General features: G+C 35.5%; 1 protein-coding gene and 1 long non-coding RNA gene across 4 annotated transcripts; one reads left to right on the forward strand and one right to left on the reverse strand.

Moving 5' to 3' along the window:
* Nucleotides 1-30,501: 30,501 nt before the first annotated feature.
* Nucleotides 30,502-36,524, reverse strand: LOC150038170 (uncharacterized). Its single transcript, XR_016526026.1, has 3 exons — nucleotides 36,336-36,524; nucleotides 30,712-31,005; nucleotides 30,502-30,607 (listed from the first exon to the last, which is right to left on the reverse strand). It is a non-coding gene; the product is annotated as an uncharacterized LOC150038170 (long non-coding RNA).
* Nucleotides 36,525-40,887: 4,363 nt separating this feature from the next.
* EMB2411 (DNA replication helicase) lies at nucleotides 40,888-55,999 on the forward strand. Of its 3 annotated transcripts, XM_039022403.2 has the most exons (35): nucleotides 40,894-41,439; nucleotides 41,553-41,726; nucleotides 41,790-42,011; nucleotides 42,160-42,225; nucleotides 42,426-42,623; nucleotides 42,725-42,778; nucleotides 42,860-42,921; nucleotides 43,575-43,707; nucleotides 43,850-43,960; nucleotides 44,151-44,247; nucleotides 44,733-44,815; nucleotides 45,363-45,428; nucleotides 45,556-45,711; nucleotides 45,844-45,899; nucleotides 46,072-46,129; nucleotides 46,206-46,316; nucleotides 46,388-46,444; nucleotides 47,165-47,299; nucleotides 47,401-47,646; nucleotides 48,052-48,126; nucleotides 49,457-49,578; nucleotides 49,660-49,732; nucleotides 49,831-49,935; nucleotides 50,066-50,233; nucleotides 51,139-51,208; nucleotides 51,292-51,443; nucleotides 52,789-52,866; nucleotides 52,959-53,051; nucleotides 53,145-53,282; nucleotides 53,794-53,833; nucleotides 53,933-54,006; nucleotides 54,166-54,303; nucleotides 55,055-55,174; nucleotides 55,503-55,669; nucleotides 55,807-55,999. In XM_039022403.2, the coding sequence occupies exons 1-34, from the start codon at nucleotides 40,975-40,977 to the stop codon at nucleotides 55,650-55,652; spliced, it is 4,146 nt and encodes a 1,381-aa protein (XP_038878331.1). In that variant the 5' UTR covers nucleotides 40,894-40,974; the 3' UTR covers nucleotides 55,653-55,669; nucleotides 55,807-55,999. The 3 variants fall into 3 exon arrangements, 2 of the variants coding, with proteins under 2 accessions (XP_038878331.1, XP_038878324.1); XM_039022396.2 differs by having other exon boundaries at nucleotides 55,503-55,999; XR_005479994.2 differs by lacking the exons at nucleotides 53,794-53,833; nucleotides 53,933-54,006; nucleotides 54,166-54,303; ... (1 more) ...; nucleotides 55,503-55,669; nucleotides 55,807-55,999 and having other exon boundaries at nucleotides 40,888-41,439; nucleotides 52,966-53,051.
* Nucleotides 56,000-72,089: the final 16,090 nt, after the last annotated feature.

The raw sequence follows: 72,089 nt of genomic DNA on the forward strand, positions 1-72,089 counted from the left end.
TAGGTTAATAATCCCTAGGTAGAACATTCAGTGGGAGGTACTTAGGGCATAAGATGCTTCACTTAAACTTTTCACGTTTCTCTTAAATACTCCACACCGTGAGATCTACCCTCAACCTCGCACCACCTTTGGCGTGTCCCCCTAACGGATGGTGTTTCGGTAGGTTAATATCAAGGTGGATGGAGAGAGTGTCCATAGTAAGTGGGAGCGGGAAGTGCGATAGCATATCCCTCGGTCTCCCTCGTTAGGTTGAATAAAGTTACTGCGCATCGCCTCGAGGCACCCTGGGAATGTCCCCCTAAAGGATGGCATTTTTGCACGTTTCTTTATTTGATCTCCTGTAAGAAGATAAGGTAACTTAGTTTCTTGTCCTAATTTGCTTCTTCCCTACGGTGGGCTCATTAGGGCGGGACTTTAGCACCGAAAGCGAGGGGTTACACTTACGCGGAATAATTAAAGGTTAACGATTCTGGACCTAAAAATAGTGGTTGTTAGGTTCAATTCCAATAGTTGGTTATGCTTAATGGTTGGGAATGTCTCATCCTAACGAAGGGGCAACTATCACCCCATCGGTCACGTTTGTCCTGCCTCACTGGGCATCATTGCAAAAAGAAGTCTATGACTTAGGGTACTTGAAACTGTTTTGCAAAAATGATTGGTTTAAAAGTGGTTTAGCAAATTTTAATAAAGTTTTGTTTGTATTTTCAGCAACATTTTCAAAATGGCAACAGCCACGTTCGCATTGTTAAGCACCGAAAAACTTACTGGCGATAATTTTGCAACATGGAAACACATGATCACGACGGTTCTGATCATCGAGAATCTCATGTTCGCTCTCACATAGGCTTGTCCTCCTATTCTAGTTCCTAATGTCGCTCGAAATGTTCGGAAGGCATACGAGGGATGGACAAGGGCGAATGAAAAAACCCGAGCCTATATCTTGGCAAGTCTTTCTGAAGTCTTGGCCAAGAAACACGAGCCTATGGTCTCAGCACATGAGATCATGGAGTCCCTGCAGGGATTTTTGGACAACCATCTGAACAGCTTATGCATGAGGCTCTTAAATACATATTCAACTCAAAAATGGAAGAAGGCACCTCTGTTCGTGAACATGTGCTAAACATGATGGTCCACTTTAATGTGGCGGAGTTGAATGGGTCTACCATCGATGAGGGTAGCCAGGTTAGCATAATCCTACATTCTTTGCCGAAGAGCTTCTTGCACTTTGTTAGTAATGTGATTATTAAGAAAGTGAAATATAACCTTACAACTCTACTCAACGAGTTGCAGACATACCAATCTTTACTGAAAAGTAAGGAGAGGCAGAAGGGTGAGGCAAATGTTGCTTCATCCTCTAGGACGTTCCATAGAGGTTCAATCTTAGGAACGAAGTCTGCACCTTATAATTCTAACTCTGCAAAGAGGAAGAAGAAGAATGGTGGTAAGGGTAAAGGGAAGGCACCCGTTAACCCACCGCCTGTCGCCCTAAGGAGGCGTCCACAGGTTGCTTAGGGAAAAGGCTTTAACTGCAACCAAGATGGACACTAGAAGAGGAACTGTCCTCAGTATCTGAAAGAGAAGAAAACAGCCAAGGCTAAGGCCAAGGTGGATAAAGGTAAATGTGATTTACTTGTTCTTGAAACTTGTTTAGTGGAGAATGATGATTCTACCTGGATAATTGATTCAGGCGCCACTAACCATGTTTATTCTTCTTTTCAGGGGATTAGATCTTGGCGAAAGTTGGAGGATGGTGAGATGATGATGCGAGTAGGCACCGGGCACGTCGTCTCAGTTGTGGCAGTGGGAGGACTCCAGTTAGCTTTACATAATAAGTTTCTTGTTTTACATGATGTATATATTGTTCCTGAACTAAAGAGGAACCTTATTTGTGTAAAGTGTTTGTTGCAATGTAAATATACTATCTCATTTAATGTAGATAAAGCATTTATTCATAAAGATGGTATTTTTATTTGCACAACAAATCTGGAATCGAATTTATATGTGTTAAGGCTGTTAGCCATTAATTCCCTTCATAATACTGAATTGTTCAGAACTGTCGTAACTCAATCAAAACGCGAATTTCTCCAAAATAAAATGCCCAACTTTGGCATCTTCGTTTAAGGCACATCAATCTCAATAGGATTGAGAGATTGATGAAGAATGGACTTCTAAATGAGTTAGAAGAAAATTCTTTACCAGTGTGCGAATCTTGTCTTGAGGGTAAGATGACTAAACAACCTTTTACTGAAAAAATTTATAGAGCCAAGGAGCCTCTTTAGTTAGTACATTCTGACCTTTGTGGTCCTATGAATGTACGAGCCCGAGGTGGCTATGAGTATTTTATCAGTTTTACTGATGATTACTCAAGGTACAGGTATGTTTATCTTATGCAACGGAAGTTTGAATCCTTTGAAAAGTTCAAAGAGTTCAAGGCTGAAGTTGAAAACGCATTAGATAGACAAATTAAAACACTTCGATCGGAACGAGGTGGAGAGTTTTTAGACTTAGCATTCCAGGACTATTTGATAGAACATGGAATTGTTTCCCAACTCTCAGCGTCGGGTACACTTCAGCAGAATGGTGTAGCGGAGAGGAGAAATAGAACCTTGTTGGACATGGTTCGCTCGATGATGAGTTACGCTTCCTTATCGGACTCGTTTTGGGGTTTCACAGTGGAGACTGCGGTATACATACATCGTGTTCCCTCTAAGAGTGTTTCAAGAACACCTCTGGAGTTGTGGAACAAGTGTAAAGCTAGTCTACGTCACTTCTGCATTTGGGGTTTTCCTGCATATGTGCTTGAGGCTAATCCCAAGAAGTTGGAACCACGGTCGAGGTTATGCCTCTTTGTAGGCTACCCCAAAGGTACATGAGGGGGTTATTTTTATGATCCGATGGAAAATAGGGTGTTTGTTTCAAAAAATGCTACGTTCCTAGAGGAGGATCAAACATAGTTGGACTATGTTGTATTGTTCATTAGAGGAATCAGTGGTACTTAAGGAGTGAGATGTAATTATAGGGGCAAAACGGTAATTTGGCCTAGTTGTACTTACGAGCATCTATGAAGGGTCATCGTACTCATGATTGGTTATATCCGATGGACACAGAAATATATCTGTGGTAAAAAGAGTTCAGTTGTTGGTCTTTAGTGGAATGCCTAACAGTTAACGGATGGTGGATTTCGTGGCTAAAGAGTTTAGTTGGCTATTCATGGACTGTTGGAGCTTCGAGCCACAGGTCCATTAGGTTCCCTAGGTAGCTTGGATAAAGTCGAGAACTAGTGTTTGGGTTAATTTGAAATGTTCAAATTTACAAGAGGAAGTTTGATTATATATGATACAATTGAACGAGTTAATTATATATGATATAACTGGCTAAATGTATGAGATACATTATTTTGAAGGAAATTAGATATAAATATGATTTATATCAAGTAAAGGAGAAAATACTATAGTAGATATGTGATATCAAACTATAGAATAAAAATATAATATGATTATATTTTTTTAATTAATTAGTTGGTTAATTATATGATAATTAATCCAAAATTCACGTTTGGGCGTGGGTTAGTGGGGCAGCATCGGTTATTGTAACCGATGAATTAAAATGAAAATAGTTTTAATTTTGATAGAACGCCCGAAGAGAAAAAGAGAGCGCGCACTGGTAAAAACACGATCGCTTAAGAGAATCGAGAGCCTATACGATAGCTCTTCTTCGCCTAAATAATCGCCTACCTCACCCTAAACGATCGCACACTATTTCCTACACGATCGCATAGCTTCTCTAAACGATCGTGTACTGTGCCGATTTTGTTAAAAGATCATATACCATTTCCTAAATGATCATTTAGTAAAACCTACACGATCGTGTAGCTTCTCCTAAACGATAAGCATTCTGCTATGCGATAACAGCTTTTTCCTTCCCACTTGCTTATCGCCTACACGATCTTATATTCCTCTTTCTTCTACTAAATTCACCAAAGACCATGCTTTGAGTTCTCACTGTGAGAATACCCAGGGCTCTTTTCTGGTGGTGTCGTCCCCACGATGTTCGTGTTTGCGGTTGTTCGTGCTGCTATAGTCGACGCTTCCGTTGGGCATTGGTAGATCGCGTGGACGTTTTCTGTTGCTGTGAATGCTCAAGTTTGAAGAACGTCTTCAACTGGTATGACACTCTTTCCCTTGTTATTTTGTTGTTCATAGCATGCCGATAATTAGTGTTTGTTTGCATAACTGTATGTTTTGAATGTACAATATGTATTTCGGTCACTATAAGATCGGAGTGATCCGAACGTGCTCATGGAACTCTTCGGTAAGAGATCCTTCACACCCTCTCTTTGGAAGAGAGGATTCAGCCATAGTAGGACTAGGACTTATTATTCATTAGAGGAATCAAAGGTACTTAAGGAGTTAGATGTAACTAAAGGGCAAAATGGTAAATTGGCCCAGCTATACTTACGAGCGATTTATGAAGGGTCATCGCACTGTTGATTGGTTATATGGACACAGAAATATATCTGTAGTGCAAAGAGTGCAGCTGTCGGTCTTTAGTGGAGTGACCAACAGTTAACAGATGGTGAATCTCGTGACTAAAGAGTTTAAGTCAGTTATTCACGTATCGTTGGAGTTTTACATTACAGGTCCATGAGGTCCCCTTGGTAGCTCAATGGGTTCTAGTTGAGAATCAAATTTTGGGTTAGTTTGAAGTGTTCAAATTAACAAGGGGAAATTCAATTATATGTGATATAATTGATATGATGTATTAGATACATTAATTGGAGGAATTAATATAAATAATATTTATATTAAATACCATAAAATAGAAAAAGAACTATGGTATATATGTTTCATATGATGCAATATTAAAACTATAGGTTATAAATATAATATGATGAGTTGGTTATCATATTTATTAATAATATATTAATTATATAATAATTAATTCTTTTTCTCTAATAACCGAATTGAGTGTAAGGTTATTGGAAGTTTTGTGATAACCGTGAGATAAAAGGAAAATTGTTTTCCATATTTAGTAGTTGATTCATTTGGGAAAATCTCACGAAAAGGCTATCAAGTAAAAAGTGTTTTTACTAAGTGATAGCGTTAAGAGCGTACACTATCAAGCTACGAGTTGACTATACAATAGTTATCATTGATCGTTGCTACACGATCGAGTAGCAAAGTCTATACGATAGGCTTCATCTTCTAAACGATCGAGTACATCGTCTATACGATAGACAGTTTTCATCTCCCACTTACTCGATCGTCTACTCAATCGTCTACCTCCTGTCTTCCTCAATCCAAGATCATACAGAGCCCACAACTCTTGGATTCTCACATCGAGAATTCCAAGATAGCACTTGTGGTGGTGTTCTAAATACGTTGGTGGATTGAGCTGGGCTCGATTGGGTTTGAGGTATATCCAAAAGTTCGTGGAGGTCGTGTTCTATTCATGCATTCGAGTACTGCTTTGGACGCATTGGACATTGATCGAGGGATACTCGAAGAAGAGTTCTTCAAAGGTACGCATACTCTATCTCTTGTATCTTCTTATAGCATGCTGTAATTTTGGTTTATGCATAATCTGTTTGTTTCTGTTTAAGACTATAAATGTTGTGTTCATTCTGAATGGAATTTGGAACGATCCACTTCCGTTGTTTATGGATATCTCTGTTTAGATTTCCTTCATTTACATTATGTGAAAAACTAAAATTGGGACCAATCCCACTTTCGCATCGGAGCACAGTATTTCAATTGGTATCAGAGCGGGGTTCTTATCCCCAATTTTATTAGTTTCCGGAATTAATTTACAGTTTTTATGGTCGGATTCATTTACTGTTCTGTAATTCATGTTGATAAATGAGGTTTTACATTTTTGGATGTTTTTGGAGTTGGACTGTATAGATTTATTGGTTTTTTTTTTTTTTTTTTTTAGAAATTGGTTTGTAAGGGCCCATTGTTTTGGGCATAAATTTGCAATAGAGTTTGTATTTGATTAAGTACGTGTCATTCGTGATTTTTCTGGTGAAATTCTGGAGAAAACGAGGCCAAAAAAAATGAAAGAAAACGGATGCTTCGAGATTGAAAAGGGGTGTGTGTTGCATCTGGTTTACGTTTGGTTCGTGGGGTTCGAGTGGTTCGCGCGGTTCGCAGGTCCGATTTAGCTGCAGTTTGTGGGACTAGGCTGGTTCAACCTGTTTTGAAGTTTTTTTTTGTAATAAATAGTTATTTAATTAATTAAATTAATATATAAGTTATATTAATTTAATTAGTTGTTTAGGAGTCTAATCTCGGTCTAATTAATTATTTTTTATGTTCTGCATTGAATGTATGATTTATTTATTTTATATGTGTCATAATGTATGTCATATAGTAAAATCTCATCATAGGTTATGCATTATTTATCATGCATCATGAATATCATAATTGTTAGAATATAGTTGCATGATTTAATATTATAGCATGCTCATACATCATATAATATAGATGTTGTAGTATATGTTTGCATTAGTATATAATGTTAACCTTTTATTTTCATTACTTTAGTATATAATGGTTATGTATGTTTAAGTAATGAAAACTAAAAGTGTAATTACATGTAGCATGTCATTACTTTAGGTAATTTCATAATTGTTATAGTTTTCCTAAGTATAATTTCACTTGTAATGTTTGGTTTGAGTTTATTTCATTTTTTTTTATGTAATTGTTATAATTAAATAAAATTAGAAATTAAAATCAATCATAAAGATTTGCATGCTAACTTGGGTTAGAATCATTTTTTAAAAATAGTTTAAAATATGATTTAGATAGACTTAAGTTCACAATGTTTCTAATAAGATTAGGAATAAGTTTAATCTTTTTAATCAGTTTAATAGGATTAAATTAGTTTTAATAAAAGATTAAAGTTGTAGCAAATGTATCTATGAAGGACCTTTGTCTACGGCCAGTTTTGTCTAGGTTGGGGTATTTAAGCTCACGGAAATGGAACACCCCCTACCTAGGAACTTACCTGAATATCTTGCTAAAAAGAAGGCTGAAAAGATAAACCAAGGTAAATCTGATTTACTTGTAATTGAAACATGTTTAGTGGAAAGTTCTCATTTAACCTGGATATTGGATTCGAGCACCGCTAATTATATTTGCACTTTTATTCATGAAACTAGTTCGCGGAGACAGCCGACGGAGAACGAGATGACTTTTGAAGTGGGAACAAGTGAAGTCATTTTAGCTGAAGTAGTAGGAGATCTTAAGTTATTTTTTGGAGAAGCTTTAATTTTTCTAGAAAATGTATACTTTGTACCTAATATGAAAAAGAACTTAATCTTTGTATCTTGTTTACTATAGCATATGTACAAAGTTATTTTTGATGTAAATGAAGTGTTCATTAGTTCAAGAGGTGATCAAATATGTTCTGCTAAACTTGAAAATAACTTGTATGTTATAAAACCAATTCGGGAAAAAGCTATTTTAAGTATAGATATTTTTAAAACAATCGATACTCAAAATAAGAAACGAAAGATTTCTTCCAATGCCTATCTTTGTAATTTAAGACTCAGACACTAAATCAGTTGGAAGACAATTCTTTACCTTCAAGTGAGTCATGTCTTAGGGGGAAAATGACCAAAAGATCGTTTTCAGGAAAAGGTCTTAGAGCCAAATAACCTTTAGAGTTAGTACATTCAGACCTTTATGGTCCGATGAATATTAAAACTTGAGGAGGATTTCATCAGTTTTATTGATGACTATTCAAGATATGGCTGCGTCTACTTGATGCATCGTAAATCCGACATTCTTGAAAATTTCAAAAGGTATAAGTCATAAGTTGAGCACTTATTAGGTAAAAAGATTACAACTCTTCGATGAGATCGAGGTGGTGGGTATATGGATTTGTAATTTCATAACTATTTAGTAGAACGTGGAATTCAATCCCAACTTACTACACCTGGTACACCACAATAAAATGGTGTAGTAGAAAGGAGAAATAGACATAGTTCGTTCAATGATGAGTTATCCCAGTTACCTCAGTCTTTTTGGGGGTATGCAGTGTAGACTGCAGTATATATTTTGAACATGGTTCCCTCAAAAGGTGTTTCAAAAACACCATATATGAGCTATGGAGAGGACATAAAGGTAGTTTACGTCACTTTAGAATCTAGGGATGCATAGCATGTGTGTTAGTACAAAACTCTAAGAAATTGGAACTACGTTCAAAAGTATGCCTATTTATAGGATACTCCAAAGAAACAAAAGGTGGTCTATTTTATGATCCTCAAGATGAAAAAGTACATGTATCGAAAAATGCTACATTCTTAGGGGATGACCATATAAGAAATCATCAACCTCGTAGTATACTAGTATTAAATGAAATGTTCAAAGAATCTACAGATAAATCAACAAAAGTTGTTGATCAAGTTGATCCTTTGACAAAAGTTGTAGAATGAAATTGGTTCATCACATCCTTCTCATGAATTAAGAATACCTCGACGTAATGGGAGGGGTATTCAACAGTTTGGAAGATACATGGATTTAACAGAAACTTAAGTTGTTATACCTGCTTAAAGAATCCATTGACCTTTAAACAAGCAATGGAAGATGTAGATAGAGACCAATGGATAAAAACCATGGACCTTGAAATGGAGTCAATGTACTTCAATTATGTCTGAGAACTTATATATCAACTAGATGGGGTAAAACATATTGGTTGTAAATGGATCTGTAAGAGAAAACGAGACCAAGCTGGTGAGGTACAAACCTATAAAATTAGACCAGTGGCAAAAGGTTTTACCCAAAAAGAGGGGATAAACTATGAAGAAACCTTCTCTTTTGTTGCCATGAATAAGTCTATTAGAATACTTTTATCCATTGCTGCCTTTTACGATGATGAAATATGGCAAATGGATGTCAAGACAACCTTTTCAAATGGTCATCTTAAAGAAAGTATTTATATGTCTCAACCAGAAAGGTTCATTGAATAGGGTCAAGAGCAAAAAGTTTGCATGCTTAAAAGATCCATTTATGGGTTAAAACAAGCATTTCCATCCTGGAATATAAGATTTGACACTGCGATCAAATCTTACGACTTTGAACAGAATGTTGACAAACCTTGTTTTTACAAGAAAATAGTCAACACAAATGTAGCTTTTCTAGTACTTTATGTTGATGATATCCTGCTCATGGTTTGTAGGTCCATTAGGTCTCACTACCAGCTCGTAAAAGGACTAAAACCTTAGAATAGCGTGTTGAGAGAATTTGAGATGTTCAAACTTGGTTTAGGGTTTGAAATATTATATTTGATATAATTGATGTCTAATTAATGAATTAATGTGAACCCTGAGCACTGATTTCTCTACTTATGTATGTTCCCTACTGAGACCAGTGTGGTGAGTAGGTTGATGTGAGAATTAATGTGTAATTATAGAGAAAAGAGTGAAAAGTTAGAAGAAAAGTTTGAGTTTGAAAGCTTGACTCTTGGGTAAAGCTTGAGAAAATTGGCTAAGTGTTGTGCCATGCGTTGGCCTTGCTCATTTGAGAGGTTATTTGGGCATAGGAGGAAGTTAAGGTGTGGCCAAGATAAAGGCAATGCGGCAGCCAAAGTCTTGAGAGGTTAGCAAAGCATGAGGTAGCCTCAAGTGTGCGCGAGCAGTAGACGTTGGGCGTTGGAGTTATACGCTGGACGATCGTGTAGCAATGAGCGGGTGTTGGACGATCGTGTAACAATGAGTAGGTGTAGGACGATCGTGTAGCAAATGCGCGGAGCTAGCGATGAGGTAGGCGATCGTGCAACAAGGGGCGATGTTGAGCGATGCAGTAGGCGATCGTGCAGCAAGATGCGACATTAGACGATGCGAAGGGTCGCGCTAAACGATAGCGCTATGCGATGGACGATAGTGTTGAGCGATGGGGCGTTGGCACTGCACAATCGGTATCGGCGCTAGACGATGATGCTGGTCAATGACGCTATGCGATGGGTATGGGCGCTAGATGATAGCCGTGCTGCGCTAGACAATGCGCGTCAGTGCTACACGATGGACATTAGCAAGATCTACACGATGGGCAAGAGTTGTGCGGCCGGCTGTATGCTATGTGTCACAATCGCTCTTTCAGAAGCTTCTCTTAGCGATTGTGCGGCACTTGTTCCCGCTCACGAACAAGTCAGCCAACTCGATTACGGACTGCCGATGGCACACCGAGTGCCTCTTGCAACCTCCACCCCCGTTTTAGGGAAAACGGTTTTAGAAAACGGGTTTAGAGAAAAGGTTTTCGTAAGAAGATTTGTGAGTGTGAATAAAGAAAGAAAGATTGTAGTAGACTAGAAAGCAATAAGCAACAACAACGGCTTTATAGAGTACTACTCCGGGTATGAGGAAATGATGGTTAGTCTTATCCCCATATAGTGCATTCTGAACAAAAAGCCAACTGGCGCCCTTGCATATGCAAAAGGGCGAGTGGTCACTTACAATGAAAATGTAAAGAAAGCAAGCTAACTAAACTAATACAATACAGGATATGAAAGTAAGCTAGAAGGGGGTTGGATTGGGCATGCGGCCATGGGCAACAGGCCCTGGACAAGCATGACCGTTACATTCTCCCCCACTTAATTGGTTGACATCCCCGTCAACCGACCTTGTTCAAAATCTGCGATGGCTGGAGCTGCACTCTTCAAGTCTTCGGCCCACTCCCAACTGATCTCTTCGTCGGGGAGATCCTTCCATTTCACTAAGAACTCTGTCAGTTCTCGTCTGGGTCTTCCAATACGGCGCGTACGTTTATCTAGGATTTGTGCAACTTCTTTCTCAGCAGAACTCTTCATCGTGACCGGTGGGCGCCTTAGCATGTTTCGCTGTTCATCCTCGGGATCGGGATGATAGGGCTTCAGGATACTCACATGGATGACAGGATGAATCTTCATCCATGAGGGTAACTGAACCCTATATGAGGTTCTCCCGACCTTCTCAATTACCTCCACTGGACCTTCATATTTCCTTACTAGCCGTTGGTCTCTCTGGCCTCGAAAACGAAACTGTTCCGGTCGTAGCTTGATCAGGACCTTGTCCCCAGCTTGAAACTCAAGGGCCCTCCGCTTCTTATCAGCCCACTTCTTCATCCTCTTCGATGCTCTTTCTAGGTAGGCGCGAGTGATCTCAGAGGTTTTGCTCCACACTTTAGTGAAGTTATGTGCCTGAGGACTTTTGCCTGCATAAGGGTTGTCCACCAAGTGTGGCAAGAGTGGCTGTTTGCCGCACACCACTTCGAAGGGCGTTTTTCCGGTCGCGGAACTCTGTTGGCTATTGAAGCTGAACTGAGCCACATCTAACAATTGGACCCAATTCTTCTGTCTAGCGTCGATAAAGTGACGTAGATATTCCTCGAGCATACTGTTGAAGCATTCCGTCTGACCGTCAGTTTGGGGATGATAGCTAGAGGAGATATTCAGTGATGATCCCAATATTCTGAACAATTCTGTTCAGAATGTCCCAGTGAATCTTTCGTCCCGATCGCTAACAATGCTCATGGAGACACCCCATAATTTCACAATGTGTTTGAAGAACAGCTGAGCAATCATCACGGCTGTGCACATTTTCGGCGTTGGGACGAACGTGGCATATTTCGAGAACCGGTCGATGATAACAAGGATCGATTCAAACTCTCCCACCTTGGGCAAATGGGTGATGAAGTCGAGAGACACACTCTCCCACGGTCTAAAGGGCACAGGTAGGGGTTCCAGCAGACCCGCTAATTTCGCCCTTTCAACCTTATCTTGTTGGCAGACAAGGCAAGTCTTGGTAAATTGCATGACATCGTCTCGAAGACTTGGCCAATAGTAGCCTTGCTTCAAAAGGGCATAAGTCCTCTGCCAACCATTATGTCCTGCCCACGGTGTGTCGTGACACTCCTTCATCAGCGACCTTCGTAACTCCCCGGATCTGGGGATGTAGAGGCGATTGCCTTTGGTGTATAGTAGATCATCTTCCACCCAGAACTGGCGTGTCTTCCCCTCTCTGGCCAACTGTAAGATGGCCTGCGCCGCTGCGTCATTTGTCAAGTGAGCTTTGACAGTTTCTCGTACTGTTGCACTCAACGTACTTGCTTATAGGCGGGCGAACATGCACAGGGCCGCATGTTCGCTCTTTCGGCTAAGAGCATCAGCCGCTTGGTTGCTTTTCCCCGATCTATGTTCGAACTGGAAGTCGAACTCCGCTAGACATTCCTGCCACCGTGCTTGTTTCGACGACAACTTCGGTTGGTTGAAGAAGTGACAAATGGAGTTGTTGTCGGTCTTGACCACGAACTTGGCCCCCAAGAGATACTGTCTCCAGGCCCTCAAGCAGTGAACTACTGCTAACATCTCTTTCTCGGAGGCGGCATACCTCCGTTCGGCATCATTTAGTTTTCTACTCTCATACGCGATGGGGTGTCCGTCTTGGAGGAGAACACCGCCCAACGCGAAGTCAGAAGCATCAGTCTCTACTTCAAATGGCTTGGTCACGTCGGCAATTCCGAGGACCGGCCCCTCAATCATCACTTTCTTTAGGCCCTCAAAGGCGGCCTGACATTCGGGAGTCCAGCTCCATTGGCTATCCTTCTTCAACAGTTCGGTTAATGGCCCTGTTCTTCTCGAGAATCCTTCTACGAACCGCCTATAGTAGTTGGTTAGTCCGAGGAAGGATCGTAGTTCGGTCACGGATGATGGTACCCTCCAGTCTCTAATTGCAGCCACCTTGCTCTCTTCCATACCAATCCGACCACACTCAATCACGTGGCCGAGGAAATTTATGCGCTCTTGGGCAAAGGAGCACTTCTCTCTCTTTACATACAACTGATTTCTCCTCAGCTTTTCAAAGACTAGTTGGAGGTGATGTCGATGGTCCTCCAGCGAGGAACTATAGACCACAATGTCATCAAGATACACTACGACGAATTTGTCGAGGTATTCGTGAAACACTTGGTTCATTAGGGTACAGAACGTTGCTGGAGCATTAGTGAGGCCAAAGGGCATCACGAGGAATTCGAAGGCTCCGTATCTCGTGACACAGGTCGTCTTAGGTTCGTCTCCTTCAGCAATTCGAACCTGATAATATCAAGACCGTAGGTCCAGCTTCGAGAAATACTTAGCACCGTGAAGCTGATCAAATAAGTCAGTGATGATAGGAAGGGGATATTTGTTGCGGACTGTGAGCTTATTCAAGGCCCGATAGCCGATGCACAACCGGAGGCTCCCATCCTTCTTCTTCTGGAACAGTACTAGGGCTCCAAAAGGAGCCTTCGCCGGTCTAATAAATCCTGCCTCTAACAACTCGTCTAACTGTTTCCGAAGCTCAGTCAATTCTGGCGGGGCCATCCGATATGCATTCTTGGCAGGCTGCTTTGCCCCTGGCAACAACTCAATCTCATGGTCAATCCCCCTTCGTGGGGGTAAGGACTTGGGCAAGCTTTTCGGCATGACGTCCCGATACTCTTCCAAGACAAATAGAACGTCTTGGGGGATCTCCTCTTCAGTGGACTCAACTGACTCTATCGGGATGGCCATGAACGTGGGTTCGTCGTGGGCCAGGCCCCTCTTCAATTGGAGGGCTGAGATCATTCTCACCCCATTTGGCTGCTTGATACTGGCTTGGACTACGGTCGGTGAAGATCCGGTAATGACCAAGCATTTGGCAAGGGGCATTGGTATGACTTTATGTTCAAGCAGAAATTCCATCCCCAGTACCACGTCGAAATCATCCATCTTGACAATTACGAAGTCAACGAAGCCCTTCCAGTCTCCTAACTTCACCGGAGTTCTCTTCGCTATCCCCGTAATTGGTAGGGCTGCGGAATTCAAAGCTTTCATCTTCCCTGCATATCTTTCTCAATTCAAATTCAGGCGGCGAGCTTCCGTTTCAGCCATGAAGTTATGGGTAGCCCCAGAGTCAACCATAGAGGTTTTGGTCGATCTTTGGTTGACCCAAGCGTCTACATACATGAGACCTTTCTCTAGTGGCTCCGTCGCCTTTCCCATATTCTTCTGAAGTGCAGATAGGAATTTCAATGCCCCCATCCTGAGATTCTCAATCAGCCGCTGGCTCGGTTACCGTCTCCTCCAGTTCAGCCTTGTCTTCGGAGGTAGAGGCTAATGTGGCTTGAAAAGCATTGAACGCAGTTCGATTAGGACATTCGCCCGCCCTGTGTGGCCCTCTACATATGAAACAAGACAGGGGCCGATTGTAATTGTTATGCTGTTGTGGCGGCCCCCGCCAGTTGTTTCCTGATCTCGATTGGGACGATTTACGGTCCCCCTCTGTGTTCTTGTCTCCTCCCCCAGGTCTGGGAGGACTGGAACGGCTATTTCTGTTTCCCCCATTGGAGGAAGTTGATTGCTTCCTCACATCTTGTGAGTCAGTGCTAAGGTCATATAGCCGTTCAGCTGCCGCGTAGGCAGAGGGGAGATCCTATACTCTCTGTTCGTATAGTTTTGATTTCGCCCACGGTTTCAGCCCTTCCACAAAGCAAAAGACCTTGTCCTTTTCAGACATATCTCGTATGTCCAACATGAGTCCTGCAAATTGTTTTACATAGTCCCTGATGTTACCTGTTTGCTTTAGCTCTCGGAGTTTTCGTCGAGCCAAGATCTCGACATTTTCAGGGAAGAACTGCGAACGAAGTTCTTGTTTCAATCTATCCCAAGTATCAATAGTGCAGCGTCCTTCCTATATGTCTGTAAACCGTGATCTCCACCACAGTTTCGCATCTTCAACTAGATGCATCGTTGCTATTGTGACTTTCGACTCTTCAGTCACTGTGTTCGTCGCTTTGAAGTATTGCTCAAGGTCAAAGATAAAATTTTCCAGGGCTTTCGCTTCTCGCACCCCACAGAAAGGTTTCGGTTCTGGGATTTTTATTCGGCTCACTGCCATTGCTCCCCCAGGTGGGGCTTGGTTCCCTACCGCTCGGATGGTGAGATTCACCCTAGCACTCACATCCGCTATCTCGGCTCTGACGACATCCAGGGCCGATCGAAAGTCTTCAGATAAATCGGTTACCATCTGAAGTATTACTTTTTGGGAGCTGTCCAGCTCTTCGACACGCTCCTCTATGTGGGCAACAGAGCCCAAGCAGCTATCGCCTCGTTCAAAGCTGCCGGACCGTACTGTTTTGGTCTCGAGGGTCTCTACCCTCATCATCAATTCTCTGACGGGTAATCCGTCTAGGCGGCCTACCACCGCATCAATTCCATCGGCTTTCTCGGCAACTTCTTGTAGCCGAGTCTCAAGGAAACGAACATTATCTGGGACCTCTCTCAAGTAGAGCATTTGTTCTTCCATCTCTACCAATCTGTCCACATGGGACTTGTTCAGGTTCTTCGTCGCCGACATGATCACTGATCTTCCCTCTATAAGCCAACCTGGCTCTGATACCAACTGTCACAATCGCTCTTTTGGAAGCTTCTCTTAGCGATTGTGTGGCACTTGTTCCCGCTCACGAACAAGTCAGCCAACTCGATTACGGACTGCCGATGGCACACCGAGTGCCTCTTGCAACCTCCACCCCCGTTTTAGGGAAAACGGTTTTAGAAAACAGGTTTAGAGAAAAGGTTTTCGTAAGAAGATTTGTGAGTGTGAATAAAGAAAGAAAGATTGTAGTAGACTAGAAAGCAATAAGCAACAACAACGGCTTTATAGAGTACTACTCCGGGTATGAGGAAATGATGGTTAGTCTTATCCCCATATAGTGCATTCTGAACAAAAAGCCAACTGGCGCCCTTGCATATGCAAAAGGGCGAGTGGTCACTTACAATGAAAATGTAAAGAAAGCAAGCTAACTAAACTAATACAATACATGATATGAAAGTAAGCTAGAAGGGGGTTGGATTGGGCATGTGGCCATGGGCAACAGGCCCTGGACAAGCATGACCGTTACACTATGCATTGGGCGAGGGCGAGATCGTCGGTTGACAAGCATCATCGTGAGATCACTAAATGATGAAGCGATAAGCTAAATGATTGGACTTATATTGATCGGCATTAATCACCGATTAAAAGCACCATATGTCCTTAGCACCGGATTTAACTCCATGAAAAATGAAGTGTCATGCTATGCTTTAATGAGAAGCGGTGGAAAGCAATATAAAAAAGGGAGGCCAAACTTCAAACGATCAGTTTGATCATTCCTCCGTGTAAATTTAGAGTTCTTGGTGTTGTTGGAAAGCTCTGAGTGTCTACTTTAAGAGGTGACACTGCCAGAAGAAGTCCTCAACGGATTCAGGCTGGAGAAGGAGAGAAAGGACCAGAGATTATGTTCTCGGATGAATCTGATCCATCGTTAAACAATTGAGTCTCTAGGACAGACCGCAAGGATTATGAAGCTGAAATTTTGAGGTAAGATTCCTAAGATAATTATTAACAAGTTTTTAGAAGGAAATTTCTTGAGACGAGCTTTGAAATTTGAGTTATTAATTTCGTAAGTTGAATCTGGAATTTCATGAACAAGCAGGCAGCTGCTTGAGTTGAGTAAGCTGACAACTCGAAGGAAATGCTTGAACAGACCAAGGGCTAAGTTTTTCCGTGTGTTGGACCTGCTGTGTAGGCCAAGGAGAGCTTGCAGTGGAGTCTTGGATGCATAAGCAGCCTTGAAGACAACCATATGCAGCTGTAAGCACACTTAGAGAGAAAAGTGTTGGTTGCATAAGTGGTGTTGCGTTTGTGAAGAGCGGTTGGAAGCTTTACATGAGCCAAATCTCAAAGAAATTCCTAATTATTAAGGTATAGAGCAAGGTGCATTGACTGAAAGTCTTCAAAAGGGAAGGCTAAACGCAAAGCTTAATTAAGGGTTAATCTCAAAAGGGAGGCTTATGTTAGTAGCTAATATATGCTTTTGTATCCACAGGATTGACACCAGGGATAAAAGCATATCGACCTTTGAGAAATAGTTCTAAAAGTTGTGAGTGACTAAATATTTACAATGTTTTAAAGAAATCATGTTTTAAAGAAAGATTATTATCATGCCAGCTAGTTTTGCAAAGTAAATTCCAAGCAAACCATGAGTTATGTTTTATACGCATGCTATGTATGAAAGTTTATTGAAAAATTGTTTATGTGTGTTAATTACACCAAGCATACATTAGTATCTTTAAAGACATGTTTTCTATGCATTATTCTTTACGTGCTTTAAAGAGAAATCATTGTATGACTAGTTTTACTTGAAACTTGGTATCGAGGGACATTTGAGAAGGTATCCGAGCAACTCAATACTGAGGGACGTTTGAGAAGGTATCTCAGCAAAAGTACCTAAGGTACGATGGTACTTAGTTATGGCCACGTGCACGTAGGTAGTTAAAGTCAGAGATTGAGCAAAAGGGTTCTCTCTTGAAGAGCAGTTGATGTTGGGATTTACCTACAGCAGGGTTATTCTCAATTAAGTAACAATTTAATGTTTTACGATGAAAATAGCTTTATATGATTTATTCTTAGAAAATGTTTATATTACAGTACAAGGTTACTGCAGAAATTTATATTTCAATTTAATCTCTTTATTGAGATTTTTGCATGAGAATCAATGTTCTTTCTTAAGTCACTCACTGGGCTAGCAAGCTCACCCCGTTTTCAAATGTTTTTCTTCTCTCAGGTAGTGGTCAAATCCTCATGAGGTAGCTCTGCATCTACTCTGCCACTCAAGGACAAAGTTATTATAACCCATCTGTTAGGTGGTTACTGTAAATATTGTGCACATGTTACAGTTGTTCATATAGAGACTATGTTTTGGGTATCGGAACTTGTGAAACTAGTGATGTAATCTCTGTAATTTTTTTTTTTTGTTTAACACTTAATGTTTTCTTTAGCCATAGAGGCATCCGTTGTGTATGAGATTGCATGTTGGTATCATAGTTATTTTCGCTAGAGTTACTAGGCAGTAAGTGTCAGCAAAAGGGTTGATAACTGCTATAGTCATGTCCTTCCCTAGGCTCAGAGAGTAGTCTGGGAGGGGGTATGACAGTTTGGTATCAGAGCATAAGTTCTGGGAAGGTTAAAGAGTTAGTTGATACCATTTGGTATCAAAGCATGAAATTTTAAGTGAACGAGAGAGTTCAGGCATTAGATTAAGTCTCATAACTAAGTCCCTAACATGTGTACTTGCTAATTAGGCAAGGATGCCAAGGAAAAGTGGCAGGCTGAGCAGGCAGGCGGAGGAGAGGAATGTTGACCCTACAAGCAGAGGCCCTGAAGTTAGACAGGACCCAAATTCGAAGGGGAAGAGAGTTAGAGACCTAGTAGGGCAAGAGACGACTTTTGTAAATGAGCCAAGTACCCCACGGGTAGATGCAGATCCCAGATGGAGGATCGAGTATTTGATAGAATCGCCCAGAGATTGGCCACGAGTGTAAGATCAATTCAAACCGATCCAGACAAGAAATTCGATGTCGAGAGACTGAAAGCTTTAAGTGCCACGATGCTCGATGGAGCCATAGATCCAGTAGATGCTAAGGTCTGGTTGGACTTGATTGAGAAATGTTTTAATGTTATAAGATGCCCTAAAGACCATAAGGTCAGGTTATCGACATTCTTGCTGCAGAAAGGGGCTGAAAAATGGTGGAAAGTGATATTGGCCAAGAGAAGCAGTTCTGAAGCTATGACTTGGCCTGAGTTTAGACAAGTATTTGCGGATAAATACTACCCTAGTGCTTTTAAAAAAGCAAAAAGGGAGGAGTTTCTTAGGCTGACTCAGGGATCGATGACGGTTGTTGAGTACGAGCAAAGATTTACAGAGTTATCTCAGTATGCCCTTCCGATCATCGCGGAAGAGAATGAGAGATTAAGGAAATTTGAAAATGGCCTAAGAAGAAAGATACGTACACTCGTTACCTCTACAGCTAATTGGGTGAATTTCACTCAGTTAGTTGAGACCACTATCAGAGTTTAGCAGAGTGTAGCAATGGTAGATATACTCCAGCTAGGTGCGGAGCAGTTCAGGACTCCAGGGGAAACGAGAGGTAAGAGTTTTAGACCCCTGTTCTCTGGACAGTCAGGTATGAAGAGTTATGAAGGCGCGAGCCAACAGGGTTTGGGTCGAAAAAGGTAAAGACCTGCAGCTAGACCGAGTGGTAGATCGATAATAGGTTGTGCTAGCAAGTCAGTAGCTAGTACAGGAAGGAAACCACTATGTACAAACAGTGGTAAGCGCCATACAGAAGTATGTTATGGCGACAGGAATGTTTGTTTCCAGTGTGGACAAGTGGGGCACTTCAAGAAAGATTATCCCTAGCTAATTCATGAAGCACAGGGTGAACAAAGAGGTGTTACCTAGGTTGTAGACCAAACTAGAGCGACCGGAGCCAGAGGTGAGGGATCCGGCACAACTAAGTAGAAAGGGGTAGCTGGACGACCCTAACAGCAATAACAACAGCAGCAACAACAGGGTAGAGTGTACATTGTGACACACCAGGAAGCAAAAGAGGTCCCAAATGTCGTAACTGATACGATAACTTTATGTAATCAGTCCTCTTATGTGTTATTTAATCCTGGTGCTACGCACTCATTTGTATCTAGCATGTTTGCATTGCATATAGATAGAGTGCTTAAGCGTATAAATGAGGATTTGTTTATCTCTACGCATATAGGAGATACTCTAGTTGTACATGAGTACTACAGGAATTGTGAAGTACTTCTTGGGAATCAGAGTTCATGGGTTGACTTGATTCAACTAGAGTTACTAGTGTTTGATGTTATCTTAGGCATGTTACTATGCTATTATGGATTGTTTTAAGAAAGAGATAGTGTTTAGAAAACTAAGTGAATAAGAAATAATCCTGGTAGGATGTAAAAGAATACTTCCAAGAAGTCTAATATCAGCAGTGAAGGTTGGAAAGCTGCTGAGTAAGGGATGTGAAGCTTATTTAGTCTATGCAGCGGTTTCACAAAATAGAAAGCTAAGACCTGAGGATGAACGTGGTACAAGAATTCTTAGATGTGTTCCCTGAAGAGCTACCAGGCTTACCACCTGACAGGGAAGTTGAGTTTACTATTGAGTTAGTCCCAGGTATAGCACCTATATCCCAGGCACTATATAAGATGGCACCAGTCGAACTGAAGGAGTTGAAAGTTCAGTTACAGGAACTTGTGGATAAGGGGTACGTTAGACCCAGTGTGTCGCCTTAGGGAGCGTCAGTCTTATTTGTCAAAAAGAAATATAGTACTCTCAAATTATGTATGGATTATAGACAGTTGAATAAGGTGACCATTAAGAATAAGTACCCATTGCCTCGTATAGATGATCTTTTCGATCAGTTAAAGGGAGCCACGGTGTTCTCTAAGATAGATTTGAGATCAAGTTACCACCAGTTGAAGGTGAAGAAAACAGATGTTCCCAAGATTGCTTTCAAGACCAGGTATGGACATTATGAGTTCCTAGTAATGCGTTTGGTTTTATGAAAGCTCCTGCAGTATTTATGGATTTGATGAGTAAGATATTTCATCCTTACCTAGATCAGTTTGTGATAGTTTTCATAGACGATATACTAGTATATTCCAGTAGTGTAGAGAAACACAAGGAACATCTGAGGTTAGTATTGCAAATGCTAAGAGAAAAGAAACTATATGCCAAGTTTAGTAAGTGTGATTTTTGGTTAAATCAAGTTGTATTTCTTGGGCATATAGTTTTAGCTGACGGAGTCAATGTATATTTCCAAAAGACAGAAGCGATAGTTAACTGGGAACGACCCATGATTATAACAGAAGTATGCAGTTTTCTGGGTTTAGTAGGATATTACAGGAGATTCGTGGAGGGCTTTTCTAAGATAGCTCTACCATTGACAAACCTGACCAGAAAAGATGTGAAGTTTGAGTGGTCGCCAGAATGCGAGCATAGTTTTAAAGAGTTGAAACAGAGGTTAGTGTCAGCACCAATGTTAACTCTACCTACACCAGGTAAAAAGTTTGAGATTTATTGTGATGCATTCCGATGAGGATTAGGATATGTGCTGATGTAGGAAGGAAAGGTAGTGGCCTATGCTTCTTGTCAGTTAAAGAAGCATGAATGTAACTACCCTACGCACAATTTAGAGTTAGCAGCAGTTGTGTTGGCTCTAAAGTTGTGGAGACATTACCTGTTTGGTGAACGTTGTCATATATTCACTGATCATAAGAGTCTAAAGTATATCTTTCATCAGAAAGAGCTAAACTTGAGACAGAGAAGATGGATCAAGTTGATCAAATATTATAACTGTACAATTGATTACCACCCAGGTAAAACAAATGTGGTGGCTGATGCTCTTAGTAGAAAGACCAGATCAGCCAGAGCTATTATCTTTACAGTAAGAGGTGTACTGATAGTTAGCTAAAGCAGCATTATCAATTGGTCAGACATGAGGTTTGATAGCTTCATTTCAAGTACATCCTACTCTCGTAGATGATATTCTACGTGAACAGCTAGGAGATTCTGATCTTCAGAAGTTAGCTGAAGAAGTAAGTAAATGTCTAAGAACGGACTACTAGTTAAGAGCAGACACAGTGTTATCAAAAGAAGGTATGGTATGTGCACCTAATACCTTAGCACTTAAACAAGCTATTTTGGAATAGGCACATAGTTTGGCTAATGTTATGCATCCAGGCAGTACGAAGGTGTACAAAACATTAAAGAAGTCGTACTTGTGGCCTGGTATGAAAAGAGAAATAGCAGAGTATGTTGACAGATGTTTAGTATGTCAACAAGTTAAGCCTGAACGACAGAGGCCAACAGGATTGCTTAATCCACTCCTAGTACCAGAGTGAAAGTGGGAGCATGTTACGATGGATTTCCTATTTGGTTTACCTAGGACATCAGCGAGCTATGATGGTATATGGGTAATTGTGGAAAAATTGACAAAGACAGCTAAGTTTTTACCTATTAAAGTTACTTCTACCCTAGACCAGTTAGCTAAGTTGTATAATGACAGAATTGTGAGTCAGTTTGGGGCTCTAGTTTCGATTGTATCAGACCGAGATTCCAGGTTTACATCGAAGTTTTGGCCTAGCTTGCAGAAAGTTATGGGTACCAAGCTATATTTCAGTACAGCTTTTCATCCACAAACGGATGGTTAGTCTTAGCGGAAAATTCAGACACTAGAGGACATGCTGAGGGCATGTGTATTGCAGTTTAAGGGCAGTTGGGATACGCATCTATCATTGATCGAATTTGCGTATAACAACAGTTACCATTCAAGTATTGGAATGGCACCGTATGAGGCTTTATATGGAAGACCATGTAGAACTTCGGTATGTTGGAATGAAGTCGATGAAAGGAAATTATTAGGCCCATGACTTGTTCAACAGACGTTAAACAGTGTTAAGAATATAAAAGAAAATCTTAAAACAGCTGGAGACAGACAAAAGAGTTATGCTGATAAGCGGAGAAGGGAATTGGAATTTGAAGTTGGCGATAAAGTATTTCTTAAGTTGTCTCCGTGGAAAGGAATACTCAGGTTTCGTAGGAAAGGGAAGTTGAGCCCGAGATACATTCGACCTTACGAGATAATAGAGAGGGTTGACCCAATGGCTTATAGGTTGGAATTACCTCTAGAATTATCTCGTATCCATGATGTGTTTCATGTGTCAATGCTAAGAAAGTATGTGCTAGATCCTACCCATGTGTTACCTGAGCAACCAGTGCAGTTGAAAGAGAATTTGTCCTACGAAGAGGAACCAGTGAAGATTCTTGACAGAAAAGAGCAAGTCTTAAGGAATAAGACAATATCATTGGTAAAGGTACTATGGCAAAACCATAGCACTGAAGAAGTTACATGGGAAGCTGAAGAGCAAATGAAAAACAAGTATTTGCAGTTGTTTAATTGATGAACTTGTAGCGAAATTTCGAGGACAAAATTTTCTTAAGGGGGAGGTAAATGTGAATCCTGAGCCTTGATTTCTCTATTTGTGTATGTTCCCTACTGAGACCAGTGTGGTAAGTAGGTTGATGCGATAATTAATGTGTAATCATAGAGAAAAGGGTGAAAAGTTAAAAGAAAAGTTTGAAAGCTTGACTCTTGGGTAAAGCTGGAGAAAATTGGCTAAGTGTCATGCGTTGGAGGCTAGAAAATTGGCTAAGTGTTGTGCCATGTGTTGACCTTGCTCATTTGAGAGGTTATTTGGGTATAGGAGGAAGTTAAGGTGTGGCCAAAAGAAAGGCTATGCGTGGACAAGCATGCGGCAACCAAAGTCTTGAGGGGTTAGCAAAACATGCGACAGCCTCAAGTGTACGCGAGCAGTGGGCCTGGGCGTTGGAGTTGTGCACTGGACAATCGTGTAGCAATGAGTGGGCACTGGACGATCATGTAGCAAATACGCGGAGCTACACGATGAGGTAGGCGATCGTGTAGCAAGGGACGACACTGAGCGATGCGGTAGGTGATCATGCGGCAAGGTGTGGCGCTAGACGATGCGAAGGATCGCGCTAGCGCTATGCGATGGACGATAGCATTAAGCGATGGGGCGTTGGCACTGCACGATTGGCATCAGCGCTAAATGATGACGTTGGGTGATGGTGCTATGTGATGGACGTGGGCGCTAGACAATAGTCATGCTGCGCTACACGATGGGCATCAGTGAGATCAGCACGATGGGTAAGAGTTGTGCAGCAGGCTATGTGCTATGCGTTTGGCGAGAGCGAGATCGTCAAGTGACAAGCATCGGCGTGAGGTCACTAAACAATGAGCTACATGATGGGGCGGTGAGCTAAACAATTGGATTTGTATTGATCGGCATTAATCATCGATTAAAAGCATCAGATGTCTTTAGCACCAGATTTAACTCCATGAAAAATGAAGTGTCGTGCTATGCTCTAATGAGAAACGGTGTACAGCAGTATAAAAAGGGGAAGCCAAACTTTAAACGATCAGTTTGATCATTTCTGTAATGACCCAACCCCCTAGGACTCAAGTTGGACCGTTACTAAACACATGCATGCATGGAACTTAAAACGACACTCTTTTATAGTGAAATAAATAAGGTAAATTCAAAAGATCTTCATTAAATTCAAATATTAAAAACAGACGATAGGGTACCCTTAAATCATAAATGATAATAAATAGGCTTGAAAACAAATCTTAATAGTAAGTTTCAAACATCAAAACTGAAAGTTGAAAAACATAAAAAGAAATCTAAATATCATAAGCGAAAGCATAGAACTGGTCCCGGTGGCTCAATCACAGATTCCAGTTGTCAATTGTTGGTGCATCTCGACCCTTATCTGAAACAACGACATGAGAAAGGAAGAGTATAATATACTCAATAAGTAACCCCACTACTGGGGTCAGGCTAGGAATCTATGTCCTCTAGACGCCTATCTCTGGTGGTACATATAAACTTCTCTAGTCCTCATGGGACACATACATACATGAAAAACTGATCTTTATCCTACTGTAGTTAAGTATGACCATTACCACTAGTAAGCCCCATAGAACTCACAACCTCTGGTGAATCTCGAAAGAAAGCACCACCTCTAATGAATCCCAAAGGAAATACAACCTCTGGTGGATCCCGAAGGAAACACAACCTCTAATGAATCCCAAAGAAAACATAACATCTGGTGAATCCCGAAGGAAACACAACCTTTGGTGAATCCCGAAGGATAACACCACCTCTAGTGAATCCCGAAGGAAACACAACATCTAGTGGGCATTTAACTAACTAGTGAGGACACTATCACAATCTCAACATCACAAGTATCACAACATGGTTCTATAACATACATATACACCTCAACATCATGGTTCTACAACATACATATACGCCTCAATATCCTCAGATCAAATACAACCTCATGGAATCGAATATCATCTCATGCTAGCTGTAATAAAAATTTATGATCATTGATTGTGTAGTTAAAAACTTGTTACGTCTTTGACGTATGCGCTTTGCGACAATGATAATATGCAATTCTACGTTCTAAATGATGTATGCGGTGATGTTTAGATGCTTCTGTAGTATGCGTTCGTGTAGTGTATGCGTGTCACAAGTTTTCTTACACTAGAATCAAGTATAATTCCAACGCAAGTTTCTCAGAGTGATCTGAGGTCGAACATGGGCATTGTGAGAATTAATGCGATACTTATGTGGTATATGCGACCAGTAAACATAAAGAATAATGTATTGATTTGAGAAAAGTAAAATTGCAATAAAGAATAGAATGCGATGATAAAAAAAAAAGTGCGGTAAAATAAAATGCACTGATAAATAAATTGCGGTGATAAGTAAAGTTGCGGTAATAAAATAAGTTGCAATAATAAAGTAGAATGTGGTGATAAATAAATGAATAAACAAATAATATACAAGTTGAGGATTGGCTGTGAAGATGTGCAAAAGTATCTGATGAATGCGGTGGCAAGTCTTGTGAAATGAGTCAGAAAGAAAATGGGTTGAGGGAAAGGACATCGCAAGTTCGTCAATCTTGTTGAGGACGCAACTAAGGTTCCGCTTTCCCTTGGCTTACACCTTTCAGTGATCGGTCGTGTTCCCATATGTCTATGGTGAAACAGGGATGAACGTGATGAATACAAGGTTGTTTCCATCTCTGGAAGTACTTCTCACTTTAGTTACCGCATTCTTCCAACCTTCTTTCGAGAGGCGGAATAACATCTTCACTTTTGCTCTCACAGGTGAAGATGCCGTTGAGCATGCATTAGCTAAACTCAGCCGATTTCTTCAACAAGGATTAACTTACTCGCATAATCCTTCCCCTTTACCCTGAAGGGTTGATTACACATAGTAAAAGAAATGGATGATGAATGTATGGTGAAGAACAGAGAGATGATAATGAATACGGTAATGACATTGAAATCTAAACATAAGCGTTTGTTACAGATAGTGAATGAAAGTTTAAAGATGAACACAGTAGATGAATGGAAAATAAGAACAAATACGGAAAAAGTGTCAATGTCTTGATATGGATCCTGATCGGAGACGATTTTCATGCCGGCGTGTGGTAGAAATGGAGTGGAAAGTTCCCTCTCAGGCTTGTAGAAATGGAGTGGAAAGTTCCCTCTCAGGCTTGTTTTCCAGGTAGAAATGATCCTTTGCACAGAGCTTCTTCTTCGAGAATGGAAATAATTGCTTGCTTCAGAGACTTACCTCTCGGTCTTGTCTCGTCTTTCTCCCCGAAATTCTATGAATTGTCTCTTCATACCAGCCTCCTTTCTTTGAATTTGATGAAACTATTTATAGACCTTGGCTCTTTCTACATTATTGATCCCGCTCAAAAAAGCTGATAATTCCTGCCATGGCATAGTGGAAACATCCGCTCTGCTCCACGTTCAATTTGTCATAATTGTACAACAGAAAAGCTATACAATGTAAAAAGTCCTTGCGAATGCGTTGCTCTTTACATCTTCGATTGATCGTTGCATGCGGTGTAATTGCTTTGATCTTTTATCGATTGCCGCATGCGGTGGAAATGCGTTGATCGTTTGAGTCTATGATTGATTGTCGCACGCACTGCAATTGCGTTGTTCTTTTTCGTTCTTGATCGATTGCTGCATGTAATGTGGATGCGTTGTTCATTTTTGTTCTTGAGCAGTTGTCACATGTGGTGACCTGTTTCCTGCAAAACAAAGACTTGGACATTCCATTTTGTCATCGCAATAGTGTTAGCGGGTGTGCTTACGACACTTTACAATTTTTGCGATTCTAAGCCAATTTCTATAAGGTCGACGCAACTTTTCCTTCTTTTTGCCGCATAATCTAAATAAAACGGTATAAATAACTTGTATTTCTACAAGTTATCACTAGCATTCAGGTATCTATGTGCACAATTAATCTTTCAAATCCTCATACAAGAACATACATCGGTTATACTATACTATCAGTCTATCATGTTATCGTTCTGTCATAATATCAATCTGTCATGCTAGCATACATCTAGTGTCTGGCTCGTGGGAAATTTTCAGTAGTAAGATTACTTACCTCGATACTAGATTCAGATATCGATCCAAGCGGCAACCTTCAATAATCAATCTTTGAATTCAATTCCCCAACGAAGCCTAAGCAACAACCACCCTCAAAATTCCAATCTCCAAAATCTTCATTCAATCAGACCCTACTTCCAACTTTTAATCCCTTTCTTTCTTAAAATTTTCAATTCACAAAGAATTTAACTAACTCCCTTCCACAATGAAATTAATTCTTGACATTAATTTCAAATTAAATTTGTGTGACATAACCTTCTTCCAAAATGAAATTAATTCTTGATATTAATTTCAAATTAAACTTGTGTGACATAACCCCCTTCCAAAATGAAATTAATTATTGACATTAATTTCAATTAGATTCGTGTGACATAACCCCCTTCCAAAATGAAATTAATTCTTGACATTAATTTTCAATTAAATTTGTGTGACATAACTCAAAACGAGTTATTGACATTAATTTCAAATTAAATTTATGCGACATAAAGTCCAATTACCATAATTTTCCTCTGATTAAACAATTAAATTGAAACACTCCTTTCTTAACAATTAAATCACAATAATTACATTTTGAACTTCCAAATTTCAAAAAATACCCTCTAATACTAGAAAATATTGAAATTACATTAAGAACAACGGGTGTTACAATTTCCTTCGTTCAAATTTAAAGTTCTTGGTGTCATTGGAAAGCTACGAGGGTCTACTTTCAGAGGTGACACTGCCAGAAGAAGTCCTCATCAGATTAAGGCCGAAGAAGGAGAAAAAGGACCAGAGGTTATGTTCTCGGGTGCATTCGGGCCATCGTTAAAGAATTGAGTCTCTAGGACAGATCACGAGGATTTTGAAGCTAAAATTTTGAGGAAGATTTCTGAGACAATTCTTAACAAGTTTGTAGAAGAAAATTTCTTGAGATGAGCTATGGAATTCGAGTTATTGATTTCATAAGTTTAATATGGAATTTCATGAACAAGCAGGCAGCTGCTTGAGTTGAGTAAGTTGACAGCTCAAAGGAAACGCTTGGACAGACCAAAGGCTGAGTTTTTCCGTGTGTTGGACCTGCTGTGTAGACCGAGGAGAGCTTGCAGTGGAGTCTTGGATGCATAAGCAGCCTTGAGGACAACCATATGCAGTTGTAAGAACATTTAGAGAGAAAAGTGTTGGTTGCATAAGTGGTGTTGCGTTTGTGAAGGGCGGTTGGAAGCTTTGCATGAGCCAAATCTCAAAGAAATTCCTAAGTATTAAGGTATAGAGCAAGGTGCGTTGAGTGAAAGTCTTCAAAAGGGAAGGCTAAACGCAAAGCTTACTTAAAGGTTAGTCTCAAAAGGGAGACTTATGCTAGTAGCTAATATATGCTTTTGTGTCCATAGGATTGACACCAATGATAAAAGCATATCGACCCTTGAGAAATAGTTCTAAAAGTTGTGAGTGACTAAATATTTACAATGTTTTAAAGAAACCATGTTTTAAAGAAAGATTATTCTCATGCCAGTTAGTTTTGCAAAGTAAATTCCAAGCAAACCATGAGTTATGTTTTATACGCATGCTATGTATGAAAGTTTATTGAAAAACTGTTTATGAGTGTTAATTACACCAAGCATGCGTTAGTATCTTTAAAGACATGTTTTCTATGTGTTATACTTTACATGCTTTAAAGAAAAATCATTGTATGACTAGTTTTACTTGAAACTCAATACCGAGGGACATTTGAGAAGGTATCTGAGCAGCTCGATACTGATAGATGTTTGAGAAGGTATCTGAGCAAAAGTACCCAAGGTATGACGGTACTTAGTTATGGCCACGTGCACGTAGGTAGTTAAAGTCATAGATGGAGAAAAAGGGTTCTCTCTTGACTAGCAGTTAACGTTGGGATTTAACCACAGCAGGGTTATTCTCAATTAAGGAACAGTTTAATGTTTTACGATGAAAACAGCTTTATATGATTTATTCTTGGAAAATGTTTATATTACAGTACAAGGTTACTGTAGAAATTTATATTTCAATTTAATCTTTTCATTGATATTTTTGCATGAGAATCAGTTTTCTTTCTTAAGTCACTCACTGGGCTAGTAAGATCATCCCGTTTTCAAATATTTTTCTTCCCTCATGTAGCGGTCAAATCCTCAGAAGGTAGATTTGCATCTACTCTGCCACTCAAGGACAAAGTTATTGTAACCCTGTTAGGTGGTTACTGTAAATATTGTGCACATGTTACAGTTGTTCATATAAGGACTAAGTTTTGGGTATCGGGACTTGTGAAACTAGTAATGTAATCTCTGGAAATGTTTTTTGTTTAACACTTAATGTTTTGTTTAGACATAGAGGCATCCACTGTGTATGAGATTGCATGTTGGTATCAAAGTTATTTCCGCTAGAGTTACTAGGTAGTAAGTGTCAGCAAAAGGGTTGATAACTGCTGCAGACATGTCCTTTCCTAGGCTCAAAGAGTAGTCTGTGAGGGGGTGTGACAGTTAGACATTATGGTTTTGGAGAGTTTGATAATATTTAAATATGATTTAAATAATTGATGAGGTATTATATTAATTTGATATTTGATTACCACAAAATCCATTTGATTACCACCCCATGCCACTTAATCCTTAATGGAAGATTGAGTGGTTGATCTTCCTTCAATCCTATCTACATGATAATTCACCATATATTGAGATTTTGTCTTCGATTAAGGGTTAATGCAAAACTGATTTTCTGAAGAAAAAATAGCACAGTTTTTCCCTTCTATAAAACTCCTAAAACCACCTCAAATTCATCTCAATTTGAATTCCACCACTCAATCTAAGGCCTGAGGATAGTAGAGAAGACTTTGGTGGTGGTCTATTATAGAGGTAGAAGAAGATTTACGTGGAAATTTCAAGCAATTCGGTGGTTTTATCAAAGGTATAATTCTAAAACCCTAATAGTTAGAAAACTATGAACATGCATACTAATTATCCAAAATCGATGTAGTTAGAGTGCTTAGATCCTTAATTGCTTCCGTATGTTGAATGTCAACTCTATCACTTCAGACTTATGTTGCTTTAAATAAACATACACATATCTGAAATAATCATCAGTAGAAGTGATGAAATATTCAAACCCTTCTCTTGCTTTAACATTCATCGGACCACAAAAGTCTGGATGTACAAGTTCTAAGGGTTATTTGGTCCTATGACCTTTTCTAGTAAAATATCTATTAGTCATTTTGCTTTCAAGGCATGACTCACACAAAGGTAAATAATTTTCTTCTAACTCACTTAGAAGTCCATTCTTAACTAGTCTCTCGATCCTATTGAGATTTATGTGTCTTAATCTTAGGTACCAAAAATGGGCATTTTCTTTAAGAGAAGTTTTTTGTCTTTTATTTTGAGTTACTACAGTTTTAAACAGTTTAGTATTAAGGAAAGCTTTAGTTGCTAACGGTCTTAGCATATAAAAATGATCTTCGAGATTTGCAAAACAAATATATACTCAATTTTTGTAAACAAACACTTTATTTATATTAAAAGATAAAGAGTGATTATGTTCAAGCAAACATTTTACATAAATAGGGTTCCTTTCCAAGCCTTCAACCACATATACATTATCTAATAAAATATAATTTATGTAAACAAAGTCGAAGTCCTCCCACTACCGTAGCTGAGATGACGTGCCCAGTTTCTATACGCATCATCATCTCCCCAACCTCCAATTGCTGCTAGGAAGTAATTTCCTGAAATGAAGAACAAATGTGGTTAGTGGCGCATGAATCTATTATCTAGATCAAATCATTATTCTCCACTAAATAAGTCTCCAAAACAAGTAAATGACATTTACCTTAATTAGCCTTCTTCTTCTCTGCCAAGTACTTGGGACAATTCCTCTTCCAATGTCCTTCCTGGTTGGAATGGAAACAGATTCCCTTTGCAGCCTTGGCCTTTTTGCCTTTTGGGCATCAGTTGGTGGGTTAGCTTTCTCCTTTCCACCTTTCTTCTTCTTCCACTTTTTGGTGTCAGAAGAGGAAGGCACAGACTTAGTTCTAGAGGTCGAATCTCTGAAGAACTTTTTAGAGGACGAGGCAACATTTGCTTCACCTTTTTATTCCTTGACTTTCATCAAGGATTGGAAAGTCTGCAGCTCGTTGAGCAAAGTGGTCAGGTTGTAGTCAATCATGTTCATAACAACATTACTGCGGAATTATAGGAAGTTTTCAAGTAAAGTTTCCAAGATGAAGCTAACCTAACTAGCCTCATCAATGACAGACTCATTCATCTTAGCCACATTAAAGTGGACCATCATGTTGAGAACATGTTCTCGAACAGATGCCCTTCTTGCATACGGGCATTGAAGATGAATTTAAGAGTGTCATGCCTAAGCTGAGCAGACGGCTATTCGAACATTTCCCGTAAGGACTTCATGATCTCACGGGCAGTGAGCATGGGCTTATGCTTCTTGCCCAAGACTTCAGAAAGACTTGCCCAGATATATGCTCGGGCCTTTTCATTTGCCCGTACCCAACGTTCATATGCCTCCCAAACGTTTCGAGCAGCATTTTGACCTGGGACTAGAGGACATTCCTCCACAAGGACAAATCTTAGATCATCGATGATCAAAACTATATTAATAGTGGTTTTTCAAGTGATGTAATTATCGCCTGTTAATTTATCGGTGGTGAGCATATTTAACGTTGCGGAAGTCATTTTGAAAAAATTGTTGAAACATACAATTTATTTATATTAGTATTCAAGCATTACCCAATTGGAAAAAACCAATCAAATTTAGGAAAATAATTTCATGCACTCTATGTAACATCTATTTTGCAATGATGTTTCAAATGAGGATGGGTAAAAGTCACCAGATGGTGATTAGGTACCCCTTCACTGAAATGAGACCATCTCAACCAATATACAGAATAACTCCTTGTTCCTGTAAATATTAGTCATCATTAGAAATTTTTAACGAGCTCAACATTTTCTTGTAAGTGTAACCCTTTGTTTTAGATTCTAGAGTTTCGCCCCAATGAGTCATCCATAGGAAAAAAATCAATTTGGTCAAAAACTAAAGCAACCTTATCCATTTATGGAGTTTGAGTGAAGAGTCATGCAGATGTCATTCGTAGGGGGACACAAGCAAATGTGTCTCGAGGCCGAGCATGAAAATTTACTACAAATTAATGAAAGAGATCGTGAGATGTGTTGACACACGTCCCGCTCCCACTTACTATGAACACTCTCTTCATTCACCTTGGTATTGACATATACAAACACCACCCATAGGGGGACATAAGCAAAGGTGCCTCAAGGCCGAGTATAGGTCTCACGTTGTGAACTATGAGGAAGAAATGTGAAAAGGAAAAATGAAATTGCATGCTCGCAGTTTGGATAAAACAATTTTGATTAATGTTCATTAAACACTTTAAAAAACTTTAATCAACAATTGCATGCTTGCAACAACTCTATCTAATTTACCTTTTAGGTCAGTTCCCAAGTAAGGGTGTTCCATTTCCGCTACCTAAAATACCTCAACCTAGACATAACTAGCCTTAGACAAAGGTCCCTTATAGACACATTTGCTTCAATTTTAATCTTTTGTTAAAATCAATTTAATCCTATTAAAATTATTAAAAAGATTAAAAAGATTAAACTAATTTCTAATCTCATTAGAAATATTTTGAGCTTAGATCTATGCGAATCATATTTGAAACTATTTTAAAAATAATTTCAACCTAAGTCTGCATGCAATTCTGAATTATTGAATTTAATTTCTAATTTCATTTAATGATCAGGATCAGATCATTTGTAGCACTTTACAACACTTGTAACATCTACAAAGTGGATTGTATTCACAGTGTCACAAGGATAAGGTACCCAACCTTATCCATCTACTACAGACCATTTAAGTTATCACTTAAGCATGATCCACCTGTATGTCTCTACATACATGTTTAAGCTACAAAAGATCATCTTGGATGTTAGTTTATTGATTTTGTGGGTTAATGCTATTAAAAATCGAATAAAATGTCTCATATTTTATTAAATAAATAAATCGTTTGTACATTACAATTACAAACTACAAGACCCACGAGATTTAGGGCATCAACCCCAATAATCTCTCCCCACTATTAGTTGTCTCCAGGAACTAATTTCTTGCAAAGAAGTATAAACGTAGTTAGTGTCTTCTGAATCAAGTATCCAAGCATTATTATCATTTTCCACTAAACACGTTTCTAGAACCAGTAAATCATATTTACCTTCTTTTGCCTTTTTGTTTTTTGCCAAATATTTTAGGCAATTCCTTTTTCAATGCCCAACTTGGTTGTGGTGAAAGCAGGTTCATTTTGCAATATTAAACTTCCTCCCTTTTGGACAGCAGCAACAATGATGCTTTTATTTCCTTTTCCACCATTCTTCTTTTTTTGTTTCTTCACACCATATGAAGATGGAGGCACATATTTAGATCCAGAGGTCGAACCTCTGTTGAACTTTTTATTTTTGGAGAAAGCAACATTTGTCTCTCTATTATTTCTATTGGCTTTCATCAAAGACTCAAAAGTCTGTAGCTTGTTAAGGAGGATCGTGAGGTTGTGGTCAATTTTGTTCATAACACAATTGCTACGGAATTGCAGAAAGCTGTCTGGCAGTGATTGCATGATAAATCTCACCTGACTAGACTCATTTATAAGACTTCCATTCATCCCAGCGATGTTGAAATGGTTCATCATGTTAAGGACGTGTTCCCTAATAGATGATTCTTTAGTCATCCGTGTGGTGAAGATGAATATAAGAGCATCATACATTGCTTGTGAGGAAGGTTTTCCAAACATGTCACACAATGAGTTCATGATTTGGCATGGAGTGATCATGGTTTTTTGGCCAGGACTTCAGATAAGTCTGCCAAAATATAGACCTTTGCCTTGTCATTCGCCTTAGTCCATCTCTCATAAGCATCACGAACACTTCGTGATGCATTGGGCCCAGGGGTTGGAAGACATTCCTCCATGAGAACGAATTTGAGGTCATCCACTACCAAAACCGTATTCATCGTATTTTTTCATATTGTATAATTTTCTCTAGTTAATTTTTCGGCACTAAGCAAAGTAGCGATTGAGCTAGACATGTTGATACAACACGAATTACATATATTAGACACTTGTGTAAAAAAATTATTTTTCATTTTAATCTAATCGGTTTAGCAAAAACAACTAATAATGAACCCAACATTATTTATTTTGCAATGATACATTCAATGATTTGGAATAAATGCCACCTCAGGGTGTACAATTATTTCTACACTAAAGTGAGACACTCTCAATCAAATATTATCCCAAATAACTCCTTATTCACATAATATTTAATTGTCATCCATTTGGTCGATAAAACGTTAACTACCTCGATGATTCATCGTAGTGTAACCCTTCATTTTCAACCCTATAACCCCACCCTAATTAGTCTGCCTCAAGGAAGAATATGATCGAAACAATTGATTGTAGCAATCTTATCTATTTCTAGAGTTTGTAATGCCTTTCCTCTAGGCAAATACCTTCCTAAGGGAGGGTGCGCCCACAACACCATGAGATCAAGCATGAAAGAAATCTTACGAACTAACAAAGGAGACCGTAGGATATGTTATCACACGTCCTTCTCCTACTTACTATAAACATTTTTTCCATTCACCTTGATATTGACCCATGCAAATACCTTCCTAAGGGAGGGTGCGTCCAGGGCGCTACGAGGCCGAGCATGAATCTCACCCTGTGAACTTTTAGGGAGAGCGTGGGTGGAAAATGACATATTATATACATATCTTTCCTCCCACCAAGTGTTCTACCTTTTGGGTTTACTAACTTAGTAAAATCCGACTAATCAATTTTTAGCTAAGTTCTTTGTTATTTGCTCAATATAACGCTTATATTGAATATTTAACAATATGTGATCTCATTCATTAAACTCTTTAACAAAACTGATCACTCATTGCATGCTTATAAAATATTTGCCCAATTCACCTTCCAGGTTCGTTCTCAGGTAGAGGTGTGCCCGTTTCCGTCAACTTAAAAACCTCAGCCTAGACAAAACGTTCCTTAGACAAAAGTCTCTTATGGGAAATTATTTTATAAATTTAATCTTTTAACCAAGTTCATTTTAATCCTATTAAAACTAATTAAAAGATTAACCTATTTCTAATCTCATTAGAAACGTATTTAACATAAGTCTAGGTTAATTAATTTTAAGCCATTTAAAATCAATTTGGACCTATGTTTGCATGCAACTCTTGTAAATTTTAATTCTAATTTCATTGTCCTTATAACCGTTATATAAAAAAATTAAATATAAAATCTATAAATTTGCACTTGGTGACATCGATCAAATATAACGTTAATATTAATCTAAGTAATGTCATGCTCAATGCAAATTCATTTTTCATTGTAAAATGTCTCTTATATTAAACAATCATTAAGCATCGTCAACCATCATGCCATCATACATTATAACAATTATAACATTGTATGATGCATGAACATGCTTAATGTACCATACATCTAAATAATATAACATTTATATTAAGACGCATGAGCATGCTAATTCAATCATGCATAAAAAAAAATATAACATTTATATTTAAACATGATCCATGAACATGTTTATCCTATGGTGGGATTTTAAATTTATTTATGGCATACAATACACAACATATAAATCATATAATTTAAACTTACATCTCATGCACATTCAATTATATAAAATACATTAATAGACTGATATTTTGCACCCTAACAAAATAATTAAATTAGTATAATCAAATTATACTAATTTAAGTACAAACAAATAAAATTTAAAACCTTAGATTTTAGAAAATTTTAAGAAAAAACAAAGAAAAATAATAAAAAAAACTACTAATGTTTGACGATGACGACGAATAAACTAGAGCTCAAAACGACGATCTAATCAATCAAAATAAGACCCTGGGTATCCTGAACACACTGACCAAATTTTAGCACGATCCAACGGTTAGAACTTTGGAAATCGATAAATTAGTAAAAGTTGTCCTTGAAAAATCGAACTACACTGCTTCTCTTCGTTTTTTGTTGTTTCGCCTTTGTTTTCTTAGGTTCTTTTCACAACAACATTTTTCCATGAATGACACGAACTTATAGACTCATACAACAAGCCCTTATATGATAAACTCAAGTAAAATGAGTCTATGTACCAAATACTGAAAAGATCTACTAAGCCAAACCTCATACATTTTCAAGCAAATTACAGAAAAATAACCCAACTCATGAACTTTTATTTTGTTTCAAAAAATAGAAAAACAAAATGCAAGAAAACATTGGCTCTGATACCAATTGAAGGGATCGAATACCAAAAAAATAACCCTTATATGATCATGCATTTGTAGGATAAACATTCAAAATAAACATATGCATGCTTGAATAGAAGAAGAAAATAAGAAATAAAACCTACCTTCGATGATTCTTCAAGCTTTCTTCTTCCACCGTTTTCGATAAGCTCGAGCTTCTCCAATCAAGATGGACACCACTAATCACCTTGCTATTCTCTATGATTCAAAGAATTTGGAAGTATGGTCTCCAAGAACTTTGTGGAGGAAAAAGGGAATTGAAATTCTAGAGATAAGTTAGAGAGAAAGTGAATGTTGGAGGCTAGGATTTTGTGTAATAAAAATTATGCCCTAAGGATATATTTATATGGAGAAGGGTTAACCCCTTCTCCGAGTATTTTCCTTTATACTCTTAGTGCTAATTAATTAAATAATTCTTATTTAATTAATTGACACATTAATTAAATGACCATATATTAAATCTTATTTAATATATATACATTTAATTGATTGTCATAAATGATACTAACATCCAATCTCCATAATTTATTAATCAATTAATCAATCATTAATCAATCAATTAAATAACCATATTAAATCATATTGAATGTGAAATTAATTAGCATATAAATATCACATATTTAGATGTATACATCTATTTATGAATCCAATTTATATAAAAATAATATTTGAATCTTATTCAAACATATCTCTCCTACATAATTTGGATTATAGATCATATCTATAATTAACCATTATATATCAAACTCATTAATATAAAATTACCTCATTTGATTTGAACAAATTAAATTATTACTCATTACTATCATTTAGTGAGCTAATAAGACCTTATGGACACACCGATTAGAAGTTCCAATGATATGAGATTAATTGATTAAACTTCTGTAGTCCAATTAATCAATATTCATTAACTACCAATCACTCCACTAAAGATCGATAGTTGCACTATTCGCACTGTAAATATATTTATATGTCAATGAATATAACCAATCAATATAGCAATGATCTTTCACAAATGCTCATAACTATAGCTTGGTTAAAATACCGTTTGACCCCTACAGTTACATCTATCTCCTTAAGTACCATGATTCCTCTAATGAACAAACAGTTTATAGTCCAACTATAAACTAACACCTCTCGAGCCAACGAGATGTTGAGGTCTCATTGTCTAAGACTCATAACCAACTATTAAGGGAGCAATTTATCTACTTTCTCAATCAATGGGAAGGAGTGGATTCCATCTTGTGTAGCTGTGTTTCTAACTCCATAATTAAACAAATCCTCAAAATGGTAGGCTTGTTGAGTCGGCTATCATGGCCATTCTTACCCATATAGATCAAAGGATTGCCATCATAAACAGAAGTTCACAACTCACTCAAGATTGAGGTTAAGTTTCCTATGATCATCTTCGTGAAATATCAGTCTCTTCAAGCAATGGTGTTATAAAAAAAACAAACTGACTTTTTCGTGGTCCGGTCTATGTATGTATAAACTCCTTTATACATGATACTCCCACTCACATGTCTCTACGTGAACAATATGGTCCATATTTTTTGTAACACTTACATCTCATGTAACAATTACAAAGTGGATCACGTGTTACCAGGATAAGGCACCCAACCTTCATCTATTTACTGTAGATCTTTTAGGTTATTACTCGAACATGAACCACTTGTATGTCAAATACATACTGTTCAACTAATATCATATAACCTTGAATCTTAGTTTATTGGATTGAATTAATGTTGTCTGAATGTCAAATGAAACATCTTTAATTTTATTAGATAAATAATTTGTGTTAACAAAAACTACAAACCACAAGATACACTAGATTTAAGATATCAATCCCAACAGTTATGTTCCCAACTCCCTACTCGAACAAATCTCCAAAATGGTAGGCTTATTGAATCGGTGAATCTGGCCACTCTCACCCATATAAAGGATCACCCTCATAAACAGAAGTTCATAACTCACTCGGAATTAAGGTTGAGTCACCTATTGTCATCCTATGAAATGTTAATCTCTTCAATTAATAGTGTTATAAAGATAAACTAATTATTTCACGATCCGGTCTTAAACAAACTCTTTGAATAGAATACCTCCACTCGCATGTCTCCACATGAAATATTAGGATCAGATCGACTCTTGTAACTATTACAAAGTGGATTGTATCCATAGTGTCGCTAGGATAAAGCACCCAACCTTATCCATATACTGCAGACCATTTAGGTTATTACTTAAACATGATCCACCTGTATGTCAACCACGTACATGTTTAAGTTTCATAAAATAATATTGGATATTAGTTTATTGGATTGAGTCAGTGCAATCTAAATGTCAATTTTATTGAATAAATAACACCTTATTTTATTGAATAAAAAATTCATATTCAAATTTACAAACTACGTGAACCACGAGATTTAGGACATCAAGCCCAACAATCTCCCCACATGTCTTATAACCATTGGCTCAATAAGCAACTACCTCATCTGATTAGAAACATTCGTCTTGTCTTGAAACTCATATTTATTTAGGGCGTTTTGTAGCCATCTGGTTTTTTATTTTTTTATTTTTGAAAATTAATCCTATAAACAGTACATCCACCTTCAAATTTATTTATTTGTTATCCATTTGTAACAATGGTTTAAAAAAAAAGTCAAATTTTGAAAACTAAAAAAAGTAGTTTTTAAATTTTTTTTTTTGTTTTTTGAATTTGGCTAAGAATATAATTATTGTACTTGAGAAAGATACAAATTACTATAAGCAATGAAGAGGTAATATGCTCAATTTTCCAAAACCAAAAATGAAAAACGAAGGCTGCGTTTGATAACTATTTTGTTTTTTTGTTGAAAATTTAGTCTATGGACACTACTTCCGCATCTAAACTTCTTCATTTATTATCTACTTTTCACCAATGATTTAAAGAACCAAGCTAAAAGTTGAGAACTAAAAAAAAAGTAGCTTTCAAAAAATTGTTTTTATTTTTGGAATTTGACTAAAATTTCAATAATTGTATTTAAGAAATGTACAATAAGAAATGTAGATAAAATAAACTTATTTTTTAAAAACAAAAACAAAAAATCAATTGGTTACCAAACGGTGTAGAAATAATTACAAATTGGATCTTAATTATCTTAAAACAACTTTGAAATATAGAGTATCTTGCGAATAATCTTTCGAAGATAAAATAAATTTATTATTTAAGGAAAAATAGCTTTATACACATATTTTCAAAATATAGTTTTTATTTGGTCTTTATGTTTTCGAAATGTTATATTTTTAGGTTAAAATATTAATTTAGTTCCTGTACTTTAAAGTTTGTTCAATTTTAGTATATGTATTATTAAATGTTCAATTTAAGTACATATGATTTCAAGAAATCTTAGATTCATTCTCTATTGCTTGTTTATTGTTGATTTTTTTCAAAAATTATTTATTATTTATTAAAAATTTTACTATAAAAATTGAAGACATGTTCCTACATTGTATTTATTTCCAGGAAAGTTATTATTATTATTTTGTTAATTTAGATAAAAATTAACATCGAGAGACTAAATTTAAGATTTATTAAAAATACAAAAACGAAAATTGGACATTTGAAAGTATGAACTGGAATTAAATCAAACTTCAAATTATAAGGGCTCAAATAATATTTTAACCTATATTTTTACAGTGAAATTTTAAGTTTGGTTTCATTTAATCCTTACCTTTGTATATTCTACCCCTATTGGGTAATTAATTCTCACTTCTTATTTTTTAAAATTTATTTTCTAAAGACAAATGCTCACATTTGGTCATTGGGTTTAAGTTTCAATTAATTGATTTAAAATAATTGTAATGTAAATTTTTCAATTGATTTTAATACGGACAACGAAAAATTAACGAAAACTAATTTAATTATACTTAATGTAATTGTTTTAAATTAATTTGTAGAATATGATTACAAATGATCAAAATGAGTATCAATGGAGAGAAGTGTGAAATTTTGAAACTTGCAAACAAAAAAAGGAAATTGAACTTAAAGCTCGATGAAAAAAATATCACACTTTGAAACGATAGTTATTCTCTTATACTATTAATTTATATGTTATTTTAAAAATATATTTTAAACGGTTAACATAAAATAACTTATTTTTATATCTCCCCACATCCATTTTTTTTTAAATAAATAGTTTTTTTTTCGTGATTTATCTGCAAAACAAAATTCTCTTATTTATAAATTAAAGGTGTATTATTTCTAAACCTTTGTAATTAAGTTATTTTCTCAAACTTTACATGAGGCGTGCATTGTACAGAGTATCAAACTAGTCTAAAGAAATTACTTTGGCCTTCTTGAACTTATTTGTAAAATAATAATAATAATAAAAAAACAATCCTATAAAAAATGTAATAATGGCTAAAAATTAATCTAAAAAAAAGCTTATTCTTTTTAAAAAGGAAAAAAAAAAAAAGGTTAGGTTAATAACCTGGGTTGTTATGTTACGTTCATTTGAGCTTTTCGGAGTCCAAAACCCTAACATCTGTGGCGTCCGAAACCCTAACATCATGGGCTCAAAATCGGGCCAATCCAGAAAAGCCCAGCCCAACTCATCCAGTTGGCGAATCAGAAGTTTTGGCGGGAAACCAAAAATCAACAAATGGTATAAATGGAGGCCGGTTCTTCTCTCATTCGTCTCCGACGAAAGTCCGATGCCGGTTATTGAGAGCAAGGTTCAAGAGCTTCACTTCCGATAAAGCTTCACAATGCCTCCCAGGAAGAAGCCTCATTCTTCTTCCAAGAAGCTCAATTCAAATCAGCAATCACAGCCTTCCAAGTTCGGAATCCAACACTTCTTTGAACGCCACTCTCAAAATGTTGCGCATTCTCAGAAGATCACTTCACAAACTTCCGATTCAAAAACTGATGTTTCTAACTCTCTGAATCGTGGAGATGATCCGATTGTGGGACGGTCAGATTCTAAGGACGCGGACGCGGCGGTGACAGCACAGAAGTCAGACTCGCGGGTTCTTCTTGTGAGTGATGCGGTTTTAGCTTCTGAAAACCCTAAGGTACTGCAGGGGAAGGATGCTAGCTGTTCGCCTCTGAATACGACGCCTGAGAATTTGATTGCAGCTTGTGGAAATGCTGGCGATGACCTTTCTAACGAGCTGTCTCCAGAATTTTCCAAGTCCGTGTCCCTGAAGCGCTTCAAATTCTCTCCCGGGATGGTAAATTTAGATTTTTCTTCCTTTGCTCTTTGTTATTTGTGGTTGATTGCTTGTTCGCTTTGCATTGGTCACATTGATTAATTTTACTTACTAGAGTAAAAAATCGTGAATAGCTGATTAAGCAAAGTCAGGATGAGGGGACTACAAATGATGAGATTACATGGAAGATATCTCCAGTAAACGAAAGGCTTCAGGCTGTTTCAAAGCAACTGCCGGAAACTATAAGAGTTTTGGCGAACTCATCAAGGCTCAGCTCATTGAGAATTCGACAGTGTTCACGAAATAAGGTATTAAATGTTAGTATATATTGGGTCTCTTGGCTCTTGGGTTCACTAACAATATCTTTACAGACTTCCTCTGTCGAGCCTGGGAATTTTGAGCAGTTGAGTTCACCTAACCTGAAACCTTCTGAAAGATCAGTGGCTTCGTTAAATAAGACTGGGTCGAAAAGGTTAAATCCTAAACATGACATGGAACCTAATGAAGTTGCGACTCATAGTTCGAGTAGCTCCAGAGTAGCTAACAGTCAGAGTCCATTCCAGACGCCCCCATCTTTGTCATACTGCGATAAGGTAATAATTTCTTCATAGACTGTATGTCTTGTTTCTGATAGGTTCTAACTTTTATGTACTTTTTGAACTTTAAAAGTTAAAAATCTGTATTCTGGTCTACCGATTGGACTATCTAATCCATATGCTTTGTGCCGATGTTGACCCGTAGATTGCTAATGATGCTGCTGCATGCAATGAAGCACCCGACCACCCTATTTTAAGACCACACAAAAGGGTATTACATTATATTACTAGTTGATCTTTCTAATTTTACGTTATTCTGTTTGGTCCAAATTCTAGCCAGCTTCCTGACCTGGTGGGTGGTTTTTCTCATTCTTGGACCAATTATACTTGTTGGTTAAGCAAATTTTCTTTCATATTTACTTTCTATTACTTGTTGACATCCGATGCCTTCTTGGCTTTTTGTTTTTGCAGGCATTACTTGAGCTTTTGGATCAAGTAGAAGATGTCATTGCTGTTGATACTGTGGCTTCTTCCATTGACTTGGAGGAGGATTCATCTGAATTACAAGGTAGAAATGGTGACACGTTGACTACCAGAGTCGATTCAGCTGCAACAAAAGTCCCTAAAAAGATTCCAGACACTGTCCCTTTTGATTTTCTTGTCTTGGAGGTATATTTCAGATTTTCAAAAAGGGTTCATTTTCAGAATTGCTCATCTTTTAGTTGCTTATTGATGATTTATACTAATACATTGATTCTATCTGTGCAAAGGTAACAGAGAAATGTGAGCTGGCTGATACATCTGGAGCAAAACGCTCGTATAAGGTTTCGTGTAAGCTTATTCACTAATTTCTACATTTCCTCATCATATCAAGTAAATTAAAAGGGTAAACAATGAATTTTCAGGTTCTTCGTTTGTTAAATGAGCAAAGTGGAGAAGAACGGGCTGTATATCTTTGGGACGACTGGTAAATACATAAAAATATTGTGCTGCTAACACACGTAATTGTTCTGCGATTTCTAACTCTAGACTATGCTCTTTCATATCACACTCTATATCAAAGTTAAAAATTGACTTGAAATCCAAAAGAAAAAAGTGTACAAAGAGTGGTATTAGCTCTTTCTTGATTAACATTCTCTTTTTCTTGCTGCAGCCTTCTTAAATACCTTCTTCATCTTAGGATCACATCACATCACAATATAGTATTGATGTAAATCTTGTTGTATTCCTTCATTTGAATTTCACTCGAGCATCATGACCTGGCAAATAAATAGACTATTATTGTTCCCTTCATGAGATCGTATTCTTGATTTTGAGTTCAAACTCTACGTCCCAGGAAATTGTTAGTGGACCTATAGCAGAGGCTTTAAGCTTAGTTCATGTTTTCAATATTCTATGCTACGGTTTACTTTGGCAACCAAATATAGTAAGGTTAGGCAATTGTTTTGTGTGAATAGTCGAAGTATGTGCACGCTTATCCAGATACTCACGGATATGAAAAAAATTAAAATTAAAATTAAAAAATAAATTATTCTTCTTCATGAAGCCTTTTGATACTGAAGGTGAATTTGTTTATTAGTTACCTACAGTTTGTTCCTTGAATTTTCATTGCTTCATCAGGTTTGACAGTATTATTGCACCTGGAGACACCGTGAATGTTATTGGTGAATTTGATGACCTAGGAAGATGTCATGTTGACCACGACAATAATTTTTTGATCCTACACCCCGATATACTTGTCTCTGGAACTCGGGTAATGTAATTAATTTGCCAAGTACTTGGCACGTCACCCTGCCTCTTGGGTGTCATGGTGCCTTTGTGAGCTACTGAATCAGAGTTATTATTTGATAGTTATCAATCAATTGTTATAATCACCTATCAGAAATTATTTCTAGGTTGCTGGTCACTTGACCTGTCCAAGGAGGAGTGTTCTTGATGAGAGGCTGAAAAGTAACGAACAGTCTATTTCAGCACTAATTGGTACTTTGCTGCACCAGGTTTTTCAGGTTCATAGCTCCATCCTTACCTTTTTATAAGATTAGAAGCATAGATACAAACTTACTATAATACACTTATACCTCAACATTTGTATTTATTTACCTGCATGTATTTGTGAATTATGATTGTCTTTTTTGACACAAGCTTTTAGCATTTACCAATCTATCACATCTCAATTCAACTTCATCTGTTTTGAAGGCCGGTCTTATAGAAGAAGCACCGACTGTTGCCTTCTTGAAAGAGGTTTCGAGAACAGTGCTTCAGAAAAGTATGGAAAATGTATATGCATGCGGAGGTAAACAATTTTATAATTTGTATTCGCTTGGTCATTGATGGTATTAGAGGCAAAAGTGCAACGGATCACTTTTCACATCTTTTAAGAGAGATGTGGAAAATGGATCTAATATTATTATTTTCTTCAGTTTTTCTTCCCCCATTTTTATTCGAAATGCTACACCTCCAATATAAGACTAGGTAATCTGGGTTTTAAGGCACACTGCCCAGAATTATGAGGCTAGAGCCTCCAGGCCGTACTGTTAACTTCAGGGGACTGTTTGGAAACAATCTTGCCTCGATCTTGTTGGATACTTTGAATCTTTGCTTCAGTCAACTGTGGGATAAAAAAAATTGCATCATCAAATTCTTTCCATTAGTTTAAGTGTCATCAATTTTTTCAATGTTTACATCTGTTAAATTTACCACTTTTAATATTTAATTGATAAGTCACAATATTAATTTATAATTTGAATGATTCATTTCCTTTCACTACCTTGGGTGCAGCAAATGAAAAGGATATATGCATAATCATGAATGAGGCAGTTCCAAAAATTTTGCATTGGATCACCATCTTCAAATGCCCAATGGTGAGAAAATGTCATGTTTAATCACATTTACATGGTCTTTACCCAAACATGGAGCTGTGGTTTGTAAATTATCTTCACTTCCCATTCCTAACGATATGTAACTTTTTGAAACTTTATCGGTTTATCTACATTGGTATATAAACTTGATAATGTTTTCATAGGCCTGGATTTCAGTTGTAAAGTAAGTAATGTTTTTCTAAATGTTGAATGTGGTGTTATTAGACATGATTTGGGTTTCTTCTTTTAATTTCTAAATTATTCTGGCCTAGGCATTTACAGAATTTTGATGCATGCATAAAACATTTTGAGATCTGTATGCATTACATTCTCTCTGGATGTCTGTGTTTGTTTCCATATTGTGTACTGCTCAAGTATTTTTCTCATTTTTTATTACACATGTGTTAGGTGGTTTGATCGACTGGATATTGCCTTGTATTTAAGCTTGCGCTTTGTAGTTATTACTATGATTGAGTTTGACATCGTTGTTATGAAGCAAAGCTGAATTCTTTTATTTGTTTTAAGTAATGCTTGCTTCGGTTGATAACAGGGTTCTAAGGGACCTACTATTGAGTTTAGATCTGAGGATGGTCCCAGGAAAGTTAGTATATCGGAGGTAGGTATTGTGAATGCTCTTTTCAACATTACTGATCTTTTTACAACACAATGTACCACACTGAAGTGAGGTGCTTGTTACAAACAAATCTATGAATCCATATTCTTATAGAAACTTCCATTTTTAGGTGATTGATATTGAGGAGATGGCATGGGCTCCAAAGTATGGTTTGAAAGGAATGATTGATGCTTCTGTCAGGGTAAACTTAATGTCAAATTATAATAAATGTGCCGAGAATGTCATGCCTTTAGAGTTTAAAACCGGAAAGGTGCCAGCTGGCCAGGCAAGTATGTGATTCCTTTAGCTCACATTTGTGCAGGGTTCCCTGTAAGATGGGACTTTTGTGGTTATCAATAATTTATTTTATTCTTTTGTAGTAATTATTATAGCATGATAATCCTGATCTGTTCTGCAGTCCTCCATGGAACATTGTGCCCAAGTGATCTTGTACACTCTACTTATGTCCGAGAGGTATGTACATCTCATTCTCCTTTTATATTTATTTATTATTTATTAATTTTTAGTAAGTCCGTCCTACAGATGATATTTGGTTTGCCTTCTCTTTTTTTGGGGTGTTATGTTATCATTGTTGCATGTGTGAATGATAGGATGTGTTCTGTTGTTTGCTCTATATTTGTGTTAGGTATGGCAAACATGTTGGTTATGGTCTCCTTTATTATCTCCGGTCGGATCAGACACAGGTAAAAATCAGATTCATTTGTAAGTTTATTTTTCCCTGTGCTGGAAGGATGTTTAAATTATTTGAACCTTGTGAAGGGTATCCGGGTTCAAAGATCTGACTTGGTAGGGTTAATCATGCGTCGCAATGAGCTTGCAAACAACATCCTCAAGGCATCAACTGCACAATTACTGCCTCCTATGTTACAGGTATGGTTCGTCCTTGACATGGTTCTGCCGTTCTCTATTGAATCATTAAACATACTATCTTTTTGATACAGATTCCAAATGTGTGCAAAGGATGCCGCCATCTTGATGTTTGTACCATTTATCATAAGGTATACAGGTTCTGAATGCAATTCCATAGAGTTAATTGTTGCTTCATTCCCATGTCACTTATATGTAAGTGTATGCTTTGGGTCTTCCCATGACAAAAGTTAGTCTTAAAGCATTCACAGAAATACTCTGTGCAGTCACTATAGTTCGGTCAATTGTGAATAACTTTTATTATCATATATAATCCCTAGATATAGTTCTTTTCCAGTGTAATTTCTTAGGCATTTCTATCGAGCTTTGGCCTACGGTAAGTTGCTCTTAATATCCTTCTAACAAGTAAGCCCAAGGGCAAGGCAATCCAATTTGACGACCCCTTTCCTATTCTGCGTTGTCTAAATGTGTATTTGCGCAGTTTCTGGGATGTGATATCAAACAATCCAAGTAAAAGACTCAATTCCTCGAACATTATTTTAAATATTTGTCCTCTTTGAAACTAGTGGCTAACAAACCATTTTTCAGGCCAGTTTCACCTGATGCTTCGCAATAGTTTCCATGCTAAACATGAGCAATTGTAATCTAAAAACTGGCGGTAAATCTTGAAATTAGGCATAATTCCTGCAATGTTAAAAGAGGAGTAGAAGATTTGGCAACCTTTTCATTAATTCTCATGACTGAGCTGTCTCCATGGGGACATTACTTGTTGGCTGACTGATTTTATTTTTCCTTTTTCTCTTTATTCTTCTGTTGATAGTTGACTGGTAATGGAATTTTAAATACTGCAGATGCAAAATGGGAGCAAAGAGACCAGTGGGCTTGGAGTTCTATTTGACTCCCATACAGATCACTTCAAAGCTTCTCATGGTATTTTCTTTCAGCATTGGGAAAGATTGATTGATTTAGAGGCCAAGGAGATGGAGGTTGAAATTTGAATTTCGAATGTATCGTATAGAATTTTCAATTCACATACTTATTTATGCCACTGCTTAGTCCAATCAGCTATGATGCTCATTTCTTTCAGCTTGTAAAGAGGGGAGTTTGGCACTCACGTAGTGCAGAGAAAAATCAAACGTCGACCGGTCTTTCTTCTATTGTTCTTAGTACGTTGGATGGCCAACCACATTGTACTTTTGAAAAGGACAACCGAATCAGCTATCGTTTTGTGCGTCAAGATTTGCCTTCTATGTGCTTTAAAGATTCAAATGACAGTTCAAACACTGCTTCTATAAATGACATGGACAGTTCACTTAGAGTTGGAGACTATGTGGTGAGGCCTTTTCTCCTGAATGGAAAATATTTTGCATGTACTGTATAATGATCACGATCCTATGTTACAATGCTAATTCGTATGCTGGAATTAGTTAAAAGGTATTAAGCAGAAGCTTTTCGTTTCTAGAAGTTTATATATGTTTATTTTTTATTTTTCTATTCATATATTTAAAAGGAAAAAGCTAAGCTTCTGGTGTTACATACTTCCCAATGATTCTGGATCTGTTATATGTATGGTGTATGGGTATCTGCTTCCGAATTAATAGTAGATGGTCCATCCAACCATTGTCATGTAGTTCTATTTATGAATCATTTTTCGTTCTAAACTTTCTCATCCACATTTTTTATTTCCATAAAATTTCTTCCAGTAACTAATTGGCAATTTCTGTTGCTTGTATTTTAGATACTTAGTACAGATTCTGGGCATTTGACCCTAGCGAGTGGGATTATAACAGATCTGAGCAGTCTCCATATATCCGTAAGGGATTATTTTATTTTATTTCTTTCTATTTTTTATGCCATAGACTGGTGATGCCAAAATCAACATATCAAGTATTAGGATAGTTAAAATGGCCTTGACCGAGTATCGTCTTTAGGGAATCGGATTGATAACCTTTTGACTATCCAGAGATCGTTCCAATTTTATTTAGGGGACTGACTTGTGATGCAACTAAAGTAAACTAAGTTAAGAAAGCAATAAAAGTGATCAAGTATGAAGATTATTAACAAAGAGATGTTCTAGGGAAGAAATTTCATCCATGGAATTACTAAACTCTTGGCCCTTTCACTTAATTACTAATTACTATGACTAATCGCTTGAAACTAGATAATTAAGCAAAGCATTAAGGCTCTCCATCAACAATCTCTACCGTCATCTGACTACTCTAGTGTGTTCAAACGATAGTCTAGCATACATGATCTAATATAGGACTCTTTCGTTAATACAAGATTCTAAATAATGAAATCATTTAAACATTAATCAAACATTCAAAAGCATTAAGAACAATCATGCTAGAAAGTATTGATGTAAATTAAATTCAAGATCCACAAAAGTATTTAGCAATACGTCATAAAATCTATTTAGCAATACGTCATAAAATCTATCTAACCCTAGAACAATAAGAATTTAGTCTAACATGGCTTCCATAGACAGAACCATTATTAGAATGCAAAAATACAGAAAATAATCCAAAATACAAAAAGGAAAGGAGGCATATTCTGGTGTTCCAGTCACGTCTCCATGGTGATTGTGGCCGATAATAAGGACTTCGATACTCTGCTCAAAATACTCCTTGTAGGCCTTTAAAACTCCAAAACTTGATGATTGTGGCCGACCAAAAACCCTAGATTAAATAGGCAGAAATTTTCCAAAATTGTAAAAACATTCCAGAAATGGCTCCGATGCTGTAAGGCGGGGGTCTTCCTCCGCGCTTGTTGCTTCTGTGAATAGCACCGTAGTACACCACTGTGCTGCCTTGTTTATGGGCATTCCTTGGTCTTTTTCTCCCTGAACGATGTTTGGCTCGATTTTGACTTCCTTGGGCAAATTTGATCTGTTTTAGCTCTTTTTAACTTTGAATCTCGATCTCGAACAAAACCCTTGGATAATACTGACAAACAACATCAAATCTAATAAAATCAAGTAAAAACCACTCTAAATCAAAAGTAAATACAAGCACTTTTTAGGTACTTTTCAACTAGAAAGTTGCATTGCTTATTTACAGTAGACAACTATAAATCACAGTACTGTTTGTGGTCAAAAGCAGTCTCTGCTTTTCAAACTGAATTGTTTGGTTTAAAACTTGTAGGTTTCTTTTTCTAAGCGCCTACGTTTGCCTGGAAGCACTTCTTCTACAGAAGCACGTGATCTTATGAGGCAGGTTTGGCGGATTGACAAGGATGAATTTATGACTTCGTTTGCAGTCATGAGGTAATAACTTGAGATAATTGTACTACAACTATTCCAGACATAATGCGATGTTCTATTCTCATGTTTGTTTTGTTTCTGAAGGTTTAATCTTGTACAACTGTTTCTGCAAGGTGAACAAAATGCTCATCTTAGAAAGTTGATTGTAGATCTTGCGGTAATGCTTATTTAAACCTTCGACTTATCGAAAAAAATTTGTTCCTTCCCTCCTAAGATATTTTTTATTTATTGGCCTGACTTAGTTTTCACTTGTAGGCTCCCAGATTTGATGCTGGATGCATATTTAGCCAGGATCCAGCAATATCTTACATCTGGTCAGAGAAGAATTTAAATGATGACCAACGGCGAGCTATAATTAAGGTGTTTCTGTAAAACTGCTTCTCATGCTAACTTGACTCACCTACTCTATATCTCATTCCCCCTATTCATTTTTCGGTTTTTCATGAAAAATGAGCTATTCTGACTTGAAATTGTTCCATGGTCATTTTAGATACTTACGGCAAAGGATTATGCTCTGATTCTAGGAATGCCTGGGACAGGCAAGACATCTACGATGGTTCATGCTGTGAAGGCATTGTTGATGAGAGGTGTATCTATTTTGCTCACGTCTTACACAAACACTGCAGTTGATAATTTACTTATCAAACTGAAATCTCAGGTAACTGTTTCTACAATTTTCAATTTTTCATTCTCTCTCTCGCTCTCTCTCTCTCTCTCTCTCGAGTTAGACAGTGGTAAAATTTTCAATTTATGGTCCTTCAATACAATAGAAATTCTGGGAGGCCTTCTTTTATGTATATTTGTACCGATCTCTTTTTCTAATTTTAAATTTACAAATTACAAATCAGTAGGCAAGATATTTTGGCCCGTGCATCCTTGAAATTTGTTACTATTTTTTCACTCAAGTGCCCATTACGTTGGTAATACTTGGATGATCATCTTAAATTTCCACTTAAGACATTTACTAGGTCAAGCATGAAAATATTAACACCAAGTAACATTTTGGAGGAAGGTTTTCTAAAAATAAGTAGTTTTTATATTTTCATCGATATTTTGATTTGTTATTGAATATTTTAGAAGTACCTTTGTGTCACAGTCAAACATTAAAGTTTTGGATTGGTTATAATAAATAAACATTGGTCTAGCTTGGTTTAGATAGAGTAATTGCCTTCTACCGAACCAGAGAGCAAATTTGAGAGAATGTCTGAAGTTTGGAACACTACAATGTTCCTATTGGATTTATGTGTCTCGGCATATTTGTTATATTCCTTTATAGTTATTATTATTATTATTTATCACAATTTATCGGAGCTCCTTATGATTTATATTATTATTACTGTTGTTTATTGTGAGGCTTCTTTGCTTTCGCTTGTGTTTTTGTGAGGTCTCTTTAACATTATGCACGCACATGCGCGGTTTGTAAAAGTATTTTGTATCCTTAAGTTTCATGTGCATGCATCAAAAGTTTGTATCGGATTCCTACTCGTCTTTGGTCATCTAATCACTTATAGAAGTCTCGTGCAAGTTGGTTCACTCTTCTAATTTGTCACCTTCAAACTGCAGAACATTGATTTTATACGGATTGGAAGAATTAATGCAGTGCATGAAGACATTCGCAGCCATTGCTTCTCGGGTCTGCTTTTGCCTATTATGCAGTTTCCTTTGGACCTGGATACTTGCTCTTCTTTATGTAACTAGTGAAGTTTTCTTTGACAGAGTTGAACATAGAAAGTGTGGAAGACATCAAAATGAGATTGGACCAAGTGAAAGTTGTTGCAGTTACTTGTTTGGGGATAACTAGCCCCTTACTCGTCAATAAAAGATTCGATATATGCATAATGGATGAAGCTGGACAGACCACCCTTCCAGTATGTAGAACTTGATGGAACATTTGTTGCAACATTTATTTTGGCAGTATGATGATATGATGCTCGTTAATTATCAAGTGTTTTTGGAATTAGTTATCACTTGATCTGTTTAATAGGTAAATAATAAGAGAACTAGGTATCCTTCATTTTATTAATAAGAGCATCTCACAAACAAGTTCACTGATAGAAGGTAGAATCTTCTTGTTTTTCAAGAGATTGGCAAGAGCATAAAACTAGATGATAACATTAGAAGCCAGAGGATGCATGGTCGAACACTTCATAACAAATGTTGTTTTTCACAAATAGAAGATCTTTGTAACGTTTTTATTTCTAAGAGGACCTGTTACGTTGATTGAAGAGGAAACATGGAATTATGAGGTAGGACTGAGTTTGACGTTCAGATTAATGAAATCTAGGAAATAGATGAATGATAAGTATGAAACTTGTAGGAGGATATTTTCATTTGCTTTGGATATGAATGACAGAGAACAAAAAGAAAAATTTCTACTACATCGTTGAAAGGAAGAGACTAAGGTTACTATAATTGATAAATGAGTCCTTGAGTCTAGATAAATGGTCTTCACATCAACTAGGAAAGGGAGAGATCTATGACATATAAGTAAGGACAATTATCTCCATTGATAGAAGGACCTTTTGGGTGACACCAAAAACAGAGTTGTGAGGGTTAATGCACAAAGTGAACCAGATGTTTCACTGTCTTTAACGGTTCTAGTTGGGTCTTTACAAGTATGGCTCAATTGTGCTAGTTGTTATAGGCTGATCTGAAGCTTCTTTACATGTATTAGAAAATAGTTGAGAAGCATTTTATAGAGTATATACCTTGCACTTAGGGCTAGTGTTTTGCGAGGTATGAAATTCTAATGAGGTTGCACTTGACAAGTGAACCTGTAACTTCGTGTCATGCAATGTATTAATATTATCTGCAGAAAAGATATTTTATATTTTGGGTCTTCTTAATATAATTTTGTCAATCGCACGTAAGAGAATACTCTGAATTATTAGAAATTACAATATCTTCCTAACTTGTGATTATACTATGAAACAGATTTTATTGTATATAAGATTGTTTTAGAGAAGCCTTGTTGGAGAAAGCCCATGTTCCATCACTAATTTACAGGACAACATTGATTCAGTTTCATGTTTTTGTTTTATTTAAGATTTCAAAATGTTTGCCTCGAACTGAGTTTCTCGTATCTTCTACAATTATTCTTTGTTTTTCTTATGTTGGCTTTCAATGAAATTGTTGTTCGTATTGTTAATCAAGACTTACTGGAAAGATGAATATCAATGCTTATTTAATTTTTATATTATATCTACCCCTAAGGTTTCCCTTGGGCCTTTGATGTTTGCTTCAACATTTGTCCTTGTTGGCGATCACTATCAGCTACCTCCTCTTGTTCAGGTGTGTATCATGCATAATCATTTGGATTAAATTTTTTCTTTTTCTTTTTTTATGGCGCATTTTCTGAAATCATCATTCTCATTCCTATCTAGAGTACAGAGGCTCGGGAAAATGGACTGGGGATAAGCTTATTTTGTAGGCTTTCAGAAGCACATCCTCAAGCAATTTCCGCATTACAAAGCCAGGTTTTTGTTCTTTTGCTAGATTTAATCTGGGAGCAAGTCTTTCACTTCAGATGATGCTGCGGATATCTATTCACTAGGTTTATTTGAGTGTAGTATCGCATGTGCCGAGACATTATGGAATTATCAAACGCCTTGATATATGGAGACAGATTGCGTTGTGGTTCTGAAGAAACAGCGAACGCAAAGCTTGAACTTTCAAGTTCAAAGTTGTCTTCATCTTGGCTTAAGGAGGTCAGTGATCTCTTTCAACTTGTCATCGTACTGTGATCTTTATCAATTAGGTCACTACCTGCTGACTTCTGTTTGGCTTTGTTTTTGTTTTATGTTCATTTTATTTATTTAATATTTTATATATCCTCAATAACCTTATTTGAAGGGGCATCTTTTCGTAGGGCAAGCAATGAGCTATACATCCAACCAGAGTTTATTTCCTCATTTGTGGGCGATTGCACAATAAATTTCATCAAGTCTAGGATTTTTGAGTTAAAAAAGAATTGTCATCTTTAGATTTTGCTTGCTTTAACTCATAACTTATTTTGTGTTTCACTTTTTACCGAACAGCTGAAGTTAAAAAGTCGAGTAATCATTTCATAAAATCAAGTTTATGTCACATAAGTGGCCGTTTTATTAGATGCACGAAACTTTGGATTTTTAATTTGATATATATATATTTTTTTTGTTATTTCTCTAAAAGTTCCTTGTCTTAACTAAAAACTAATACACTTCCTATCCGTGATTACAGGTTCTAAGCCCATGCAAACCAGTTATCTTTGTTTGTACAGGTTCTCGAATATATCCTTTGTGCCTTCTAACTTTGGTTAATCAGTTTAAATTTATCAATGGTTCTTGTTTGTTATCTGAATCATGGCCAACAACTGTAGATTTATTACCTGCTTACGAGACAAGAGATCACAAGATTGTGAACAACCCAATTGAAGCTAACATATTAGCAGAGGTGCAATCTTCACTTTGACGTGTCTTACTTCTTATCACTTATCAATAAGTAGATTGATACTCTTTGTATAAAAGAAAAAGAAAGATTGGTTATTGGAGCAGGGAAAGCTAGATGAAATTTCACCACGTGGCATTCATATCTATTTTCTTAACGTTTTAGGTGACGAAGGGATTGCTTGATGGTGGAATTAAAGGGAATGAAGTTGGCATTATTACTCCGTATAACTCCCAGGCAAGCATCATCCGTCTAGCTATCAACATAGCCTCTGTGGAGGTACATACCATTGACAAATACCAGGTTAGACTGATTGAATTATGAGGCAATCCTTTTTCCTTTCCTCTTTTTTTTTTTTTTTGGTTTTAAAAGACAGTTGCCATAAAATGATTCTGTCAATGAATGACTCTAAATTCTTTGTTTACTCTGGACTCTGTTCCCTACTCAATCTGTACGTGATAAGTTTAAAATTTTCATGAGAATGCGGATTCTTTGATCAATATGTACGTTATTATATTTTAGGGAAAATATCAATTCATATATCGGTTGTTTTCATTTAAAAACTAATAATTGTATCTATTTAAACCTTAAATTTTTGTAAGTGTATTAATTTATATCATATATTACGTTTCGTTAGAAAAAATCTTGTGTGAAATTTATAATTGTATCAATTAAATTCCTTAAACTTTTATAAATGAATTAATTTAGACTTTCAATCAAATTTTCTCTGAGTGCATTTACTCTATTTGTCTATTTTGTAAAACCAACATTTAAAGAAGTTTACACACATGTGAAAATCACTATATGGATGATTTTTTAATCATATTGAAAGGTCTCAATTGATTGACTTGTAAACATTTAAAAATTTAATTAATCAAACAAAGTTTACTCGTTCCAACGAATTTTAGAAAAGATGTAAATGAATATATTTATGAATATTTAGGATTTAAATTATCAAAATTATAATGGATATAATCTCGAAAGGTTAAGGATATAACTGATATTTGCCCAAATATTTTACTGTTTCTAGTTTTTCATGTTGACTTTCTCATAGGGAAGAGATAAGGACTGCATATTGGTGTCCTTCGTTCGGTCGAGTGAAAATCCAAAGAGCTGTACTACCTCAATTCTTGGTGACTGGCATAGAATTAATGTGGCCATTACACGTGCCAAGGTCAGTAATTACCTTTATTTTCAATTCTTGGTGACTGGCATAGAATTAACTGGCAAAAATCCAAATCATCTTTTACCACTAACCACTTTTAAAAAGAGAGGCTGTTGGAGAGGCTCACCAATTTTTTTCTCTTTTTTGGATATTTGAGAGGCTCTAATTAAAGACATTATACTTCATATTTTATATTAATTGAATTACTTCTAAATTCAAAGAGATTATACTTATGATTATGTCAGTTGATTTATGCTTATTTTCACGAGAGTTCAACCATTTTCAAACAAACCATCGATATAATATATATATAATAGAAACGTAATGAATTGTGCAGAAAAAACTAATCATGGTAGGATCACGCAAAACACTATCAAAAGTTCCACTGCTGAAGCTTCTAATTGAGAAGGTGGAGGAGCAATCAGGGATCTTTAATGTAACAAGGAATGATATACGTCAAAGTAGCAAGCTTCCTGGTTGCAAATAGATCAAATTGTTGTGAAGGTTTAATTCATAGTCTTCAACTATTAATCTCTGTTTAAAGTAAGGCAGATTATGTCACATAATGGTATAGAAAATCCTCCCATTGTTTATAAAGTATATAAATGTTATAATAATAGCTAGAAGTATGATGTATCCAGGTCCAGGTTCTTCTCAGAGGGTGTGTATCAGATGCCATGTGGGAGGCACTCAGAAAAATCCTTGTCTACTTGCGGAAAAGGTCTTTTCCTTTTCTGGAAGTTTTATTGATTCACAGTCACAATTGCTGGACCCTTCACTTTATTTATAGGTTGCACTTGCACTTTGGACGGTCCAAAATTCAATGTTCTGAAATGGTTTTTTTTTTCTTAAATATATAAAAGTGATAAAATATTGAAATCATAAGATAACATTGTGTCAGTGATTTCACCAAAGCAGATGTTGTCCTATTCTGTCTTCATTTTATTTCAATTTTCACCCATCTAAGTTAAAATCTTTCATAAACTCATTAATTTGAGGTAATTGCAATATAAAACATTTTTTTAATTAACAATTAAGGTTGGTTTGGTAATCATTTAATTTTTAGTTTTTTATTTTAAAAATCAAGCATATTTCTTTTCATTTTATACAATGATTTGTTTTTTTTTTTTTTAAATATAATGGTTGAATTCTTAGTTAAATTCTAAAAATAAAAACAAAATTTTAAAAACTATTTTTTTTAGTTTTCAAATTTTGGCTTGGTTTATTAAACTATAGATAAAAGTTAGATAACAAATGAAGAAATTTGGGTGTAGAAGTATTGTTTATAAGCTTAATTTTAAAAAACAAAAACAAAAAACTAAATGGTTATTAAATGTGATCTAAGTGTATAGGAATATTTTTAAAGAATTGTAAACATATCAAAATCTATTTGTGATAAATTCTATTGTTGATAGATTAGTGATATATTCTATCATTGATAGAACTTGAGAGATGGATTTAAATTTTGTTATATCTGATTTTTTTTTCACTAAGTGTTATATCTATTAATACTCTGAGTCTGAAGGTTATATTTGTAATTGGATTTCATTTTAAATAAAATAAATTGTGTAAAAATAAGTTTGAAAATACAAGTTAATCATTGAATAACTTTATCAAAATTTAAACTAAAAAAATTTCTAATGTCATGTTTGATCTTGTCTACTTATGAATTCATTTTCAAATGTTATATTGCAAATGTTAATTTGGAACAATTTTTTTTTTTAAAAAAATCAATAATAAACTTAAAAGTAGGGGCTAATTTTAGGATTTAATAAAAATATACGGACTAAAATTGAACATTTAAAAATATGTTGATTAAAGTTGAACAAATTTTAAATTACATGGACTATAATGGTATTTTTATTGTGAACTTGAGGAGCACAATGGGAACTTGGATACCAATAAAATATAATATTAAAATAAATATGATATAATATAATAATAAAATAAATAAATAACAAAAGTAAATAAAATAAAAAGGATAGATTTCTTCACTTCCTCCAATCTTTTTAGATTTTGCCTAACATGTTTATTCCAAAATTTACCAAATATTACTATTTATAGGCAATTTGGCAAGTAGGAGGTGGATTATATGTATATTAATAATGTGTAATGTTGAGACATATGAAGAACACTTTGGGAAATGAGGGTATGACACATGTTCGATGGATAATAAGCATGAGCATCTAATGAGCATTTATCATAATGTTTATAATGCTCTTCCTTAGATATCCATTATATATATGAAATATGTCTCGTTAAAACTTTACTAAGAAAAAATCATTGGGAAAAAAATTCTAGTAAAGAAAAAAGAGTACATATTTCATATAATCTAATATTATTAAAAAAAATACAGTATATTTACTTTCCCTTATGGAAACATCATTTGAGATTTTTGAGTCATCGTATTCCAATATTGTACACCAATTTCTCAAAGGTTGTGGTTGGTAATGGTTTTGTTAATAAGTCTACTAGGTTATCATTCGAACAAATTTGTTGTACAGAAAAACTTTGGTGAAATATGTTTTGTTTTATCTCCTTTAATATATCCTCTTTTGATTTGGAATATGTATGTTGTATTGTTTTCGTATAATATCGTTAGAAGATTTTTACTAGAAAAATCACATGTTTTACGAATGTGTTGAATCATTGATCTTAGTTATATACATTCTCGACTAGCCTCGTGAATTGCAAGAATTTCAGCATGATTTGAGGAAATAGTCATTATAGTCCATTTTATTGGTCGTCATGATATAAAAATTCTTCAGTAACCTGTTTAAGATCTAACTTGTATGGGTTAGATAAATAATCGACAACTTCCCAACCAACTAGATCATAAATTAGATTTATTAGAATAAAATAAATCAATATAAACTAATTCTCAAATAAAATGTATGTTTAACTCTACTCCAATAACCTTCTTTTAGAGGAATATCATATATATGCAACAAAGTTACTGAAAAATACTATAAAGTGTAGTGTATAAACTAGTTACGTTATATAAGAGCACTTATTTCTCAAAATTTAGGGTTTTTTAGGACCTAACATTCTTCATCATCTTTTTGAGATCAGATGATATATTTTTTTCACATCGAGTGAATGAACCACCGTAGGAGTATTCAATGATATACATAATCCACAAAAAATTTTTAATGTAAATTGACGCAATTCTATTTGTTCTATGTTTTATTTGCAAGTTAAGGCAAAATTTATCATCTTGATTTTTTTTCTTTAGAAATTCTATTGTTTTTTTAAATTTCTTCAGAAGTTTCTACTCAAATCATCAACATATAGTAAATCTAAGGTTGTGATTTCTTTATAAAAGGATATGGACAAATATGGTTATTTTTGTACCATCAACAAATATTGAATAAGATGATTATATCGCATTCGTTGTGAATATTTTATAAGAATCTCTATGATATATATATGATTCTCTAATATTTGAATTCTAGGATTATGGTACCTTTAATTTTTTAGGAATTTTCACAAATAAATATAATATTAAGAGATTTATATAAATATGGTAGGATTGTATTCATAAGATATATATTAATCTTTTCATACACAATCAGATAAAGTGAATATCTTATGCTATTGTATATCAACAATTAGAGAATATGTTTTCACATAATTAATACCACTTTCTTGTGGGTTTTGCTTCGCTTCATATCTTGTGACTTCACTCTAATTTTTGTACAATACTCCACTTGTATCCCACATGTTTGACATTCTCTTATGTCTGGACTATTAGTCTTTGTGATTGAAAAATGAGTTTATTTATATTGGATTGTTTCTTTCCACAAAAGTCAATCTTTTCTATGTTGATACCTTTCATACTCACTTTCATAAATAATATCGTGAATAATATTGTATGCAAAAATGTTGTCAACGAAGCATGTGATGCTTATCATTTAGTAAAAGGTGCACGCTAGACAATCGTGTAGTTAGCAAGCCCCATCGCTTAGTTACTACCTACACGATTGCACGGTATACGATACGGAGGTGCTAGCTAAGCAATCGTGTAGGCGATGGTGCTTTGCCACATCGTATCGTTTAGATGATCGCGTAAGGCGTATGTTGTGTGGAGCGCGCTAGGCGATCGCGTACCCCAGGCTTCATCGCTTAGGAAAAGGTACACGATCATGTAGTATTTGTTAAGGAAGGTTCTGGCTAGGCTGGAGTTTTTAAGTTGACAGAAACGTAACACCCCAACCTGGGAACCTACCTGGAAAGGTAAATTAGATAGATTTTCAACAAGCATGCGACAATTTGGTCAAAGACTCCGTTAAAGAGTTTAATGGACGATGATAAAAAATTGTTTAACTATCCAAGGTAAAAGTTACTCTTGGGCAAACCTAAAAGTCATTTAGTTAAAATCCTTAGTTGTGTTTTTTTTCTAAATAAACTAAACCCTGGATTATAAAATACTCAATGGGAGGAAGAGATGTATCTGATATGTCTATGATTCCACTCACGTTTCTCCCTGAATGTTCACACCTGAGATTCATGCTTGGCCTCATGGTGCCCTGGAAGCATCTCCCTTCGGATGGTGTTTGCATGAGTCAATATCAAGGTGGATGAAGAGAGTGTTTATAGTTAGTGGGTGAAGGGTGTGTGTCAACACGTCCTATCGTCTCTATCATTGGTTCACATCATGAGATCATTCTGTACTTCCTCGTGGCGCCTTGGAGCGTCCCCCTTCAGATGAGTTTTGTACAGTTGGTCAAGATCAAGGTGAACTCCAGAAATGGATAGGGTCGCTTTAAGTTTTGCCCCAATCAGATTTTTTCCCTTCTGATTGGCTTTTTGGGGCGGATCTCAAGGGCCTAAAATGGCGGGTCACACTTACATGAGATTGTTAAGTAAGTTAATGATCTCTTGACCAAATCAATGATGGCTAGTCGTTATAGGAGCAAGAGTTGTTCTGGTATTAATGATTGGTTGAGAACTTCTCAATTTAGAGGATGGATAATTGACCTCCCTTCAACGACTTTTGTTTTAAACCTTTGAAGCGTTATTGCGAAACTAGATGTTACACGAGGTTCATATTAGTTTTTCTAAAACCTTATTGGATGTTGTTTGTTTTACAACGGGTATTTGCTTTAAAACCTAATGTAGGTCAATGTATTTTTCTCTTTAGCATCTCGTTAGTATTTGACTACATATAATGGAAAGAATCGTATGAAACGTATTTCGTGGCAAATGACCTCGAATTTGTCATGATGAGGAATGTCCTCAAGTCCCGACCCTTGATGCACCGCGAAGTGTTCGCAATGCATATGAGGTGTAGATGAAGGCTAATTCATTGGCCTGACTTCACACATTTTGGCTAACATACCTGATGTTTTGGTCAAAAGGGTTCACGAGATCATGGACCCACTACAAGATTTGTTTGAATGCCAGTACTTACTTTTTTAGCATAAAGGGATGGATGACGAAACCAGTAGTGTCAGTTATTCTGACACTAATCCCACCACTTTCCAAAAGAGGAAACAAGACAGTAAATCTGATTTTTGGTCTTGGAGACGTGTTTGGTAGAGAATGATGATTCTGCCGGAATCTTAGATTCGGGTGCTACTAATTAATTCAGTTCCTCTTACCAAGGATTCAATTCTTGGCAAACATTGCCACAGGGAGAGATGACTCTACGAATCTGTACTGGAGAAGTAGTTTCAGCTGTTGCTGTAGGCATGTTGAAGTTATTTGTTGACAAGAAAGGTTATCTGTTATTAGATAATATTTTTGTAGTTCCTCATATTAAGAGAAACTTAATCTCGGTTTCTTGTCTCATTGAACAAGGGTACACTGTCTTCTTTTCTGAGAATAAAGTGTTTATTTTCAAGAATGGAATGGAGATTGGTTATGGTTAATAGAAAGTAACTTATATGTACTAAGACCGTTAGTCATAAAAGCCTTGTTTAACACTGAAATGTTCAGTACGACAACAACGACTAAAATACCAAAGGTTTCTCCTAAGGACAACGCCCATCTTTGGCATCTAAGGTTAGGTCACATCAACTTTAATAGGATTAAGAAGTTGGTGAAAAGTGGACTTCTAAAGAGTTTAGAAGAAACCTCCTTGCCGGTATCTGAATCATGCCTCAAAGGCAAGATGGTCAAACGACCTTTTACTGGAAAAATTTAGAGCCAAGGAAGCCTTGGAGCTTGTACATTCAGACCTCTGTGGTTCAATGAATGTTAAAGTTCGGGGTGGGTATGAATATTTCATCTCTTTCATAGATGACTATTCAAGGTTCGAGTATCTCTACCTAATACAATGTAATTCTGAAGCCCTTGACAAGTTCAAGGAGTATAAGGTTGAAATTAAAAACTTATTAAGTAAGAAGATAAAAACACTACGATCTGATGGTGGTGAAGAGTATATGGACCTCCAATTCTAGAACTATATGATAGAACATGGAATTGAATCCCAACTCTCGGCCCCTGTTACACCTCAGCAGAATGGTGTATTAAAAAGGAGAAATAGAACCTTGTTGGAAATGTTTCGGTCTATGATGAGTTATGCTCATCTTCCAGACTCGTTTTGGGGTTTTGCAGTGTAGACTGCATACTATATCCTGAACAACGTTCCCTCGAAAAGTGTTTTTGAAACACCTTTTGAGTTGTGGAGAGGCTATAAAGGTAGTTTATGCCACTTCAGAATTTGAGGTTGTCCAACACATGTGTTAGTGACTAACCCAAAGAAGTTGGAACCGCGTTCGAAGGTTTGCCTCTTTGTAGACTACCCCAAGGAAACAAGAGGTGGGTAATTCTATGATCCAAGTGAGAACAAAGTATTTGTTTCTACAAATGCTATCTTCTTGGAAGTAGATCACATGAGGGATCAAAGCCACGAAGTAAGCTCGTTTTGTGTGAGATCTCTAGTGAAACTAAGACTACTGAGGGTCCAACAAGAGTTGCTGAACAGGCTGACAGATCAACAAGAGTTGTTGAGGTCAGAACGTCTAGTCAACCAGCTCAAGAGTTGAGACTGCCTCGACGTAGTGGGAAGGTTATGAACCCACCGGATCGCTACATGGTTTTATTGAAGCCCAAAACGTCATTTCGAATAATTTATTGAGATTTCATTATTATCCTCATTTACTTCAATATCCTTATGAGTACTTATATCTAGGATATTTTCTAAAACATCCATATTCTTAACTGAGTCATCTATTAATTATTTCTTTTTCGAGAATTTTTATCTTTGGAATTGAATGGTCTATCACGTTTTTGGTGTGTCCCAGACTCATTGGTGACAACTTACTGCATTTAATGCAGCATTTGCAATTGGTATATATAACTTAGTCACTTTATTAGCATTTATAAGTGCATCTGGTAACTAATTTTCTATATTTGTAAATGAATTATTTTCTGAACTTTAGATTTACATTGATCTATATGGGGATCTAAATGAGACAATAACCCCATGTAATTTCTTTTTCCAATTTTTTAAATTCTTTCTTCTAATGTTGGAAATTTTGTCTCATTAAAATGACAATTAACAAATCATACAATAAATACATCACCTATCAAAGGTCCAAGATATTTAATAATTGATGGGGAATCATATCTAACATATATTCCTAACCTCCTTTGAGGACTTATCTTAGTACGTTATGGTAGAGCAAGTGGAACATAAATTGTATATCTAAAAATTTTGAGAAATATCTGACTCATGGCCATAAGCTAATTGTAATGGCGAGTACTTATGATAAACTACTGGCCTAATGCGTTCAAGTGACCCCACTTGTAAAATAACATGTTCCCATACAGATGTAGGAAGCTTAGCTATTTATAATTAACGGTCTAGCAATTAATTGCAAACGTTTTATGAATGATTTTGCTAAACCATTTTGTGTATAAACATGAGTTACAAGATGTTCAACATGAAGGAAATCAAACACGATGATTTTCATGAGCAGCGGAAGGGATCGTTCCAAATTCCATTCGAATTGACACAAATCAATTATAGTATAAATGGAAACTAATAGGTCATGCACAACTAGAAATTATAGCATACTAAACAATGATACAAGGGACAGAGGATGCATACTTTGAAGAACCATTCTTCACATATCCCTCAATCAATCTAAAAGCGTCCAAGAACAGCACACTCGAATGCAACGACCAGATTGCTACCAACAGCATGAACACAATGAATACAATGATCGACCAACAGCTCCTTGAAAACAATCGAGTCTAACTCGATCCACAAACCGAGTGAGGACACCACTACAATGGTTACCTTGGTGTTCTCGGAGTGAGAATCCAGGAGTTGTGGGCTCTGTATGATCTTAGCTTGAGGAAGAGACTGGAGGTCTACAATCGAGTAGACGATCGAGCAAGTGGGTAAGATGCTATCTATCGTATAGACGAAGTGCTTGATCGTTTAGTAAACGGCAGCCTATCGCATAGACTTGTCACTTGATCGTTTAGCTACGATATCATATTGTCAACTCTTAAACGATTGTTTAGCTACGATCGGCTAAATGACTATCATATAGTCAAAGGTAAGTGATCGCTTAGCTCATTGTGTAGTCTCTCAAAGCTATTGCTTAGTGAAACTTTTTCACATAATAGCTTATTTGTGATTTCTTTTCAAATGAAGTAACTTCTAATTTTAGAAAAAAAAAAATTCTTTTTATCTCATGGTTACCATAAAACCACCAATAACTTCCCACTCAATCGATTATTAGAGAAAAAGAAATTAATTATCCTATAATTAATGTATTATAAATAAATATAATAACCAACTTACCATATTATATTTATAACCTATAGTTTTAATGTTTCATTTCATGAAACATACAAACCATAGTTCTTTTTTTATTTTATGATACTTAATGTAAATCATATTTACATTAATTCCTCCACTTGTGTATCTCATACATCACACCAATTTTATCATATATAATTGAATTTCCTCTTGTTAATTTGAACACTTCAAACTAACTCCAAGAACTGATTATCAACTTGAATCCATTGAGCTACCAAGGAGACCTTATGAACCTGTAGCTTGAAGCTCTAACGGTACGTAAATAACTGACTAAACTCTTTAGTCACGGGATCCATTATCCATTAACTGTCGGACACTCCACTAAAAACCGATAGCTGCACTATTCTCACTACAGATATATTTCTATGTCCATATCAACCAATCAAAAGTGCGATAACCCTTCAGAGATCGCTCGTAAGTACAGCTGGACAAAATTATCGTTTTGCTCCTGTAGTTACACTGACTTTTTAAGTACCACTGATTCCTCTAATGAACAATAAGTCATAGTCCTACTATGACTGGGTTCTCTCTTCTAAAGAGAGGATGTGGTCGATATGTTCAAGACCCGGAATCAGCCCTTAAGGGAGCAATCTATCTACTTACCCCTGCTTTGGGGAAGGAGTAAATTTCGTCTTGTGTAACTGAGTTCCTAGCTCCCAATCAGACAAATCCCCAAAAAGGTAGGCTTGTTGAGTTGGCAATCTGGCCACTCTCACCCATACTAATCAAAGGACCGCCCTCATAGGCAGAAGTTCCCAAAATATTCAAGATTAAGGTCATGTCACCTATGGTCGTTTTAATGAGATGTAAGTCTCAATTATCAACGGCATTATATAAAGAGATTAATCATCTTATGGTCCGGTCTTATACAAACTTTTTGTATAGGGCACCCTCGCTTGCATGTCTCCACATGAATGGTCAGGATCAGACCATCTATAATAGTTTACAACACTTGTAAACCTCTACGAAACGGGCCGTATCCATATTGTCACCAGGATAAGGTATCCCTTATTTATCTTTATACTACAGACCTTTTAGGTTATTACTTAAGGCATGGTCCACTTGTATATCTTATATGCATGCTTAAGTTTACATACAATAACTGGATCTTTGTTTATTGGACATGAGTAAGTGCAAATAAAATAACTCTTATTTTATTAATAACAATGTGTACAAAATTTACAAACTACGAGACTCTGAGAGAATTAGGACACAAATCCCAACACAACACTTATCTCAATTGACATATAATAGTTATCAAAAGCTTGGGATGTAAGTCACTAGCATTATCGTGACGAATAATCTTAATTGTATAATCAGGAATTTGTGCTCTTAACTTAATTACTTGAATAAGTAATCTTGAAAATGCAAGATTTCGACTTGATAATAAGCATACGTGTGACCATTTGCTCGATGCGTCTATTAATACCATAAAATATCTAAATGGTCCACGTGGTGGGTTAATAGGTCTACGTATACATCAATGAATTCGTTCTAGAACTGTAGAGGATTCAATTTCCACATTAGTTGGTGATGGTCTAATTATTAATTTGTCTCGAGAGCAAGCATCACATGATAATTCATTAGATTGGAGAATCTTTTGGCTCTTCAATTGGTGTCCATTTAACTTCTCAATAATTCTTCTCCTCGTTATAGACCCTGGATACCCTAATCTATCATGCCAAATTATAAATATGTTTAGATTCTTGAACTTTAGATTTATTGTTGCATATGTTTCAATTACTCGTATATAAGTATAATAAAATTCATTCAGAAAACTGTTCCAATATACGTTTTCCATATGAGACAGTAGAGATATTATTCTTTCTATCAGTCTCAAGCAAATGATAACCATTGCAACGTATATCTTTAAAATTAAGTAGATTTCTTTTTGATTGACTAGAAAACAATGCATTGTCAATTGTAAATTTTATTCCTCTAGGCAAAGTAATATTTGCTTTTCCAAAGCCTTTAATTAGGTTTGTAGGACTTGATATCGTATTGAATTTTACTTCTAGCATTGTCAGTTTGGAAAAATATTTTCTACTTGTAAGTATTGTATGTGTAGTTGCACTGTCTACCAAACATAGATATTCTTTACTCAGCTTTTAGTCACCCAACATATGAAAATGATGGTTTCTTCACTAAAAGAAAATAATTACAATAAGAAAAACAGAACTCGGAATATACAAAGATTAACATCTACTGAGAAGAAAAAAATATAGAGATGAAAAAAAACAACATTAAGTATAGATATTTTCAACTATGCTAATCTTCTCTTCAGAAGATTTAAAGAAGTTCGTTATATCTAAATTTTTCATATGAGATAAGTCAAATATATCATTATCCTGGTATGAAAAAAATTACTTTCACATTTTTTCATTTTTTTCCTTCAAGGATACTTGATAGAGATCAACTAAGTGTTTTGACGTACAGCAGGTACATGACCAATGCTCAATCATTCTAAATTGGAAGCATTTATTTTCAACACTTTTTGAACTCTTATTTTGTAGAATTTTTCCTTTGTGATTATTATTTTATGTGGTTCTTTTGAAATTTGAATGATTAGAACGATTACCACGAAAATAATAATTATTTATTTATCTGCCACGGTCACGACCTTGACCACGATTAATATGATGTTTGGTAAATTAATACTAAATCGATGTAAATTAGTCATATGAACCAAACTAGGGTTATTATTTCAATTATTTTGTATGAATAATTAAATTATGATTTATTTCAAATTTATATGATTTAAATTTCAATTAATTTTATTTCATCTAAATTATCTAATAAAATTTTTAAAAAATAATTCTTATAGAAAGTGAATCCATTAAAATTTTAAAATATATATGACAAAATATATTATTATGAAAGAATATTATTATAATATATTTATTTAAATGGTTAAGAAGTTAGCAAATTTTTAGGTAAGCTAAATCAAAAAGCTAGTATGTATCCATTTTTACACTGTAATTAAAAAGTGATTATGATAGTTCAATTTGCAATCCCAAACGGGACTTATACTCTCTCTTTTGATTAGTAAAATATAGATTACTGAGTAATATGAAAAAAAGAAAAAAGAAAAAAAGAAAAATCAAATTGAAAAGCTCATTTTATCTATCTACCACAAATTTGTCAAATGGTCCACTTATCAGCTAATCAAAGTGAGACCAACTTTAACATTGAAGCATATATGTGCTACGCAAGCAATATGTTGATTGAACTCCAACTAACATGATCAACATATTTGATTGAACACGAGACTTATGTAATTCATACGTCTAACCTAAAGAAAAAAAACAAAGAAAATTGAAAATTGAGAATTAATAGAAAGAAAAGAAAAAGAAAAAGGAACATGGAGTTCCAAAAAAGTGGTAAATAATCTAAAGTTATCTTTCTTTGTCGTTCTTGTAAATTTTTAAATAAAATTTTCACCCTTTTTTAGTACAATAAATATGAGGGAGAGAAGCTATCAATACACTCGGCTGTCATATGCTCGCTTTAATATCCCTTTTCCACAATTAGGTAACGGTACTTCAATCAATCATTTATTTTTATTTTTATTTTTAAAAAATCATTTCAGCCATGTCAAGACAAAGCATAATTTTGATTTCTTTTTTCTGTATTTCATTTCAACATTATTAGTAATGATCAAAGACTTATGTCCAAATCCAATTTGATTCTCTATCATTTCCTTCAAATAAGTCATCTAGAAAATGACTTGTTAGAAACACCAAACATTTTACAATAATTCCATCCAGACAAATTGATCAGGACAAAATTCCACTAGAAAGGTAATTTCTTACTACAATGTCACATGATTTTTTACATTCAGAGAGTTTTCTTTTGGTTTCTTTTATTTTTCCTTGTTTTTTAGCCTTATTTGATTCATAGACATCAATAAATCTTCTGCTTGATACCTAACTTTAATGTCTTTTCAATTGGAACTGTTCTTAACCCTATCATTTTTGCCTAGATTTACTAATTTTCTTTATACTCCTTGTTGGTATTTTTGGCAAGAAATCTTGAAGTTCAAATTAAGAGGTTGTTTAGTAGTTCACCATTTTAACAAGTCTTAGGTTTTTTTAAGCTTAAGGTTCAGAAGTTAGCTTTTAAGTTTGTGTAGTTTATATTTAAACATTAGAGAGACATGAATTGTTGAAACTTAGATATTTGTAACATGCATTTAATTTGTAAAATCAAATGTCTAGTGTGAGATGTGGGTTCTAAAATCTTAGCTTCACATCGTTTGAGAAAATTTTAAATTTGAAAAAAAAAAAATGTGAATAAAGACCACACGACCATAAAAAATTTCCAAACTCCACATATCATTTTAGCAGTTTTTTTTTTCGGGTAATGATTAAGTATAGCTTAGATTGCATGTTATGCATCTATTTGTTCATACATAGTAGAAAAAAATTATGACAAATTATTATTCGATGATATTTGAGTGCCACCTAAACTACATTTAAATATATATATATATATATTTAGGTTCACTATGCATGAAGTGATAATATTCCACATGCTTCTCCCCAAAACCTGTCTGATATGTCACTTTTTGGGTTCCAATCTGTCAAAGGTGATGATTTTTTTTCCCAAATATAAAAACTATATCTCTACAACTTAGTGGGATTTACCCTATTAAACATAAAAATGATTCATATGCTATTTTAACTTTCCCCTCTTATTGAGGAGATTTATTTAGTAGCTAATATGAATACATGTAGGCAATGGACAACAAGGGTTTGAAAGGATGGAAGAGAAAAGAGCACATTTGAACAAACTGCATTGGGTGAGTCAAATAATTGGTTGCTTTTTCCTATTGTCCATTGTTTTCCTCCTCCACTATTCATTTGAGGTGTAGTTGTGTGTTAAAAGTGGGAAAATTGGTAATGTTCATTCATCTATAAAATACTTAATTGTCAGATGCTTCATATAAAATCATTTTATTTTGAGTGATTTCAAAAATAAAAAAATAAGAGAAATTATTTATATAAAATAGTAAAATTTTAATCAGTAAGTCTATCCGTGTCTATCACTATTTTTTTGCTATTTCTGTAAATAGTTTGACATTTTTTCTATTTGTGAAAATTTTCCTTTTATTTTTTTATGTTGTTTTAACTATATTGAATTCTATATGGATCTTGAAATTTCATATTCTTATTATTTTAGTATCTAAATTTTCATACTATTCTAGTTTTTTATTATGGGATAAAAAAGTAATTTTAGTCTAAATTGATCATTGACCCAAGTTTTGTTTATGTACTTTATCATATATGTTTATATGAATAAATGTTGAAGCCACATGTATTGAGTTGGGTTATATGTTGATTGATAAATGAGTTAAGATTTTTGTTGAAAAAATTATCTAAACTATTTAAATAGCCAAAGATAGAGAGAATTTATTGTTAGAAATAGAGTTTTCTTTTTAATTAATTAATTTATTTATTTATTTTAAGGCTAAAACAAAATAAGTATGTAAGATTAAAACAAAATTTAAAATAACTGACCGTTGGAATAACTAAATAAAAATTCTTTTTTAACCATCTTTTAATAAATAAATAAAGAAGTTTGTTTAAAGAAAAAGAAAGTAAATAAAGACGATAATACTAAATGAGAATAATGCAGTCTTTTTTTTTTTTTTTTTTTGTTAAATTACAAATTTGATTTTTTGAATAAAGTTAGAATTTAGTTCGGATGACTTTAATAAAATCTTCATAAATATGACAAAATTTGTAATATATATTCCTTTGAGAAGCAATTATTAGTCCTAAATTCCCAATAATGGGAGATGTTAGATCAAATGAAAAGAATAGCAAGAGAAGGGTTTTGAAATTGATGGAATAGACTAATGAAAGACATGGGACACTAAATATTCACCCAAATAACCACTAAAGTAGTGGGGAAATTTGAGGCTTTGTTTTGTTTATTTGTTTGTGAAGATAAATCACAACACTTGGAGGCCAAGTGTGAATATTCTTCCCTATTCTTTTATTATCTATAATATACGATCAACAAAGTCGTATTTTACTATCTCCACAACGGTATGATATTGTTTACTTTGAACTAAAATTTTTAAGACTTTGTTTAACTTCCTCACTTATATATTCATGATCACTTCCTTAACTAATATGAGATTTTTTTGCACTCTTAACATTATGAATACCCTTGGAATGGAAAGATTCTAATCTCTTATCATCAAATCAAGTACATGTTTGAATTAGTCGAACTATATTCAAGTTAGCTATTAATGATTTATTGTTAAAAAATGTTTTCCTTATGAGTTGATGCGTGGACAAATTTTTTAGGTTAAAATACCATTTTGCTCTCCTATACTTTGGAGATTGTTCAATTTTAATTCTTGTACTTTTAAAACTCAAATTTTTAGTTGTTGTACTTTCAATAAATCTTAAATTTAATGACTCGGAACTAAATTTTATTGAAACTATTTCAATAGTGATGATAATAATTTTCATGTAAGAAAAAATATTTTGTGAAAATATTTTCAAAATTTATAGAAAAAATGTCAATGGATAATAAAAATGATTTTAAAATCAACGAAAAAATAGTGGAGACTAAATATAAGATTTATTGAAACTATAGGGACTAAAACCAAATATTTGAAAGGACATTAATAAAAATTGAACAAATTAAAAAGTGTAAGGACTATTTAAATTTAAATTTTTTAATTTAATTGTTTCGCAATTGTTTCTAATCTTTGGATACATGTCTTATAGAATTTGATTATTTTTCTTTAACCATGATTAACATCAAAAGTGACACTTTTTTTTTTCTGGTCTTAAAACTTACCCTTCAAAGTCCCTATACTTGGGTGGGTTTTGCAAATAGTGCTTGACTTGGACCCCAAAATACAATATAGAAAACTTCTTGGAAAATTTTACAAATTCCATTTCCAACTAATGAAAGGACAAGAACTTCCCTAGATCAAATCTGACTCAGTAGCACATATTATTATTATCATTATGGCATGCCAACCTAAAACAAAATAATAATAATAAAGTTGTTTTTTAAAATGCATAATACAATTTTCTTTTAAAAAAAATCAGAAAAATAGTATTAAATAGCCAGACAATATCAATTAGAATTTCCACATTCCCCAAATCATTCTAATAATTTATTTTGCATTTATTTCCATATGATTTTAGACCAAACAAAAAGCATCTCTTTTTGCTTCTGCCCAATATGAACAAGCTTTTTAGGGAATCTTATCCTGTGGTCAAATAAGATAATGTGGAAAAGATTATTCTTAATGAAATTTTCCTATATTAGTACCTAACCAACAATATTTTAACTATTAAGGATGAGATGAAATATTTTAATTTCTTTATTTTGATTTTTCAAATCGATTCATATATTAGATCCCAATGTATATAAATACAGATAATTATAAGATTTTTTACATATTTTGTATAACGTAAAACGTAGAAATATGATATTCTCCGTAAAGTGAATTGTTTATTTCAAACATTTAATTCGTAAAATATTTATGTTTTTAGTGAAATGAGAAATTTGATTCAACTATTAGAAAACTCAAATAATATAATTATGTGTAATTGATTATACATTTAAAGTGGAAATAGACTAATAATGGACGTAAATCAAGTATGAGCAGTAATTGTGCTAGAATGAGAATATCTAGTTTGAAATATAAACCTATAGATGTCATCAAAGGTTAAGATTTGAATGATAAAGACCTCACCTACCATATATATTTATAATCTACCTTTTCTCATTTAATTGCAATAATTTGATTTACATCTTTCTCCAACCATTTTTATTGTGCATTCATTTGATGACATTATTGTTCTTAATTTCTTGTTACTTATTTTTATTTTTCAAGAAACATAAATATTTGGTAATTGTTTCTATTCTCATCTCTCGTTTTTTTTTTTTTTATAAATAAAAATTTATATAATTGTATATATATTTTAGACTCAAAAGATTCAAGTTATTATTTTCATTTTTTTTCAAAATATAATTACAAAGATTATATATATATTTCCATTTTTAACTCCCAGAATGTATAGAATAATATATTCAATATTTAATTTAAAAAATAATTTTCAAGTAAAAATTTTACATTTTTGAATTAAAATTTCAAAGAATAATAAA

The sequence above is a fragment of the Benincasa hispida genome, chromosome 1, assembly GCF_027475165.1.
Source record: "Benincasa hispida cultivar pf3 chromosome 1, pf3_genome.v1.1, whole genome shotgun sequence".
In the NCBI taxonomy this organism is placed as follows: Eukaryota; Viridiplantae; Streptophyta; class Magnoliopsida; order Cucurbitales; family Cucurbitaceae; genus Benincasa; species Benincasa hispida.

Excerpts from the sequence above, each read along its gene's own strand:
- EMB2411 (XM_039022396.2), top strand. The coding sequence starts at position 40,975 with ATGCCTCCCAGGAAGAAGCCTCATTCTTCTTCCAAGAAGCTCAATTCA. Across the intron at positions 45,712-45,843 it reads GAAAGGTGCCAGCTGGCCAG|TCCTCCATGGAACATTGTGC; the intron begins GCAAGTATGTGA and ends TCTGTTCTGCAG. Across the intron at positions 47,647-48,051 it reads TTAGAGTTGGAGACTATGTG|ATACTTAGTACAGATTCTGG; the intron begins GTGAGGCCTTTT and ends CTTGTATTTTAG.